We start from the raw sequence: 72,089 nt of genomic DNA on the forward strand, positions 1-72,089 counted from the left end.
TATTGTTCGCTCATTCTTTTTGTTAACTTCTATAGGCTTTAAACCAATTGTTCTATGAATTTGATTATTACACTCTTTAACTAGTGTTGGTAATAGCTCTATCCATTTATAATTTCCTTGTGTTGTAAACCTTTTCCACATGTTCTGTTTAAATGTTCTATTAAATCTTTCAACAAGAGAAGCTTTTTTACCACTATAGGTTGAGTAATGATTAATCTTATTTACTTCCATCAACTTTTTAAATTCTTTATTGTAAAACTCTTTGCCTTTACCTGTTTGAAAGTTATTAGGTTTTCTAATTTTTAATATTGGTTCAAACGCTTCTGTAACATTTTTACCACTCTTATCTTTAACAGGAACAGCAAATGCATATTTTGAAAATACATCTATAGCCGTTAGCAAATACTTATAACCTTTATTTAACTTGGAGACACCTTTTAATATACCACTATCCATTTCCACTAGATCAGCTTGCCATAAGTCATCTATACCTTTAACAATAACACTTAGCCTAGGATAGTTCTTTCTAGAAGGTTTGTGAATTTCTTGTATAATGTCTGCTCTAATATTTTTACCTTCTTCTAGTCAATCTTTCTTTTAACGAATTGAGATTTTGTAATACCACATACAGAACAAATACCTTTCTTTAAAGTTTTTCCATTCTTTGTTCGTTCTATCCTAATGGTATCTTTCTTTGTATCTGTTGATTTCTTACACTTAACACAATACATCATATTTATTGTATAGAAAATCATTTAAGTTCTCTTTCTATGTACATAATAACAGTTAATAATTGTCCTTCTTCGAAAGCTGAATTTTTATCTGCTTGAAACGTAATTACATCACTCTTTTTAACGTCTAAAGGAAAAGTTTCAACTAAAGTATCGTTCAAAAATATATGTAGATAGTATTTATCTAAACTTAATTCCATATACATTATTTTCCCACTATAGAGAAACTTGTAGCCATTCGACAGATTAAATATCCTAAAAATTGGGTCTTTAACATTTCTAGTTCTCAATTGACATAATAGATTTATAGTTTCTTTTTTCATAATGAACATATTCGCTTCTCTGTTTGATATTTGAAAATCTTCTTTAGTAACAAATTTATCTATATCGTCCTTTCTAACAACTTTCTCTAACTGCGATGATATTTCTGCTTTGTATTGATTGAATTCTGATATAGGAACCTTTGCCCTAAACAAAAGAGTTACATTATGATTAGTCTTTTTAATTTGTTCCATATATTCTTTCCTAAAAGTGTTAATATCGTCTATCTTTATATATGTGTCTTGTAATGATTTTAATACATCTTCGAATTTGTTTCTATCACTTTCTAATTGGCTATTTATTGATTCAAGCTGATGAAAAGTTACATCTTGTTGGTCAATACTATCAACTACATTAACAACTCTTTTGTTTTTAAAGTCAACCCATGTTGTGTTATTTATTGTGAAAACTTTATCCAAATCACTAAGGTTTTTGAGCTCTTTACTAATGGTATCATTCTTTCTACTTTAAACATTACCAAAGATATCCATATTTATTATATACAAAATTTATATCTATTTAACAGCGAGAAGAACAGTTATACGAGCTCCACCAAAATCAATCAAATCACCATTCTCATCTCGAATTGAAACTTTGATATTATTAAATTTGTTGTTGTGTATTGGGAAAAATATCTTCTCTTTAGGCTCATATATAATCGGTTCTCTAAACTCTGCATTTGTTCTAAACGTTGCTATTAAGTCTGTTTCGTTGTGTGTTGTATCATTATGTTTTAAAATCATACCTTCTGCTAAATCACAGTGAATATTTATAGTATCGAATGGATGAAACTTTGGTGGCTTATCTCCAACATGTTCTATGTTTTTAGCCAAGTTTGTATCACTAAAACCTAATAAAGTAATAATGGTATCTAAGGTTATATCACACGGTTCGCTAAATATTTTAACTCTATTTTTCTCTCTGTCCTCAGTAAATTTAAGATTTTTAAAAGCATCGGCTTTGTATGGAAGAATTGATTTAATGTGTTCTTCTAACTCTTTTAAACTACATTGTCCAGGTTGAACTATGAGTTGTTTTGTAAGATTAGGACGAAGGTTACTGCAAAATGTTAATTTATTATTTTTCTCTTAATGTTTGGTGTTAAGTATGTTGTATAAAATCCTGCCACAGCTACTTCTAAATCGTTTTCAAATAGATAATGCAAGTACATGCTTAGCTCAGATGAATAACAGTTTAAATTAAATACTTTCATTTATTATATAATAAAAGTTGAAATGAATAAATGGGATATTCAAGTAAGGTTATTAGACCGAACTGTAAAAAAGAAGAAGAATGGTATATTGTTACCTGATGACATAAGATGTTTAATTATAGGACCTAGTGGTTGTGGATAAACGACGTTAATGATTGATATTTTTACTAGCACCAGATTGGCTTAAATACTCAAATGTTTATATCTATTCTAAAAGTCTACATCAACCTAAATATCAACGGCTAATACAACTTTTCCAAGATGTAGAACGAGATACTAATAAGACAATTGCAATAGTAAAAGGAAACAACGAAGAGATTATTCCATTAGATGAGTGTGAGAAGGATTCTGTAGTTGTGTTTGATGATTTCATTTTAGAACAACAAAACCACGTTAGAGAATATTTTACTAGAGGTAGACATAAAGGTTTAAACTGCTTCTATCTTGGACAAACATATTCTAAAGTACCAAAACAGCTAATAAAAGATAACTTAAATTTTCTTTGTATTTTTAGACAGGACAATGTAAATTTAAAACATATATATGATGAATTTGTTGGATCTGATATATCGTTTGAAAAATTACAATTGCTCTGCAATAGGTGTTGGGGTTTCTTAACAATAGATATGAATAGGAAAACGAATAATGGAAAATACAGAAATAAAATTAAAGACTTTTTAAAAGTATAGAGAACGTGATTGAACGTAGGTGAACGTGCACGTTATGTTACGTTTTTTTTAATTTTTTATATAATAAATGAGTGAGTTAGATGCTGCTGAAGCTAAGAAATATATAAAGTTAAAAGAAGAACTTGTGAAAAGATTTAAGGAAATTAAACGAACTAATCGAGGTAAATATGAGAAATATAAAGAACAAGATCAGCCTGTTATAGATGCGATTGAAGACTTAGGACAAAATATAGCAAAAGTAACAGAAGAAAACAAAAATCTAATTCAAGATTTAGTTCCAGTTGTAAAGAAAAGTGCAAGATTAGATTCTGATTTATTTGAAACACCTTCAAGAACAAGTTATGATAGTTCAATAGGTGAGAATGATTCGCCTGTGACTAAAGAAATTAAGCATATGAGAAAACAAAGAGAAAGTAGAAGGTATAGAGCCAATTGAAAAAGGAACACGATTTGGTAAAGTTGCTACAAGATATTATACAACAAGAGATGATAAGGTTTTCGGAATACAAGCATATAATGAGGATGGAAAAATAATAAATATGATTGGAGAAAAAGAAGTTAAAATAAAAGGTGATGACTTAATAATAAACAATCGACATTATACAGGAACAGAAGGTTTATGGGAACTGTTGACAAGAAGCAATCCGACAAATTATGGCGAGGATGATTTACAAAAATATACACAGATAGTTATCGACTCTAATGTTGCATTTCAAGATAGCGATACAAGTAGAAGAAAACAAAGGTCTAACAGAGGTAAAAATATCTAGAAATCATTAAACCCATTTGGGATGAATATATAAAACCAACATTAGGATTAACACCACCGAAAAAGAAAACACCAAAGTCAGGAGAAGGAATAAAAATATACAACGAATTACCTAAAGAATATATATGGATGGATGATGTGAGAAAGTTAATTGATAGGTTGATAGTTATAGATGGAGAAGAAAAAGCTGGGAATGATAACTTTTACAATGAGAAAGTAGACATAGTGGATATGATTAATTCTAAACTCACACAATTTATTCCAAATGATCCAAAGGGTATAGGTTATTTAATAAAGATATTGAATACGTTACCACCAAAGTTTTGGAACAGTGAAAAGTATGGAAAAGGGCTACTAAATGATTTGATAAACTTCCAGTTGAATTACATATTCCAGGATTTTCGTACTGTGGTCCGGAGATTAAGCTACAAGAAAGATTAGAAAGAGGTGATAAAGGTATAAATTTATTAGACGAAGCTTGTAAAGAACATGATATTTACTATAGGGATAATAAAGATACAGCTTCTAGACATGTTGCTGATAAAGAATTAGAAAATAAAGCTTGGGAAAGAGTTTTTGCTAAATATGCTAATGTAATAACAGAACGGTTACCAGCTTTAGGAACTGGATTAGCTATGAATACAAAAGTAAGGTTTGGTTTAGGTTTATAAGTATTTTTTAGATTTAGGTTTATAAGTATTTTTTAGATTTAGGTTCATATGTACTTTTTATGGAAATTTTTCATAAAAAGTTTTTAATTATATAATAAATATGCAGTTAAGAGGTTTTACATTTACGATTCCTAATGAGGAACTTAAACAATTAAATATTGATCACATTTTATCCAAGCAACAGTTAAATGATAAAGCTAAGAAGATTGAAGAAGGTAGAGATATGCAGTTATCTCTTTCTATACCGCAACTTAAGAAAATAATAAAAGAAGTGAAGAGTAAAGACAATATTCATTATGGAGGTTCTATATTTACTCTTCCAACAATTTTAACTATAATAGGTGCTCTAGGTTCTGTTGCTGGAGGTGCTGCTGCTATTGCTAAGACTGTAGATGATGTAAAAAAGAATAAGGAGGAATTAGAAGAACAAAAGAGACATAACTTGGCAATGAAAGAAAAACAAGGTGGTAAGCTTTCAAAAAAACGTAAAATCCAAAACAGTAAAAAAAAAGAAATTAACCCTTTAAGTAATTTAGACCTAATACAACTTGTTAAAAAATTTAAGATAAGAAACTTTAGAGGTGTATTCATGAGTGATGAATTGCCTAAACAACCAAGGAAGAATGAGTGTGGTATTATTAATTTGGTACGTCTAATAATATAGGAACGCATTGGATTTGTTATTGGAAAGAAGGAAATAGAAAGTATGTGTTTGATTCATTTGGAGGTAATCCGCCAAAAACACTCGTAAAATATCTTGGTCATAATATAGAGTACAATAGCAGCCGTATACTACATTTTAACGAGGTAATCTGTGGGCATTTATGCATTATAGTGTTAAAATGTTTACAGATGAGTATAGTTTTCTAAAAATCATTACTCAAGTGAATAGGAATAAGGATATTTGGAGAAGTTATATTTAAGTTGTTTTATGAGTTTAATTCATAAACGATTACAAATATTTTTTCTTTATAATAAATGGATAAGATAGTCATATGAATTACAATCCTTTAAACCTAATCAAAAAACAATCGAAAATTTAAATAAACCAGATAGATCTATTGAGTTTGATATAGATGTTGGAGATGTGTTTGTTCATCCTTATTATGCTGATATTTATTTAACTTTTGAAATTAGAGGTAGAGATGCTAATGGTGAATATACTACTGGTCAAAATGTGGTATGTTGTCAGACTTATTAATAACTTCTTCCCACATTTATTTTCTCAAATACAAGTTAGTAAACATGGACAAATATTGGATATAATAGATTATCCCGGTTTAACTTCGACAGCTATAAACACATGCATGATTTCAAAACCAGAAGCAAATCATTATGATGAATGTGGATGGGAAGGAATTACATGGCGAAGAACAGATGAAGAAATAGTATTTCTATTAAGACTTTTACCAGGCTTTTGTTCTGATTATAAAGATGATATGTGGAAAGGTGGATTAAAATATATATTTAAAAGAAGTGGTTCTGATGATAATGCATTTGCTATTTGGAAAACAAAAAAGGAAGATGGAACATATTAGAATGATCAACCACATCCAGGTAAAGTTAAGATTACAAATATGGAGTTAAGAATGCCTGTTGTTAATTATGAACCTAACTATGCTACCTTGCTAAAATCTAATATGTTAAAAGAAGGTAAGATTCCTATTTCCTTCAACACATATCAATGTTTACAGAAATCAGTTAGTGGCAAATATTTAGAGTTTGATTTAACCACACAATTTAACTCAAGTGAATTTGATATGCCTAATTTTGTGATTGCCTTTTTTCAAACTGATAGAAATGATAATCAAGAAAGAGATTCAACCTATTTTGATCATTGTAAAGTTCAGAATATCAATTTTCGTAATTCTAGAAACGAATCTTTTCCATTAGAATCTTTGAACTTAGATTTTGCGTAACATAAGTATTTGAAAGCTTACGAAATGTATACGATATATAAGAGAGCTACAATTAGAAACACTGAGATGTATTACTAGCCTAAAGAGTTTTTAAAAAATAGACCGATGTTTGTAATTAATACAAGCAAGCACAAATCAGTAACTGTAAGTGATAGAACCAATTTGAAATTGACTGTTAATTTTGAAAGCGATGTTCCTGATAAAACTATTTGTTATGTGGTTATGATTGGTAAGAAGAACTTTGAATACGATGTACAGAAAGAAAAGATGATTGAGAGAATTTAAAAAGCGATTATATGTTTTAGTTTGTAAAATGTTTTTATGATAATTACCATAAAAACTTATTTAATAAAATGAATATTCCAGATAACATTCCACGAGAGAATTTAGTTACATTAATTGAGGATACGATATTAACACTTCAAAACTTACTAGCAAAAAATAAGAGGAAATTTAGAAGATTAAAATGTATTTGTTACTCTTATTGCATTTTCGATACTACTTTCTGCTTCAACAGGGTTTATCAATATATTTATTCCTGTTACAGTCTATTCAATTATTAGAGCAGCATTTGCATCTGCTTCTGCAGTTATCACTGGTCTATCAACACGATTTAATATAGCTTCAAAGAAAGAGTATTATAAAAATATGGTTACTCAAATTGCTTTTTTTAAGGATGAGCTTAATGTTATTAAAGTAATGAATGGAGAACTAACAGACGAACATATAAAAGACATTGTTGATAGAATTAACTATATATATAACGAGATAAGATCAATACAAAAATGATTAATTTTGTTTAAAAAAGTTTAATATAATAAATGAGAAATGGCCTCACAAATAAATAAGAAAAACAATATTAGCATTTTAAAGCTGGTTAAATTGCAAGATCTGGAGGAAGGAAATTTATACGAAATAACCTCATGGAAATTGATACAAACAAAATACACTGGTGAAAGGGTATTAATGCATCTAAATGAGAAATACAAAACCTTATTACCACAGAGATATAACGAAGATACTGATCAAGTTTTAAAAGATATGAAAACTAAGAAACTGTTTATAAGATATGATGGAATGAAGGATCTTTCTAATGGTTACAAAGTACATCAACTGTTCTTCAAAAATGAGTCCAACAAATAACAAAAATGATTGTTTTCAAAATAATCTTAGAAAAAAATCGAGTGGTTAGTATGGATCCTCAAAAGAAATTTTTACTTACTAATAATTTCAATGTAATTGTGAAAAATGTGCAAACAGAAGTTCAAGTTGTTTTTGATATAAACCGGTGTCTATTCAGTTTGAATTATGATCATTGGACAGAGTTTAAGAAATCATTATTTCCTGTAGAGAATGAAGTTAGCAGAGGATTCCATTATCAATATCCAAACTTGTAATTTTTAGTATGTCCTAAGTGTAAAAGTGTATGTGTTTTTTATGGTTATAAAATTATAAAAACTGTGATTTAGATATTCACAACGCATAACGAAAGATAGTACTTTTGAATGTCATTTGAAATTTAAAGATCCATATATAAATAAGAAAGTTATTTGAGTTTTTCGTAATTATATCCTTAGAGTTATGCAGCCTACGAGACATTCGATAGATAGTAAATTTATTTCTCTATTAATTGCCGTTTGAGTTTTGAAAATCGGTTAATAAACAACGGAGATATAACAAATTCAAAATTTCGGGATTTTTTGCGGGTTTATTTTGGAGTTTTCGGGAAAATGTTATTCTTTAAAAAAGTCTTAGAATTTTATGTGGATTATGCCAGTATTTTTTATTTTTCAAATATCTGAATTTTTATTTTTTGCAGTGTGCCAACTCAATTTTTTTTCTGAAATTTGCCAACTTTTTTATTTGTTGAGTTAGCGCATTGTCACTATCGAGGGGTAAAACTATCCTCTTAAAAATATTTTGGGTAAACACTATAATATTTTGTAAGTGGGTTGGCAACACTGACATTTTTTTCTTTTTTTGAACATTGGTGTTTTAGTTAATTTTGCCGGTTAGGTGGACATATTCAAGCAGTTACTCACTTACTCAGTAGATAGCGTTGCATATCATGTAGTTTATCACTTTGCTAATAGATGGCGTTGCTTGTACAAGTATTTGTTCATATATAAGGACCGATTTTCTCTCCTATATACAGCGTTAGCCAGTAGCTCTGTTGGTTAGAGCGCGGTTCCATAAAGCTTGTGATTTGATACTGAGAATGTAGGTTCAAATCCTTGCCTAGGACTTGAGAATTTATATCTACGGCCGGGGTATAAGTTTGTAATTTCTCAACGAACTGTAAAGTGAACTGAGCTATACGGCTGTCTTTCATCACAGATGGCTACAGTGTCCTCACCTCTGACTCATGTGTGGGATATGGCTGGGCGTCTCTGTTACTTGGAACAGCAAAAATAAAAGGGAAGGGAGGGAAACCTGGCGCCAGGGATGGGACGGGATGGATACAATAAGATTGTGAGCTGTGTAGGTGAATGTTGTGACTCGTATTCAGATAGGTAGCTATACCGAGGCTGGGTGGAAAGCCATAAGTTCGCTTACAGACCTCAAAGAAAGGAAGGAAAGAAAGAAGAAAGGCACATAGAAATTGAACAAAAAATCCTAGGATCTATCTGGGGGGAAACAACAACAACATCAGCGCTGACCTCTCAGATGGATCCTAGGATTTCTGCGACGGCAGTTTTGCTGAAATAAACTGATTTTTTAAACATATTTATTTAACCTATTTCTTATGATCTCGTGTTGTAGTGTTCCAATGTTAGTACTGGAATCGTTCAAAATGAATCAGTGACAGATCACCTGTTCCGGAGTTGTATGTATTCCTTCTCATTGCGTTTTTAAAGCTAATTATTAACAGATTTTCATGATTCAAGTGTCAAATGAAAGCTTATAAACTGGAGAATAAGACACAATAAATATATTTTGTGTAGGATTAAGAGAGCTCTGTCAAAAAATGGAATACATATGTTGTTATGGTTGCATTATAAGATAGAAGAGAAGTAAGTTTTTATCATTTTAAATGTGATAAAAGCCTATGCATATCTCACTTTGGGCTATGCAACTTAGTATTAGTTTCTTGGATCCTTCTGTGTTGGTTAAAAATATATACGAAATGAGTAGGGCTTGGAGTTTTGGCCCAGAAGTGAGGTCCGCTATCTACTAAGAAGTAATATACATTCCAAGCTGTGATACAGAAATGAAATTTTACAACAATGTAAATAATGGGCCCATTAGTTCCTGGTGTTCCATTATTGGAATATTCTACTTTAGATTACAGTATGCGGGTTATAATTATTACTTTCTTTATAACTCTTTAATATGACTTGAAACAACTATTAATCAAGGTGTCTGAGGCAACGAACCGACAAAATTATAAAAATAAAATATAATTTCTTACTTTCTTTCCTTCATAGCGCATATAAGAATATATAGCGCAAAAGCTAACAGAGCAGGAAACAATTCGTTCCATCCCTTGTAAATGCAGTTGGCGCGTTCTCAATTAATCACGATATAATGTAGCCAGCTCAGAAGTTATTTGCGTACAATTAAAATTGTTCGTATATTGGAACACCGCAAAAAACGGGTTAATGGTGGGTTATCAGGATATCAGGATACCTGACATAACTCAACTAAAAGAAAGTTAGTTCTGTCTTCGACTTTTATGGTAAGCGAAATAACGTTGTTGATTTTTATATTTTTGATTGTCATTTTCTTATATAATAAATTATGTAAAACCATTTCTTGCAATTAAGGGATTTGCACTATGCGCAATTTTCGTCCAAGTAAGATTTATTTTTAATCTAATAAGAGGAATTATGTTAAGTCAAGGGGGACTATGTCCAGGGGATTATGACCAGTGGAGATTATGTCCGGAGGGTGATTATGTCTAGGGGGATTTTGTACTATATTCCTTCCAGGCATGGTTTTCAGAAGGCATGTCCTCCGGAGCTCTGAGAGTACTTCTGGAAGAGACAAAATGATACGTCTCTAAAACAATAATAAATAGATTAGTACCGTGTGCAAATTATGTGCCCCTCCGAACACTACATGTGCCCTCCCGGAACATTTTATCTTAAAGAAACTCTGTTTCCCATTTTATATCTATTCAAGTTTTGCTGTTCCTTTTGTAAATTGCCGATAGCTCTTGTTCAAAACAGAGGAAAAATTTACTGTCAGTTGAAGTTTTTAGAAGGAGAAGGATGACACACTTGCCCAATTTATGAAATATCTATTAGACCTTCACCTGTGATATTTTTCTCACCAGTTTGCTTTCCCACACTTATAGAAACAAAAAAGCACAGAAAACCAATGCCTTCCTACAAAAAAAATGATGAAGTTCTTAGCGAAAACATTCATGAATATCGATTGAAATCTTTGTGATCTACTTATGTCTCGCTCATGCCTTACTCTCGCTACCAGAGAACCGTCCATACATCCACCTGACACCTTCAACAGAACAGGGTTGCCAACTTAGCCACTTTGTGGTTACATCTGGCCATTTTGAGAACTTGGCTAGCCACAAATTTTCGAAAAAGCCACTAGTGGCATTTCTAGCCATATGATTTTTGTTTTTAGCCATTTCTAGCCATTTTCTGATATTAGCCACTTTTTCTAGATTCTATGCATCAGTCTGCTGTTTTCTGAAGGCGCCGGTTGGCAATAGTGCTGACATCCACTTAACACATCGTCCTGGACTCCAAGAAATCCCCGGACTTCCAGAACGAATACAGGGAATATCCCGGCCTCCGTTCTTCACTTTTACGCAGGAAGAACCTGGATGTTTGTTCAGTTAGGTTGAAGTTTTTGTGCGTAGAAGTTCGGAAGTGAAATAAAACGTGGTTAGCGAGCTATTATTATTTTTATAAAAATGGTTATCGTACGGTGTGGTGTTAGTGCTGTGGATTTTAATGTGATTTATATTAATTAATGTTAACGATAAATTTCAAAAATGCCTGACAACATAGAAAGTCTTCAGAAAATGTCACTTGTCAGTGTCAATGAGGTTATAAAAGCAATGAAACAACCTATTATCAATTTAGCTGTAGCTTTGGGATTTAAGCATTATATCGACCAAATTGAAACTCAGTGGCGGAATATAAATTTCGTAAAATGGGTTAGTAGATCTTGGAAGAAGAATTTTGGCTAGAAGTAAATCAGTAAAGAGATCCTGGATAGGAGAATCCATTTTCGGAATTAGTTTCATTTGCTTTTTCAACATTAACACTTCCACATTCGAACGCGGAAGTTGAGCGTGTCTTCAGCCAAGTGAATATTGTGGAAAATAAACTCAGAAACAGGTTTTGAAAACAAAAACACTATCTTCAGTCTTAAGGGTGAGATTTGGTTTGCATCGTGTGCAAAAGTGCTCTTTTTCGTACGAAATTAGAACCACAATTTTGCAAAGAGTAGGGACTAAAGCAGCGTACACTCCGGTAGAGACACGATAAACAGAAGAAGCTCCTCCTCAACTTGAAGATGATGATGGGGACGATGATATTTATTTCTGTTAGGGTAGTATTGCTTTACGTTTATGTTATTCTAGGAATCAATTCGTTATTTAGCTTTATTTCAAGTTTATTAAGTTTTTTCTAAAGCCGTTTCTGGCCACTTTTAGCTTTTGATTTTAGCCACTTTTTCTCGTTGGGTGTTGGCAACACTAATTACAACACCAGGACAACCTTCAAAATCATAACTTATATAGCTTTATAATTTTTGACAGGAGTGCTTGTTGGGGCTTGTTCGTGTGCGGTTAGATTTTCTCTATCGTGATAGTGATACTGCGAGTGTTGAATTTTTGACCTCGTGATTTCTATACTTTGGTGTTCTTTGTATCTGTGACTTGTGTTCACTTGTCAGTTTTTTGTGTAGTGTTCCTATCTATTCTCTATATTCTTGTTTTCCGCCTTGATGGCGGCAACTTCCGACGGTTCTGTGCCTACCCAGGCCACTTTGACGACGACTACTTCTACTTCTTCTAATGCTATGGTGATCGATTCTACAGATAATCACTCAACTTCTGCACCTGCTGTTCCTAATAATGTTTATGCTGCTCATCATTTGGGCCCTTATATTGTTCATGTCAAGGATTCCGGCAGTATTGGTAGACAACATCCAATGAAATTGGGTCGTTTATTACATACACATGGCGTTGCAGATGTATTAGATTTGAAACAAGTAGGTCGTAGCTTACTGAAAGTTTATTTTCGTACTGATTCTGCAGCGAACCACTTCCTTACAAATCCGTTATTACAGGCAAATAACTGGAAAGCCTATGTGCCTAACTATCAAGTTTCTCGCAAAGGTGTTATCCGTAATGTGGACCCGTCTCTCAGTGAAGCCGATCTTCTGTCACATATAAAAAGTTCCGCTAAAATAACGCATGTGAGACGCATATTTCGTACCAATTTTTCTCCTTTTCCGAGTTCTCACCCTTCCTCTGCAGCGCTCGAGGGGGCTCCATCCCCCGCGCTCCCTCCCCGACCTCCATCTACATCCTCTCCATTTTCGAAAACACCTACTAGTACAGTTGTTTTAACCTTAAATACCTTAAATCTCCTGCCCACTATTGTACCCTTTTTTACATGCGCCTGCCAGTGACCACTTATATACCTCAACTGAAACAATGTTATAAATGCTCCTGTTTTGGTCATTATTCTCAAAATTGTAAAGGGCACAGGCATTGTGCCACTTGTGGCTTAGAAGGGCATACTTCATCTGTCTGTAAAGAACAACCTCACTGTTTCCATTGTTCTGGTGCTCATGTAGCCACATCTCGTACCTGTCCCGAACGGACCTTCCAAACCCAAATCAATCACCTTATTGCCCTGGAAAACCTATCTTTCTAAGAAGCCAAACGCCGCGTGCATAATACTACACCCTCTTCTGTTCATTCGCCTCATTTCCCTACGCATTCCTCTACTTCTCCTCCCCCTCCTTCTCGCCGCCCATTATTCTTTGCAGACTCTGCAAAACTTCCTCCTCCCGTTTTTACTGTTGGTTCTACTTCTGACACCCCCCGAAAGAAACGATCTTTTGCTCATGTCCCTCCTGACCCTTCTAAGAATCGGGTTCAACCTCTTTCACGGCCTCCGTCGTCCACGCACAATTCTCTTAAATCAGATTTTACTTTACATTCACTTTTTCGAGTATTGGGGGCCGCGGTGGCTCAGTGGTAGAGCGTTCACCTCTGGTGCTTGGGGTCCCGGGTTCGATCCCAGCTCCCGCCAAGTGAAGTTTGTGGTCGACAAACACCGTGTGCGTGGGCTTTCTCGGGGTTCTCCCGTTTCCTCTCACTTTCTTCACTCCACCATTTCATTCATTACTCATCATCACCGTCTCCTTTAGCCTAACCGGCATAACCATGGGACGTAAAACTCAAAGATTTCATTTCATTTCATTTCGAGTACCCTCTTTCTCTTCCTCTTCTCTTACTAAACTGAGTGGTATTCAACCTCATTTCTCCAGTGCTCTTAAGACTATCCTTCAAGTTCTGGAAACACGCCCTACACAGTTTACCTCCCACGAATTGAGTACCTGTTTACAAGTCCTGAAATCCCTACCTTCACTTCCATTTGCAACTCTTAACGCTATTCCTTCCTTCCATACTCCAATCTAACTTGCGTAGTTGCACTCACAAGATTTATGCTCTCCAAAAACTCTGTACCTACTTTCACCCTGATATTGTATTCCTACAGAAACGTGGCTTAAAAATCCTTCTCCCGTCTCCTTTCTAAATATAATTGGCTTCATGAACTTCGTACTGATGGCTACGATGGTAGTTCCATCGGAATCCGTAAATCGCTTCCGTATTTTCTCCTTCCCTACCCCCTTTTAACACTCCGACATACATTGTTAGGCTGTTTGAGTTGGCTCTGTTACCTTCATCAATATGTATGTATCTCCTCATCTCTCTTCCTCTTACTTCCGGTACTAAACCTTCTAAAGTTTGGTCCTTTTACCGCTCCCTTACTCGTCCGGTTCGTTCAATTACATCTGTGATACATATTTGTTCCTCATGGGTTTCCCAATATCATGCCCAATTAGCCCCGGCTACGATTATGTTACCTCCCATTTGGTTTTCTCCTTTCTTTCAAGATCCTACTGTTACGGCTCTGGATTCGCCATTTTCCCTACTTGAATTAACCATAGCTCTTTTAAAACCTAAATCCACCGCTCCTGGTAAAGACGGCGTCTAGTTTAGTCACCTTCAACATCTGCCTCCTCCCCTTCTATCCGAGCTTTTACATCTCTACAATACCGTCTGGACCACTGAACATACTCCTCTCCTCTAGAAGGAATATGTAGTTCTTCCTATCTTAAAACCAAATAAAACCCCTGGGGTAGCTAATCATTACCGTCCTATAGCTCTTTCTTCTTGTTTTTTAAAAGTCTTTGAGCATCTTCTCAAAAATCGAATACAATGGTTTGTGGAACATCATAATCTTCTGTCCCAATATCAGTTTGGATTTCGTGTGGGGCGATGTACTTATGACTGTCTCACTACTTTGGTTTCTGATGTTTGGTTGGCCTTCACTCAACGTAAATCTCTGTTCGCAGTATTTTTAGATCTTGAACGAGCGTATGATACTGTTTCTTTTTATCTTTTATACGAACTCTGGCAACTAGATCTTCTTCCTAAATTTATTCGTGTCATATATAATTTACTCATTAATCGTACTGTTTACATCCGCATTGGTCACCAGTATACTTCCTCTAGACTTACTTCTCAAGGCCTTCCTCAATGTTCTGTTTTAGCAATCCTTTTATTCAATTTATATATCGCTCGTCAAATCCGTCATCTTGGTACTACTGTTCGTGTTTTGTGCTTTGCAGATGATATTGTCGTTTATATCCCAGCCTCTTCTCCTTCACTAGTTTCAAACTTCCTTACTACGGCTATCACATTCTTCGCCCATTGGTGTGATAAATATAATTTTTCAGTTAACTATACTAAAACACACCTTGTGGAGTTTACCCGGATACGTTCTACTACCCCTCTCCACTTAGTCATCCGTAGAGTTTCAAAACCTCAGGTTACATCTGTTAAATATTTGGGCATGTACTTGGATTCCTCTTTGCGTTGGACTCCTCACCTTCGATACCTACAAACTGAAACTGACCGTTATATTCATCTTCTCCGAATAATCAGTAACCCTTTGGGGATTCTATGATATAATTTGTACCATACGCGTTTTTCATGGTACATTGCGGTATTTCTCTTCTATTTGTGTTTTTCGTCGGGGTTTTTTTGTTTTTCAAATCCAGAGGCATTGTAGAAGACACTACGTATGGTTTCAGACCTTCCTGCGTCCAGACAGATTTTTTCCTGTCAGATTTTTTCAGATCTCTGCATTAAAACAGGGGGTCCAGAGAGGAAAAAACTCGAAAAAAGGGATTATTATACCAAAAAATCTCGTTTTTCAGGATTTTCCCTCCTCACATACATGATGGAAACACGTGAGTCATATCGTCTGAAAGGCATTTCCGTTCTGAAGAGAATGACGGTCGAATCATTATCCAAGGGTAATTAGAGATGTCCCAGGGAATTGTCAAAAAATATACTTCTATATAGGGAAAAATGGGACATGGACGGTATATTTTTTGGCGGGCTTACTTTTGCACCTAGAAGATTAAAATTGTGCATAAACATTCAGCCCACCTAGTAGTATTTATCACATTTTTTCAGATCTCTGCATTAAAACAGGGGGGTCCAGAGAGGAAAAAAGTCGAAAAAAGGAATTTTTAGACCAAAAATCCCGTTTTTCAGGATTTTTCCCGCCTCACATACATGATGGAGACACGTGAGTCATACCGTCTGAAAGGCAGTTCCATTCTAAAGAGAATGACGGTTGAATTATTATTATAGAGTAATTAGGGACGTCTCAGTGAATTTTTATCAAAATATACTTCTGTCTAGGGTAATATAGGGCACTGTTGGTATATATATATATATATTTAATGGCAGGCTTATTTTTGCACGTAGAAAATTGAAATTGGGCACAAACATTCAGTCCTTCGAGTAGTATTCAACAGTTTTTTTTTCAGATTTCTGCGTTAAAACAGGGGGGTCAAGGAGGGCTAAATTTGAAAAAATGGAAATTTAGACCAAAAAAATCCTTTTCGCTAATTTCCCGCCTTAGATACATGATGGGGACATGTGAATGGGACAGCCTGAAAGGCAGTTCTATTCTGAAGAGAACGACGGGCGAAACATGACCCTAGGGTAATTAGGAATGTCTCAGGAAATTTTTTCCCTGAGATCATAGTGTTTTGTGGTAATCGGGGCATTGTGGGAATTCTTGATAAAATTTCTCCCGCCCTTAGTATTCAAGATAGAAACTTGAAATTTGGCACAAACATTCAGTATACCAAGTACCATTTATCAGAGATTTTAGATGGCTACGTTCAAACAGGGACGTTCCAGGGGGGCAAAGTGCGAGAAAGAAATTTTTCCCTCCGAAATTTTCCCTTTGACATCATTTTTCCCGCTTCTGCTATATGGTATGAACACTCAAGTGGTTCCATTTGAAAGCAATCTTTATTCTGAAGAGAATGAGGTACGAACCATGATCCTAGGATAAATAGTGACGATACTGAGTCTAAAAAATAGTCCAAAAAGCCGGAATCCGGAAAGGGGTAACCCCCGTTGGAGTTTTTACATTCGTCACCTTCTTACTCTATTCCGTCAAGTTTACCTTCGTATGATTACCTATGGCATATTCCTCCTTTGCCCGAAACCTGTCAAACGTATTAAAACCTTCCAATCCCTTCAATATCCCACCCTTTGTTGTTCCCTTTTCCTCCCTCCCGCTACTGCCGCCACAGCTCTATTTACGGAAGCACGTGTTCCTCCTCTAACACTATATCTTAAATTCCTCAGTGATACCTTCTGTCTTTCCCGCTTCCCCAGTACCTCCACTGTTTTCCTCCTCAAACTCCAATTATTATCATACGTACATACATCATCTCATCATCGTCCCTACCATTCCTCCCTTCCCTTTATTTATTACAGTTATACCGCTCTTTTCCCTATCCTTAGCCTACTTTTTCAATCTCGGACTCTTTTGCCTTATTTGTATGATTATTTTCTTTCACCCTTGGATCTCAATATCGAACTTCCGCCTTACCCCCTCTTCGATTGGTGTCCAATATCCCAGCATTTATGTTTCTCTTTTCCATTCCTGGCTTTCTCACTTCCCCTCCAACACCCGCTGTTTATATACAGATGGCTCCAAATCACGTGACTATGTCGGTTCGGGTTTCTACGATTCTCTTCTCAATCAACATTTTAGTTTCAAGTTGCCCTCTTCTACTACTATCTTTCAAGCAGAAGCTTACTCTGTAGCTGCTGCCTTCCGTCACTCTATTCACCGTTCTTATGCTATAGTACGTCTTGTTACTGATTTCAAATCCCTTCTCTCCACATTACAACCATACCCTTCGACTTCTAAAATTGACCGTATTATTTTAGAGATCAAATCGTTGGTAGCTCTACGTAACACTTATGGCTTTTCTACTTTCTTGTTATCAGTGAAAAGTCACGTGGGTGTCGTGGGCAATGAATCAGCAGACCGCCCTGCAGGTATTGGCAGTTTGCTTGGTCACAAGATTTCTGTCAGACTCACCCCCTCCTCTTTCCGCTCCCATTCCCTCTCTCGTCATCTACAGCGTTGGAAACATTATAACTCTCAAAGTCCTATAGCTAATTGGTACTGGCATCACCCTTCCCGTCTAACGTCCCCTCCTTGGTTTCTTTCCACCTACCTCTCCACCTTTCAAATTCGTATCTTACTCCAACTCCGTCTTCATGTCGCACCTACTCCCGTTCGCATCTATCGCCTCCATCAACGTCCCTCTCCCCGCTGTGACTGTGGAGTTGACCTTGGTACAGGCAATCATTTAATTTTTTCATGTCCTCTCTACTCTCTCTATCGTTCCCAGTTCTACTCTCAATTGTATGCAACTTATGGTTCGGGACCTTTCGACATAGATTCTATTCTATTCACGGCGCCGATTTCTCTTCTCAAATTTTTTCCCTTTTATCTCTAAAAATCGCAGTACTTTTCTTTTCCTCATCTTTTCTCATAAATACATTTGGTAAAAAAAAAAAGGAATCTCATGAAAATTTGACAATGTAAGAAAATTTCACTCTTCCTGTTAACCTTTTCTGCGTTACTTTTGTCAACAGTGGTATTTACAAAAGCGGAAATGAGAGATACGTGCTTTCCGATCGCCTTCTTAAACTAATAAATGACTACAGTAAACAATATTACATGTTGGTTGATCCGTTTAAACAGTAGGCTATTTGATATTAAAATCCGATTTTCTCAAAAAGCCCATTTTTTGATATTTCTTGTTTTCTCCCGATATCCTCTATATTTGTCATACTTGTGTTACTTTAGTGGTTTCACAGTGGGTTCTAGCATTTTAAGTTTGGAGGTGTTAAGTCTAAATTGGGAGGGTGCAGTGATGGGCAGTGGGAATATTCCCGGTGGGAAGGAATTTAAAAAATGGGAATATTCCCGGGTTTTTACCCTGGATTATAAATTCCCGGGAAGGATTTTTTTTTTCATTTCTTACTTTATCTTCCAAATTATAAGAACCATATGACTAACTACTTTATTTTAAAATATTATGATTTACTTTTGGTGTTAAAGAATTTGGAGGTTAAAAAATTTAAAATTATTTGACGGCACTTTATATAACTAATAATATCATTTTTTAAGTTCCATTTCCATTTGCACTAAAAAGTAGGGTAATTGTTTAGTATTGGAGGCCAAAACTACCAAAAAGTAGGATGATTTACGGAAGAAATGAGTTTATAGTGATGTTCAAGTAGTCAAGAAAGTATCGAACATATTTTATTAAGGGAGTAGGGGATTTATACAAAACGGAAAGGTAAGTGGAAGTGATTTATGTCAGAAAAGAAAGTGAATTGTTGGTAACGAAGATAGAAAACAACGTGCCATGCAGGGCTCTAACTCGCCTTCATTCGTAACGCTCGCTCTGCAATGCTGTCTGAATTTAATGTTGGTAACGTAATTTAACGTACGAAACCGCAAAACAACCCCATTGGAATAGAACATCGCAAAAATGTAGGTGCAAAATCCTGTCCCCAATGCTAAAGAACAGCCAAAATTAGCAAAGTACTAATTTACAAATGATGAATAGGAACCATTTTGTAAAGTAATTTAGAATTATGTAGAAACAGAGATGAAGTACTATTATTAAACCCTGAACCATCATTAGTAATAGACGTCGGTCCGTCTCCTCTCTCTGAGTCGAATTTCTGAATAGGTACTCAGACTTCTTTTAGATGTGAATTAACGTATCGAGTTTCGAGAAATACGTAGAATGAAAGGTCGTGTATCGCAATGTTACGTGCTAAAATATAAAGATAAATATGTATCTTGCAAATTTTGTGAACATAAATATGTATGCGCAAATGCTGACAAATTGGTCAGACATGTATCTTCTAGCATTTACCCAATCTAAATGGTTTATAACATTTATAAATTTAATGTGTTTATAATATCAGTAATAGAGTCAAGTTGAGCAAATCCTCTTACATATAAATTTAAACTGTTACTATATAATTTTTCCACACATATTTAATTGATAGAACATATTGTAAATAAATATACATTTATCCGTACTCTCTAAATATAATAAAGTGTTAATAAAGTAACATAGTACCGTTCAGAACATATAGATTTTAAAGAATCCTCTGTGGGCAACAGTAATAGTATGCTGTGATATAAAAATTAATTCAACTTTGAAATCATAAAATAGTAATAGAATGCAATTTTCTTTCTGGTGTACATAAATTCCCAAATAAATTCCCATTTCGGGAATCTTCCCGGGAATATTCCGTGGGAATATTCCTGAAAAATATCTTCCCGGGAATTTACCCATCACTAGGAGGGTGTAAGTGGTTTGCACGGTTTGTATCGAATTTTGATTGTAAAAAATTTAAAGTTTGGGGTTCTTTCAGGAAAGAGGGGTTTACTACCCCACCCACAGGAGAGGGAGAGCTGCCGGAAACCTTCTAATAAGATATTAATATCATAAAATGTCATAAAGAGGATGAAATGGGAACAGATAAAAGTTTTGTACTTTTCCCCCAAGATCTAGTACTTTTTTCTGCATAGGTTAGTACGAAATATTTTTGCTGGGTGGTCACACTGGTCATAACGGAACGGACTGACCTACTAAGGCAGCTGCATATTCTATAGTGATTTTTAGTTTAGAGTTAATATTTAGTTAAGAACTAGAACTATTGGAATTCTTTCTAGTTTTACGAGTAAGTGCACATGTATAGATCGATGTGACTTCGCCTACACTATGTTAATTTCTTCATTTTCGATATACGTTCATATTGTATCAATAATATTTTCTATAGTGGTGGTTATTTTTAGATACATTTCGCGTTCGTATAGTTTTCGACATATTTAGAGTGTGTAGGCTGTATCCTAAGTTTGTTACACATACATAAATTATTTCTATTAAAAATCCATATATCGTCATAATTTTAAGTTATTATCGTGCAGTTTTACTCTACGGATCTCTACACAAATGCATGAAAGACATAGTTCTTTCTCTCTGCATTTACTTTCTGTACCTTCAGGAATCACGTAAGGTGTGTAGTTGCATTCTCTGCTCCAAATTCACTTTAAGAGGTCTGCAAAGACACCAACCACGCCGTGCTAGGTGGCCACTGGAAAGCACGACTGCTATCTTAACCCTTTCGTTGACAATGTATTCTTTGGGATTCATAATTTTTTTGAACATTTTTCGTTCTTTGACTACCTATTTTGGCAATGTATCATGATGATGATACATTACATCACAGCTTTGTGTAAATAAAGTAAGTAACTAAAATGTCCAATCATCTATTATTTTATAATGGCACGGAAGTCGCATCCAGTATTTTTTCTCAGCAACACAAGTCTCCTTGCCAAGAAAAGGGTTAACAAAACATATCGTGGCGAGCGTGGGTGCTAAAAGCAAGGTTACTATGTATTACATGTTTTGCTATCGCGACTCTTTTAGGGTTAAGTGCCGTATCGCCGGACCAATTTAGGAAACATACCGGGTCAATTGAAGAATTTATTTAAGTTTGTGAGGAAGAAAGAGAACAAGGCATGTAAGGGGAATAGTAAAAGTTAAGAAAGTGGTTGTATTTGTTGATTGTTTTTAATGTTGGTGGCACTGTATGTGGAGGCGCATGGACTATTTCGCGGAGAGGTGTACTTGCTTTACTATAAGTTGGAAAATGTGCAGAGAAAATCTGACAAGTCTTTCATTTGCCGGTTTCATGTCGAGAACAGAGCCCAACCAACCACTGACGGGATTCTAATCCGTTCCTACTACTGCTATTACTACTCTTACTCCTGCTCCTGCTACTACTATTACTTATGCTATGGATCTTTATTAAAGTAATACTGGATACCTAATGTAACGTAATATAATCCAGCAAAGTATAACCGAATGCAAAACATTAGGTGCTTTTTTTTTCAGTTTTCAAACCGATACGGCACAAATTCCTTCTTTTCTATATAGAAACTAGGAATAAATAAGTCTGTAACAAACAGAACATTTTTTCAAATAAAGAATACATTATAGAAAATTAACAATTACACCTGCCACAAAAAGCACCTCGAATCTCGTAACGAAAGCATAATAAATACAGGAAATTCATATGAAAGTGACTATTAAGGTATCGTATACAACAAAATGCATACATTAGTACGGAGTCGTGTTATCTTTACTTTTGAGGATGTTTAGAATATTCTTGAGTATGGAATCGCAAATACTTCGGAAGTAATTAAAATCCATGGCTATACACCATATTTTCTTCAATTGTTTGGTGAGTCTGTAGATTCTGAAGCATCTTCTGCCCCTCGTATGGTGCCAACACTTGAAGCACCCTGACGAAGAATTATATGTGTTACATTCTAATGCTTTCGAGAAAAACTTGCCGTTATTTCATGCAAGGACGTTTATTTTACGTTTTTTTCCTTCTATTATTCTAGCTGCTGGTTTTATTCTTGCCATTGTACTCCTGAAATAAGCTTCAAATTTTTCTCGAAGTCACTAAAATCTAACATATATCGTTGTTCGACGGGGTGCCTCAGTTATCGATTGGACTTAGATCTGAGCTATTTCCAGGCCTTTCTAAGATCTTGATATGTTGTTCCTGAAGATTTTTTTTTTTTTTTTTTTTTGCTTTAAGATAAGGAGCGTATCATGCATGATAAAGTCACATTTGTGGATGTGGAGCATTCCCCTAAATGGTCCTGAAGAATGTAATATATCTGTCTGCAGTCATTGTCACATTTTGTGGTAAACCTTCTATAATCCCTCCACCTGTAAATACATCCATGCTATTACAGATTGGGAGCGCCTAATGGTCGGAATCGCATACTTTAGGTCGTATCGACCTTAAGATGATGAGCGTCGAACCTAAACAGCACCAATTCGAAACAACTAGAGTGTCCTTTCGTCAGGAAACGTTACTTTCCTCCAATGTGCTGGTGTTCAGTGTGTATATTTCTTTCCGAAAGTAAAACGTTGTTTCTTCATGTGGTCGGTGAGTAAAGGTTTCTCAGCAGCAGCATGAAATATCAATTTCAGGTATTTCTGCTAAAATTGCTGAGCCATACGGCTTTTGTATAGTAAATCTACACTATTATTAGTATATGTAATATTACAATAAGAATGGAGACAATGATTTATTGAATCAAGAAATTGTAATTGAAAAAACTAACTTCTACTCGCGACACAAATAGAGTTTTTACGTGTTTATAAGGTTAACACAGACATTTTTATTATGATTTCACAAGAAGTTTAGTACTGTACCAAAACGCAAACTAAAGGAAGTCACTATTGTAGCCAGTATTAGGGCTCCGAAGTCTTATATACAGCTGTGTATTGTGTTGAAATCATAAGTGAAGTGAGTTTAAAATAACTACTTAGAACGGCCGTGTACTCGAACGAAGTTCAGATGAGCGTGTACTTAAACGTGTTTAAGGTCAAACTAACTTAAACATGGTTGAATGAGCGCTGACGGATTGTATGGTTATATGAATTAATTAAGTGTGAGTACCTTTCCACTTTCACACGCAATTATCTAAGAAAACGAAAATATATATTTTTAACGACACACATGCCTAAGGAAATAATGTTGAAAGGTAATATCCATTACAAGGTAACTTCTTAATTTCACCTTACATAAGGCAGTGATTTTTTAAATACTTCAAAAAAAAATATGACGACTTTTTCTTTCGTGGGTACCCACATTTGCTGACGCGCGTTCTCTCTGTGAACACACTACTGCACAGGTCCACCAGCTTTGCCTTCCCCTGGCTTGGTTATATACATTTGTTTCAGAGACGAGCCATCACAGGTCAGTTCGCTTTCGTGGATTGTATGGTATTTTTTAGCACTCATACACATAACTCTTAAGCTCTCTTAAAAAGTAATTCTTCACTGAGGAATGCAGTTCCTCCAGTACGTACAATGTTGAAAGATTCTAGAAGTTGATTTCACAAGGAAAGAAAGAGGCATATATATTCATCTGTGGATCCATAATCTACATCTGTGCCAGTCGAGAAAGTATGTTGCAGTATTCAAAATCTAAGTTCAATGTAATTGGTTCATCTGAAATGAGACCGATTTGTAAATTAGATTTAGGGCCGCGGTGGCCCAGTGGTGGAGCGTTTATCTCTGGTGCTTGGGGTCCCGGGTTCGATCCGAGATCACGCCAAGTGAATTTTGTGGTGGACAAACACCGTGTGCGTGTGTTTTCTCGGGGTTCTCCAGTTTCCTCCCACTTTCTTCATTCCACCATGTCATTCATTACTCATCATCACCGTCTTCTTTAGTGTTATTGGCATAACTGTGGGATGTAAAACTCAAAGGTTTCTTTTTCATCTAAATTAGAGTTGTAGCTGCCTGCATCTTGTTTATGATGTGCACTTAACACAAAAACAAGGGAGAACAACATACTGTGTCCTGACTTTTCGAGAGAACTATCAGTCATTGGAGGAGAAGAAAATCAGTACGGCTATTTTAGTGCAGATTGAGAACATCTTTTAGTTCTTTTTAAAGAAGTATTGCTAGGCTGCTGATTTTTCTAAATGACACCCTGCTGTATTCTATATTGTTTGTGGTATTAGCTCATCAACAACATACAGATTTATATTTCAGCGGACGAATATTCACAAAAAGTTACTCGTGCAAAAAGTACATATCAGCTTACGCTAGTTAGTTAGTACTACATAGATTTCTGTATCTTCAATGATTGTACATTAAAATGCGGAGCAGCACTACATAATCAAGCTCGTATTTCTTTATGTAAATAGTAGTCTCATGTTTTGCGTAGGACTGCGGTAGCTCACGAGTAGCGAGTACACCTCTGGTGCGTGGGTTCTCTGGTCCAATCTTAACTCGCAAAGTGTGATATTTGTGGTGGGGAAAATAATGTTATTGTTTTGTGTTGAGTTCATTTGAGGAACACATATAATCCAAGGGTTTACATCATATATGTACATTCTTTTGTCCTAAATCAACCTGAAAAACTTGCTTAAAATCTAGAAGGATTTTTCGTTATTTGTCACATAAACGTTAAGTTTAAAGTGTAATAGGAACAATATTATGAAGTGGAGAGTCACTTTTATTGGGTCTGCTAGTGTATTAGAAGGTAGTGTTTTTGCCTCGATTCATGATACCTCATTTGGCCTTATTTTAATTAGTTGCAGGGATACTTCAGTTTAACTAAATTAATATTAATAAAATTTTCGTTTTTTTTTTTTTTTGTTTTTTTCATGTTTTGAGGACTTCTAGTTGTACCATTATATCCCCAATCTTACCTCACGTAAGATAAACATAAACTAACGTAAATCTGGTTTGTTAAAAATAAGAATCCTACTTATTTTTTTTACAAGTATTTCTAATTACTTTTTAAACTTAATTTCAATTTAACGTTTCCCATCAATATAAACACTTCTTATTACACAGTGATAAATGGCTACATATACCGTGGTAGGTTTAAAAATTTAAATCGTAAACTCTGGGCTACGTATTTACTAAATTTCCAGTATTAACGTCAAGATCTTAAGATCAAGTGCCTAATCTTAACACTAAAATAAAGTAAAAGAAATTTGAAAATAAAAGGGCTGCTATACTGAGGAAAGGAATTTAGAATGTAGGGTTAGTTCAGTTCAGCGTAAGACGCCTGATTTTCCTGCGACATTTGTAAGTGTTCTGGATCATTGTTTTTGCGAGAAAAGGAAGAAATTAAAATAGATGGTTGTGATGATATGCTATTTCTTTCAATAATCTTTGACCCCTGTCGACGAATTCTTCGCATACTAATTCAGCTAGAGATAAACTATTCCTAACATTCGAAACGAAATTCGCTATCAAAGTTCTGTAAAGATCAAACAGCCTTCCGTGCTTGAGAAATTGGCTAGGAATTTTCCCACATTCCGTAAATATGCCTAGACATCACGTCAACCCTTAACCTTACGTTAGTATTTCTATAGCAAAGAACACAGAGTCAAAAACACTCTCCGTTACGACGAGAGATACATACTGGAAAAATATATTATCCTAACAATAGCCAAGATTCAAAAGTAAACTCTGATTTCTCTTGGAATTGGTCTTCCTCTTTCGTTTTCTAACTAAAAGTTTTGAGCCATTAAACATTTATGTATTGCTTCACAAACAATCACTCTAAATTTCGTACATATTGAGTTGAACTGTTGTAATCAAAATTTCCGCTTGTATCATTAAAAACCGTGTGCTTTCTCAATCGTGCTGCATCATGTTTCACTCCAACTACAGACGAAAATAATTGGCATCTGTACTTGCCAGAGAAGAAAATTTTTTTGATTAATGGTGTTTTAAATTACTGGAAACCAATGGAGCGTTACTGATTTTTTCTCCACAAAAGATAAACTTGGGAATCAGACACGTTTCAACACTACACCAAAAGAAACTGTAAGATAAAGAATTACCTCTATAGCGTGTATGCACTAAGTTTTATTTTTTATTTTATTTTAATTTTTTATTTTATTTATTTATTTATTTTTTGGGCTCAATACTTTCACTGTTTGCACTTGTAGATGAAAGATTCTCTACAAGGAATTTATCTACCTTGATACTAAGAGTGACTAATTACTAAGATTATCTACTGACTAGGAATCAATATTCGGACTACTTCAGATCAGAATTAAGATGAAACTAAAATAATTTTAAGACGCATGACCTATACTCTTGAAAAGAAGTGACACACATATGGTTCTCATCTTCTTAAACTGATCTCTAGTAATGGGTAGTAGCATCGATACAAGACGAAAGTAAGAAACTAAAAAACAGAAGTGACAGAGAGGGACAAATACCGAAAGATCGTAGTAAAATAAAGAAAACACGGGAAGTTTTGCTAATTCCATTAGTTTTAGTGTGAAAAATGCATGCACAGTTCATCCTCTTATCAAAGGAATCACGAATGGCAGGGATAGAGACAACAAATAAAGTGTATTTCAGTAATGAATAAACTAACCTATGTTATAATAACTGTAAGTTAAAAATCTGCATTTAATTACTTAAGTACGTAAAAATTCACACCAAATAAAATAATAAACAAGGATTATCTTAAATAACCAATACAGCGGTGAGAATGACGTATTGCACAAGCATACGAAACACAGCATTTGTTACAAAAATTTAAAAAATAAAGCTGCACTTCATACATTTCGATAGGTAAAACTTCGTGTCACGGCTTTCAACTTGCCACTGCACAGGGGTAACAAATCATTGCACTAGAAGCTAACATTATTCTGTCTACATCGTTATAGATTTCGTTTGACTGAAAAGTGTTAGGTAACTCATTACTGCCCACGTATAACCGCTAATTGCAATGTGTGTTCCACCGGAACCATAAACCTGAATCACAGAGATGACAAAATGAAGATGGAGAATGCTTGAGAAAACCAATGCATACGGTGCTTGTCTAACACTAATTCCACTTGTTACAGCCGGAATCGAACCAGAAACCCAGACACACGGTAAGCGATATTCCTGTAAAGTACCACGATCTCCTACCGTTTTAATTAAACTATTTACTCATCAGTTATTCCTGTACAGTATTGGATTATATGTTGAAAAAATTTACCAGGATTTCCTAAAAAGCCAATTACATAAACTTGGAGAATGAGATGTGTAAAGCGTTGAGAATCTATTCTTGGTGAAATCGAGAAATTTTTTTCTTTCTTTCAAACAAGATAAAATTACAAAGCAAAAAATAAATATTAGGCAGTCTCAACGAACAGTATGTCACATTAAGCAATTGGTTTCCTCTTTTATAATATCTTTGTGGTAACGTCTCTATCTTTAGCTTTAAAATATTTAGCTCCAGCTATTATTTAAAAAAAAATTATAACAAAATATTTTAATTCGTTTCTTAATAATGGCATTGATTTTATATCTCTTTTTTTGGGACAGTCTCTTGTGGGTTTCACTGATATTACTTACAGTGTTTATCCCATAAAATCTGGAATTAGCATTGTCTCTTCCATTTCATTCTTTTTTTTTTCTTATTATAATCATGAACATATTTCTTCTTCATTCGAAGTAAATTTCTACGTATATTATGTGTAAGTACATTATCTACATATATAGAAAATCAAATTTATATTTATAAGTCAAATGGCAATATATTTGGGTTTATATATAAAAAAAACTCTCACGTGGAAAGTACATAGAACGAACGTACATAGATCTTAAGTCTTTCTTTCGTTACATTGAGAGTTACTGTATTTTTGAAATATTAGTGTGTACCAAAATAATACACAAATATGTTAGATAATCTTGCATTTATGCATGTAAAGGAATCGCATTTTTCTTTGTCTAAATGGTGGCTTCACAAATTTAACATACAGATTGTTGCCTTATTATGTCTTGCGCCGAAAACACAATCACAGATATACCTTGAAGGCTAAAGTTACGAGTTTTCAACATGTTATAATTGCTCATTAATTAGAATTAATAAATAACAAAACTCACTTCGTCGTGAATCTTAAACACTCACCAGAACCTTACGTCCATAAGCGTAATGCAGAGAAATTCTCAGTTCAGTAATAAGTATTTCTGATCCTTACCTTTTGAACACAAAGAAATTAACAGGTTGTTGTCAGCAGGGAAATTAATGAAATTGACAATTTTTACTGCCTTTTCAAGAACAGTTTTCATTTTAGAGGGCATATGGCGTGTATACATATTAGTTTCTTAATCCGTATGAAGGAATTGGGCCAGGTACTACTTTTGAGTAATTAGCTTAAGAGGTGTGTTTTACGTACACAATGGCAGTTGGTAATTTTGTTGTTTGTTCTTTTGACTTTTTCTGTAGTATTCTCCATTGATTCAAATCTAGGTGCTTTAAATTAGGATTGCTGGGGTGAGAAACACAAAAGGATAGAGTTTAAGGAAGTAAAAGAAAGTCTCGGGGTTACGCCGACAACAAAATTGGAAACACTGCTTTAGATTATAAAGTTTATAAGAAGTGTATCTTGAAAATGATAGGACATTGTTTCGGCATTACAATCTATTATTCTAATAATATTAGCTGAATTGTGTGTTCCTTGCATGAAAAGAGTTGCTGTACGGAAAGTATTTGAGCTTTATGCCCTCTTAGGAGACGCGATATAATGAAAGTATTATACAATTTAGTAATTTTACTTACTGGCATCCAAAGTCTTATTATAAATCTCAGCGACACTGTAAACTATTGATCGAACACAGCGCTTCTTTCGATTACCTTTACATGTCACTTCCACATCTGGCTCGTCTGGCTCTCACTACCATGACGATAAAGTATGAATTTGTATTTAAATGGCATCAGGAGTGTCACTATTTATCCCAAAGGTTCGGAAAACAAGAATTTTAAACTAACTGCATCTCTTTTTCAATAATATTTCATGTTACACCTCTCCATTCCCTCACCTTGCTCTGCGGCAACGACGTAATACAAAACATCTTTAGGCGATCATACTTTCATGTACTAAAAATCATTAAGTTTAGTACTGCGATGAATGAGGACCTGGCGATCAAATATCGTTATCTTTTTATTTATATAGTTAATGCTTTTCCGCTTTAAAGGGAAAATTTCATGAACCCATATTTGTTCCTTATTTTAACGACTGTTGTGGAAGAAGTTTCATTTTTCTAACACGAAGGGTTCGTATGATAGTTAGCGTTTATTTGCGATTATTTTTGAGCTCCCACTATATCCTTTAAGGTACACCTTTTGGAAAAACTAGTGTAATAAATTCATAAGCTTGGCAACGATTTACTCATGCACCGCAAATTATCACAATTGGTCTAGAAGGAGTTAGTCGTCAACCACTTGTACATTGCTTAGATTATGCCTGCTAGATTGGACTTGGGAAAATGCACAGATGAATGTTGTGAATAGTATTTGCGATCAGAGGGCTTTCTTTTATTCGTCGTATTTTTTCTCTTGCTGCCAAAGCAACAGGATTCCTTCCTTCCCTTACTATTATTATTATTATTATTATTATTATTATTATTATTATTATTATTTTGTTTAGCTTCAGCATGTTTGTTTAGGTCAGAAAGGTAACTACAAAAGATTTCTTTTCCTTGGAAAGGAAACTTCACTACTTACATCTTTCGATAGGTCTTTTAAGGGCTTCAACCGTGTAGGATAAGAAATTAATCCAAGTGTAGGATTTTGTAAATTACTTTCCCTCATTAAAATCTTGTATTGATATTGGGTTCAAATTTTCAGAATGCTGTTTCTCGAAAACAATTAGCCTCTCGCTTTCCTTCGAGAAAAAGATTAAGAGCTATACGCATTTTCAAGTTCGAGGTGTTTATTATTATGTATAATGTTTCTGTGCCAAAATTATGGTTAGCCCCTCTCGATAGAATCACGATCTTGTTTGAAAATATTGTCATAATATAAAGAGCAAATAGTTTATATTCATTTCCAAACATACAAAAGTTGTATACATTTTATTATATTAATATCACACAATAAATTTTACTGAGATATAGCTCTAAATTTAATCTTCTATTTTTAGGTACATCTACCTAATGCGACATCTAAGCATATTCCCGTGAATTTTTAATAAGCTGCAGTGAATGTCTTAACATTATCAAAGAGTAACTTTTAGGCCTTAATAGAATGATGGAAGGTAAAGATGATACAAAATGTGAATTAGTAATTCCCGATCCTAATATATTTTGGGGAGTAGAAAGAAATGACGTTTTTGTTGAAAAAGATCCACTTGAAGATAAGGATGTGTCATTTAAGGATAACACTGAATCCATATTAGCATTAGTTACAGAAGGATGTCCGATAACGCACCAGGACTTTGCCTCTTGTTTGCAAGTGAAAAAAGAAGAAATCCATTTTACTGATCATGATAAGGCGAACACAGACATATGTACTGTATCTGGGGAATCATCTCAGTTACTATCAAGTAGAAAAATAGAACTAGAAGCTTATGCTTCAAGTGAATCTGAATTTCAAAGGTAATATTTTATTTTTCTTCTTATAAAATACAATTCGTTAATAAAGTATTTATTTAACTGCTAAACAATTATGTTCTCTTCAAATTTAATAAAGTATTTTAGTGTCCATCTATTAAAGTAGCTATCTAGAAACGAGATTGTTCGGAAACAACTAAGAGGCGCAATATCTACATTCAGTCATGTGTGAATTTACTCGCGCAAAGAAAAAATATCTGCTGTTGAAGTTTACTTCAACATCATTTATAACGCAGTCTTACTATATCTTTGTTTTGTTTATGATATGTGCATTTGTCCAAAATACAAAGGTACGCCTGAAATTCTCGAAATCCCTTTAAATGTAAGTTTACTAAACACGCATTCAAAGTAATAGGAGGGGATGTCATACGGAAAAGTGGAAAGCTTCCGAACACAGCTTACATTTCGCTGTTTGAAATACTATGATTCTCTTTTGCTGCTTAATATAATGATACTTCCAAAACAAACCGTTATCTTGACAAGTGCAGAAAACTTGGTTGTAGGTTAAAGAAAAAAAAATTCGAACACAAATTTTGTTATAAAAATGGGGAGAAATATTAAGAAGTTCTTTTCTTATCCATACTACTCGAAGAAATCTTCATAGTGTTTTCGATAGCCATACCGGGGACGCGGTGGCTCAATGGTAGAGAGTTCATCTCCGGTGCTTGGGGTCCCTGGTTCGATCCAAGCTCGCGGCGTGTGGACTTTGTGGTGAAAAAACACGGTGCTCGTGGGTTTTCTCGGGGTTCTCCCGTTTCTTCCCACCTTCTTCATTCCACTATTTCACTCATTTTTCATAATCACCGTCTACGTTAGCCTAACGGGCATAACCGTGGGATGTACAACTCAAGGATTTCATTTCGATAGCCATACGTGGTGAAGTTTCTCTTTGGTGCGGAGTCAGTACTTTTAAATCTGACTCAAATCCCACTGGGTAATTTTACTTATTTTTATATTGTGACGTTTCAGTTATTTCTGCCATGCACGTGTTTATGCATTACACAGTGGTGATTAACGTCGTTCTAACCTATCCGAAATTAAGAAGCCGCACGTACAGTAAAAGTTTTCCAATATTTTCCAACGTAATTCCTCTCTAGTGCAAAACAATTCTTACATCGATCCATGAGATTTTCGGAAATCTGAATATAAATTCGGTCTTCTTGTGCTCAGGAAGTCACTATCATCTCTTCATCACTACTAGGATGTGGTTCAAACTATCGTTATTATTATTATTATTATTGTATGAGTGGCGTGGGTCTGATTCCTGGTTAGAGTACGTAGTTCTAAGCCGACGTTACGCCGGAAGTTCGCGTTTCATGTGGCCTTGCTATAAGAGGCAACACTTAAAATTATTATTTTTATTATCAGATGGGGATCAAAAAAAAGTCAGAGAAAACTAAATTTATTGAGTCATTATTTCTTCACAGTTCTTCCACCTAAGAACTTTATGTTGTCTTTGTGCATGAGAACGATTCTACACAGCCATTCCCTGTGATTTCACATTTTATATTTTTACTGAAACGCTGTATAGTTCTCAATATTATACGCAGTCACGAATTACCATTTACTAGAATGCATCATACGAACGCCCTCAGTCATCTCCCTACTCCGAACAATCTCACATGGGAACTTTGAGAATGAGAATAAAGTGTTTTCCTTGTGTTTTCAAACTTGTTTTTCCTTCGGTTTCATTTGGTGGATGTAGGTTATATCCTGATTTAATTATTTTACTAAAATCTGCTTCTATCCTGTCTCTAAAGATAAATTATATGTTCACAAGCGAGCACTCGCTCAAGTTTTCGTATAGAAGAGTTAGTCCGAGAGAAAATCAAAATAAGTTGGGGCAATACTTGGACACTTTTTGATATGTCTGCGTCGCCATGTTTCTTATCCAAGGGAGAAGGAAAGAAGTAGACCTCGAAAGAACACTGAAACTTGCTGCCTACTGTGTTCTGCATTCAGAATTGGGATCCCGTCTCGTGATTTTCCTCATGCTCTGCCAAAGATTTGTATGTTTAAAAGATGTTGAAACCTTTAATCCTAAATGCTCGTAATTTCTATAACACACAAAATGTCTTTGGTTCTGGAAAACCATGTCGTGGATAACATCAATGTTTCTTATCAGTATTGGTGAATGTACACCGGAGCGAAGTTCATGATAAGAGAATTTCTGATATTTTTGAAAATCTGCAACTCAATCACAGTAGCAATAGAAGTTGTACGGTTTCTTAACAATTGGCACATATCAAAATGGATTTCTCGTTTGTTATCCTTCTTGTAGATTTAGTCAATGACATCTCGATTTTTCGCACGCTGGTCCTAAGTTACGCCTATTCACAGGGCATTATGTCGATGTATTGCCCATGATGAAGGTGATAATTCTGCATCCACCATGTATTTTGTGCTAGCTTTGTGTATATATATATATATATATAAATTTCTGTGATATTTGGGTAAATATTTAACACAGATATATTACTATTACTGGTGCTACTATTACTACTTCTACTACTACTAGTAACTTCCACTTCATATCGTTACATGTAGTACTCGATATACGATACGCAGGATTCGCTACCTTTTACATTTCATCAGACAAATTCAAATTTAAGCAAAATGTATACGTGGCGGAGAATCGTACAAATAGGTTCAATTTCCGTCCTTATCTTCACTGAAAGTTTAGAAATCTCTATAACTTCCGATTTAACTTCGATCCTCTTGGATAAGAAACTATAATGGTTTGAGAAAATTCCTTTAAATAAATTCAGCGTTTAAAATCAGATTCCAGTTCTTCACTAAATGGTAAAAATAATAATCTGAAGAATAATTTGTCAGTTAATTATGTCAATAGTACTTGAAAATATTTAATGTTGCACGTATAAGTGACTTCTAAAAGCGACTAATTATTTCCGGTACCACTTGTACTGCTTTTATAATCACATTGTATTCTCTATTTGCCCAAGGGAGGCTAACATTATAAGAAATTAACTTCTCGTCGTAGTCGTTGTCTTGTTTTAAATAAGTCCTACCCAAATCCATTTTTGGACCCATACATTGTTAATGCTCTCTGTTTTTCTGAAATATTTATAATTATTAATATTCACTTTGAAACGTGTTTCGTTATGCAGCTGTATTAGAACAAAAGAAGAAAATGTGATAGGCTACTGTTGTATGATGTTCTAATAAGAGTCGTATACGATTGGTAACGTGAGTTGTAGTATTCGGTGGGAGAATGATTGAGTAATGGCCCCTGTCTTTACGTAATATAATAAGGTATCTTAATACGTAGTTTAATAATAAGGTATTCACTTGCAGAAACCATCTTATAGGCAGAGTTCCATTTTATTGAATAAAGGGCAACAAGATTTGGAGTTCAGTAGTCTAGAAATTTTTATTTGCTGGTAATGAATTTTCTAACAAATTTTCGCAGTGCTAAAGCTTAAATTGGATATGAATCCCAGTTATCTTTACGTAGCATATGTTAACTCGATGAGTACGTTTCGCAATATTAATGAGAGCACTTTAAAAAATACCTTAGCAAATAATGGTTTATCACTACATATTTTTAGTTCAAGGAATTATTTAGAGAGAGAGACTTTTACTTTCCTTCAACATTGCATCTCTTTGTGTACCGTCAGACACTTATAGCGCCACCGTTGGTCCAAAAGTGAAGAAGAATCTGTGGGTGAATTGAATATCCTCAGACGTAGCTAATCCTAATCAAATTATAATTTTCCAGGGCCGGCAAAACAGTGTCCAAAGATGCAATTAATTCATTATGAGGCACCATCTATACCCAAAAAGAATCACCAAGGACCTCAAATGATTTCGATTGTAACGACCTAGAAATCAAGTTGACTCATTTTTAGTATATTAGTTATTTCTGCAGAGGTATTAGTCACTGTATGAAGCGTACAAGCATTTTTGGAAAAAGCGCTGAGATTTTCCCACTCTGTGAAGGTCAGAACATAAATCTACCTAGTTCATGGATTGGTTTGGCATAGTTTAAATTTTAAAAGTTACGGAACAGCTATAATTAGCAAATTCTTTTTTACAAGTACTAATCTCATTTTATAACTACATCATTACATAGCTTGCTGTGTCACCTGAAACTTGTTAAGAAGCACCAGGAAATAATGACACGAAGTTCACGAACAACTAATTTTAAGTGAGCCTTGGTAGCAGGAATGACTTTGGGACTAAAGCATGAAAATGGACAGTGGAAATATAAATAATTATTGTAAGATAAACTGTCTTGCGTAACGTCAAAGTACTTTAAAATGGAGCTGAATCAGTTTGCGAATTGAGTATTTTCCCGAAAAGGATGAATTGACCCATATACGATCAACTAGCACGTATTTCATATATATGCTTCACAAACCGCAACTTCGTGTGTACTAGTTTATAATGCAGGGTTGTTCTGATTTTCACCGGAAGACATATTTTTTCATCCTTGTTCTACAGTATCCAGTGTCCACCATGTAAAGAAATGACCTGTTTATTTTACTTTTTTTTTCTGGAACATGAAATGATAGTCACTTTTTGATACTTCTAGCTGTAGAAACACAGTAGAGTGAAGACGGTAAAAACTCTAAACAACTTCTTCCTGTTTGTGATGTCCTTTGCACGAAAGCGAGCACCGTTAAAATCGGAATTGGTCGACTTTGTGACACACATTGCTATTGTCGAAAGCAAATCCCTGGCACGTCTCCGTCAGTACGCTCACTGAGAAAAATAAACGCTTTAAACCATTTTAATAACAATTAAAGCATCTATGTAAAGTTTAAAATGCTCAGATTATAATTTTTCTCAAATTATTTTTCTCCGTGTTGTTTAAGAAATCGTCAAATACGGACGACAGCAAGGTAGCTACTCTTCGTCATATCTTCTTGAGAAGGAAAGAAGAAAATAAATAAAAAAGATCAATAGAATTTTTTTATAAATAAAAATAGTGGTGGTATTCGAACAAGCTCAAAAGTTTTGAGTTCCAGGAGACAGGAAGAACACTCAACAGATATTGCATCATTTTGTGAAACATTTTTTTTTAGTTGTTTGGTAAATGAGTGAATCCCTTGTTGGATGATTTCTTACTCGTTTTTGCTATTGTCTCCCTTTAAAAACATTTTTTTCCTGTTTCCGAACAAAGTTTTCTGTATTTGCCAACTACTATTATGCTCTGAAACTAACTGCATTAAGTACTACAATAGAAGGATTATTTCGAATAACAAACAAGGTGTGTTTTATTTCTACCCTTTTTTTCTCATGATTTCTCCTCCTATTACCTCGAGTGCGTACTTGAATATTGACAATCCAAGGGACCTACGTAATTTCAGGCACGCAAATATATTTTGGGATAGTGTTTGTTTTATTAGATAACCAAGAGTAAGCAGCCCTGATATAAAACAACTCGTGATAAGTTATTGTGTACAAGATAAGTATTCTGATTTTGTCCACTCGACAGTTTGTCCAATGGACAAAGAAAAACTCAGTAGTATGCATGCAAGGTATCCGGAAGAAAAAAGTACTGAATATTACTTATTTTTATATATTTCTTGGCGATACTCAGGTAGAGAAATGTAATCCTATATTCAGAGAGAAGCGGTTTCCTTCTGATGATTTCGAACCCTCCGAAATTTAAATTCATAAATGTTTCCCATTCACTTCCGTAGTAGAAACGATTGTTATTATTAGGCGATAATTTGATATAATGCTTCTCTTGTACTTTTTATGTTTCATTTACATTCTTATTTTTATACTGTTGATTATTGTTGTAAAATAGTTGCTTCATTTAAAAACTAAAAAACTATTGGAGTGTGCTACGCAGTGTATAAATCTAGCATGATCCACACAATTCCCTATGTCTTTCATATTTATATAACGCCATTCAAACATTTTCAGATCGAACATATTACCTTTGTATGGATGCGGAAATAATCTTCACGAAAATTCTAATCAGACCTTGTTTAATCCAATACCTTCTGATACCAGCCAATTGTGTTCAAATGCATTTACTGAAAAACGTATTACTTCAATAAAGATGACAAGTGACATGTCTGATGTCTCCACGCAATTCGATGGGAAGCGTACTGAAATTACACAATTGGAAAATTCAGATTCTCAGAAAGTTCATTTTAAAAATCAAATGAATACTCGGCCTAGTGAAAGCCAACATACATGCCTTCAGTGTGGTAAGGCTTATTCTAATAAAAAAGGTTTAAGAAGGCATATGTTTAGTCACACAGGTGAGAGGTCATACACTTGTTATGAGTGCGATAAGGTTTATTCTCAGAAAAATATTTTAAAAATGCATATCAAAACTCACATAGGAGAAAAGACACACATATGTATGCAGTGTGGTAAGCGTTTCCTTCAGAAAGGTAATTTAACAAAGCATATGTACACCCACACAGGTGAAAGGAGATTTACTTGTCTTGAGTGCAGCAAGTCGTTTTATCTGAAATCCGATTTGAAATTTCATATAAATTTTCACAAAGGTATTAAGCCATACAGCTGCAATGATTGTAGTAAGGCATTTAGTAAGAAAACTCATTTAAGAACTCATATGGCTACACATTCAAATGAGAGAAAACATTGTTGTCTTGAGTGTGGCAGGGCTTTTCGTCAGAGAAATTGTTTAAAAAACCATATTATAACCCACAACACTGAAAAGCTATATAGTTGCCCTAAATGCAAAAAGGCGTTTCGTCGGAAATACAGTCTGTTAACACATGAAAATTCTCACACAGGTGATAAGTCTTTATGTTGTTTTCAATGTGGTAAAGGTTTCTTTCAACAAAGGGATTTAATGAAGCATGTGCTAACCCACAAAAGCGGTAAGAATTATATTTGCCATGTGTGTGGTGAAGATTATTCTGAGGAAGTTAGTTTTAGACGTCATTTGAAAACTCATACTGTTGAAAGATCACATACTTGTCCTGTTTGTAGTAAATCTTTCAGTAATAGCATTACTTTGAAAGGACATATGTTCATCCACACAGGCGAAAGACCATACACGTGCTTGGAGTGTGGAAAGTCGTTTCGGCAGAAAAAACCTTTAGAATACCATATAAATTCTCACACAGGTGTAAAGCCTTATAGTTGTGATAATTGCGGTAAAGCATTTTCACGAAAGCACAATTTGAAAAAGCATTTATTTAATCACGAAAGTAAAAAGCCGTGAAAATACATTGATTTTACTAAGGCAGATTATTACAAAATGATAAATAGGTTCTCAAAGGATAGTTGTCGGATATTTTCTCCTTAAATTAGTTTATTCACAAGGTTGAGGGTTTGCATTTTTATTAGTGTTGCAGCACAATTAATTATAAATTGAATTTGAGAGGCCATGTTATTGTCATCGCAGTTCACATTCCATGTAGATGCTTTAATGGTTGGGAAGAATCCTTTCACAAAATATAAAACTTTCGTTTCAAATTCTCTGCTTCTTCTTAGTCCTGCATTGTTCAATCAACCCAATTGTTTCATTTCATCCAGAGTTTATTAATCTTTTCTTGCGTCACGACAAATCAATAAAGTTTGTGATACGACCATTTTTAAATTATATTTTAGTACAAAAAATTGTGTAATGATTTTCATATCTTTAAACCTTGATAAATGTTCTTTATATTTGTATAACTACTGCATCACTTTATATTGTTGTTATACCAAACTTATTGAAACTAGTGTGGTCTGCCAGCTCTGCTTCGTCTTTGGAAGACGGGAATTTTCATGTTTCTTGTCCGGAATTAAAAAATGCACTCACGGCCTGGTAGGTCACACTACTATTTATAAGGGGGTTTATGAAGGCAGAATACTTGGTCACATTTTGTGAACGACATCTAGAAGCAACCAATCTTTGACACTTTTCATTCTTGAATTTTATTGCAATAATTCATCTATTCTTTATGCTAACTTGGTTAGAACCACCAATTTTAGTATGGAACGGTAATGTTTTACTTTACTGAGACAACGACCTTAGAGCGTGGTGGTAGATAATTTCCCTCTATTAATAAATCCGTTTTCGATCGTATGTGAACTTATTATTTCTTGTTGCTTTTCCTACTTGTCTTAACTGACCCACTAGCTGTATAAATTTGTCACGTCGAAAATGAATATTTTTGATAAGGTAACTATAATAATAAAATTTCCGTTGAGAACCCTCGACTTCTGACGGTTCTCAGGACTATTTTCTCTGCTTACCGGCAAATATATATATATATAAAAAAAAACTACGGCTATATTCTTTTCTTTATCATTATTTTTTTCTTTTCCAATCATTAGTTGTTTCTCGTAATTTAGTCAGGCCGGTACAAGAAACATCTAATACGGTCATTGTGAGTTTGTACTAGACAACGTTCTATTCTCTTTCCCATTCTTATCCCACCAAATTTTACATAATGTTTCGGCCTTTCATTATTCATCTGTTTGTTCTACAGATTTTGACAGGAAATTTAAAATTTAAGTGTTGCTGTATGTGTACATACACGCTAACGCCAACATAAGCATTAACCTGATGCTAATGAGAATGTGGTGAACCAAACAATTTGTAAGACCGGAGTAGTAGTACATCTACTAATTTGGTGGAACCGATTATTACAAACAGAAAATTGTATGTAAAAGAGTATGCAAATACTGGCGATATTTTTAACTTTCTATATTACCAGAATATAAATTTAACCTCTCACGATTGATCCCTTTTGGTTAAGCCGCACTATCAGGAACAATTGTAAAATATGAACAGCAATACTACAATATTTCGTAACTTAAGTGCTTTGAGCAGATATATACGTCGGCACACAGGTGTTGCAATATGTCTTAATGCCTTAGAGAGCTAACCTAAGCTAAATGGCAAGTCTTTCTTTACAAGCATAAATCAGGATGCGCTGTCTACACCATAATTATTAGGCTTTAGGAACATTGTAAGAAACTTAACAAAAGCTGTTACCAGTGGATTAGACTACCATGTAAGTAGAGAATGGCATTTGTAAATGTCGACCCCCGATCTTTGAAGTACCAATTTTAAAAACGTTGGATCTGAATAGTTATGAGACTACATGATATATATATATAGTCGACGATGATCATGTATGTAATATTTAGTGCTTAAGCGTAAAAGCTGAAGAAGGGCGTAACAATACTGGTCTGCTTTCTCAATATTAATAGTATCTTAGTTTTCGATGAATATTTTTGGTAATTTATCTCCATTTTTTAATTAGCGGAGTTCAAGATTTCAGATAATTCCGCTTGTTGAAATTTTAATGCACAAGTAAAACTCTTACCACTAAAATGTTTTTAAGAAACAAGCAGAGTTCCAAATGTAGATTGTGAAATAAAATAGTGTTTATTCAAACAAACTGTGTTTTAATAACTATCTTTCCTGATTCTAGTGTATACGAATTTTCTAAAATTCTCAAATGGAAATAATACATTTTCGTATGTCTGAAATGGTAAGTATGTATCTCTTATTTCTCTTTCGTGGAACAGGTTACGAGTACTAGAAAGAAAAAGTAAACACGTTAATATACGTGTTCGTTCTTTGCGTTCTCTAATAAAGGAAACTAAATTTTTAGAGATTAATGAAGTAGTAGCAAGTACACGAACAGATTTGAAACTTAAAGTTATCAGAGATTAGATACTTAATAAGCATCAGCAACTATCACCAGGTGCATGAGAACTTACACAGGTCAAATTATCAGACAAGATTGATGGTCATTTTTTAGAAGGGAGAGAGAGAGAAAGAGAGGGGGAGAAATGACAATTGAAAACTATTTGTTTTTCCTGAAAGTGATGTGTTACTGATTATTATTCTCAAAATTAGATATATCTTATCATAAAAACATTTAATAGATCAAACCTGATTACAGTTTTTTCTTCACGTAGTCAAGGCAAAACTTTGTTGCTGTACAAGGATGATGTATTTCCTTAAGTTTTCGTCAATGCAGGAAACTGGAAGCATAGACGATGCATTCTTGAATCGTAGAATAAGAAAATATATATTGTACATATTGAATTAAATTTAATTTTTAACCTCTGTTAACAATAAACAAATTACTTCTGTCCTTGAATTCATTTCAATGTTACTAACCGCTTGCCAGCGCAAGGAGAGATGTATCATTGTGTTGAGTTTGCTTTCATAAGAATAGTGGAGAAGGAGATCTAACCTCACAGTTAGGAGTCTGGTCGTAGCTGCGAATTTTAGCTGCTGCTTCTTTCCTCTGTCTATCTGATGATGCTAAAAATTAGAAAAGTGTATGGGGAAAGAATAAAGGAAAATATGGGTATTGTACAGTATTTTCAGTTCTTATTTTATTATAACTATGCATTACGGTTTTGTGTGCCTGGAATTAATCGGAGTTTTGTAAAATTGAAAGTGTATTTCCTCTTTTTCGGTTCCGTAAGATTATAGTCTCGAGTTCTCAAAATTCTATGTATTGTTTCCATTCATTTCTTTCATGGCATTGATTTACAATCATTCGCTCCATGCTATTGAACTTTAACTCTGCTTTTTAAATTAAGGAAAATCTTAAAATGTTATAATTGTAATTTGTCCCATCTGTGCCGAATTTATATTTTTGGACGTACGTGTGTCCTCCAGACTCGAATATCTCGATACATGATTTTCTTTTCAACACATTGTAATTAATTCGTCGTACATCTTGTGTAGCACTCTAGTTATGGTAGGTTTCAAATGGTCACTGTAAACATAATGGAATCAGAATTGGAATATAAGACTTGAAACAGTTCTAAATATCTTTAAAGTTTAATTGCGCCTAATCTAGAATGAAAGCTCCGATGACTACATCAGAATTTCGATATTGGACTGGAATTGAAATTAAATTTATCCTCTATATATTGTCATTAAAGGTATAAACGTACACTATTCACTGGAAAGGATTTGTTTTTTTGTATCTATGAGGCCATTAATTTTTGATAGTCATTTTGGAACATTAAGAGATATAACCAGGCTAAAATTGTCCTGTCGTTCTCACGTTGACTTGAGTTCAAGCAAAGGCTCCAAGGCTAGAATGTATTGAACTCTTCACCATATTGTTTGCATCCAGTATTGTACCCTCAAATTGAACACTTTTGTCCACATTAATATAGACTGCTCTCTACAAACGAAGCCTAATAATACCCTGGAAATTCGCGTCAGCCGAACTGGCGTTCGGCGTCAACCAGTGAGTGAGCGCAATGTTGCCAAACCTCCTGTAAGAAAGCCACGTTTTAGGGGGCGCATATTTCAAGCATCAAATGTATGCGTCTCACCAATGATATCCAGTATGTTAAAACAATAAAAACTTTCACAGTAATAACACAAGTAATGTATGCTTCTTATTAAATATATTACATCCTGTTACAAATGTGATATGAATACTATATTTCATTTGGTTAAAATGTTCACATGATACGCAAATGAATGTACATATATTTAATATTAGTGTTCTAGGAATGTCGTTTATAACCCCATTCACATCCATCCGAAGTTCAAACTTGATACCACGAAACCGAACAAAAACACCCTAATGTTTTTATTTTTTAAAATTTCGAGACAAAGAAAGTCTCGCTACAAGAAAACAATTATATGTTATCCACTATTCCATAAAATAGAGAGATGTACGGTGGCCGTGATGAAGCACTCACCTCTAACAATAAGCATCTTCGATTCTTATGATACAAGTTTGTAGTGGAAACGTATTCTTAAGTTTCGTGGAATTTTCCCCATTTCTTTCCATTATTTTAAATGCATAAATGTTTCATAATCATTAATGTTTACTTAATACTTCTCTGCCTTAACACTCAGGGCATAACCGCGGTACGCTGGACTAGTAAGTGTTTTTAATTTAACGTCCTACGATTATTTACGCGAACTAAGAGAGACGATGATGTAATGAATGATGGTGGAATGAGGACCGTGAGGAAAACGAGAAAACATTGAGAAAATCCACGCAAACACTAGTAGTCCTTCACGAATCACACTTGGAGAGCTATTAACGAACCCGGGACCCCATATCCCGCAGTCGAGCACTCAGCCACAGTTGGCCGAAATAAGAATGTCATCCTTGATGTCCCGAATTTTTGGTCTATATATATATATATATATATATATATATATATATATATATATATATGTGTGTGTGTGTGTGTAAGGTGCAGCCAAATGAAAAGGTCCATTTCCATGTAAAGGCTTTATTACTTTATACGGTTATATATAATGACCATTGTTGTTGAGGCACGAGAATATGAATGCCCTGGAAGAGCAACTACTTGGATTGAGTAAGGAACCACTCTGTCACAGCTTGCTGTACTTCTTCATTCGATCTATGGTGGTGGCCCAAAAACGTGGAAATTATAGGAACAAGTGAGGACTATACATGGAGTGTTCTTACACTTCTCACTACCACGACGCCAAACGATCCTGTGTTTGTTGGGCAACGTGAGGCCGGGCATTGCGCAATAAAATGGTGGTGTTTGTGAAGTCATCACGGCGTTTATTCTTGATTGTTAGCCGCAGACGACGGAGAATATCGCAGTATTTGTCGGCGTTTATTGTTCTTCTTTGCGGAGGAGCTCCATTAGCAAATGCGCCTGCTCCTCGAGGAACACAATCACCATGACCTTAGCAGCTGATATTTTGGAACGGATTTTCTTTTGTTATTTTTAGGTTTAGGCGACCGTGGAGCACTATAAAAATTACACGGTTACATTTACTGACCGATTAAATTAAATTCTGGCTGGCAACCGATTACTCTAAAATTTACGGTAGTACAGAGGGGACACCTTGGGGTGTTTTTTCCTACTGCGCATGCGCAAACAAGCCAAACCCTTTTCACGCTGATTGGCTGGCGCCGGTCACGTGACGACGCCACCTGGCCGCACCCACTTGGCCCCGCCCACGTTCGGCCACGCCCACTGGACTCACGTACTCGTCCCCCTTTATGCGCAGAAAAATGATCGATCTGGAACATATGAGAACAACTCAGGAGCCCATGGGAAATCCAACACCTTGAACCGTCCACCCACGGTCTTTTACGACCTCCATTTTAGGGGTGTATTTGTTCCCTTTTATGAACACAGCAGAAATTACATAAGACTATGTAACATAGGAGGGGTGTACACATTCCAACCTCTATTTTAACATAACAGAAATAGTAGACAATGAGCACATTATAGCAAAGATTACTGAACCGTCCACCCACAGTTTTTTTACGACCTCCATTCTAAAGGTGGACATAGCAGTACCCCTGAACACCCCGACAACTCATTCTCTTCTACGACCCCATTTTTGGGGTGTATTTTTGCTCTTTTCTGAGCACCTCTTTCAACTCCTACTTTAACATAGCAGAATTTTTTTAAACTAACAGAGATGATAAAAGTGTATGGCCTATTTTTCAAACATAGCAGAGCTAATAAAAGAGTTTGACTTATTTTTCCACCCCATTTTAATAGCAAAAATTACGTAAGACAATAAACACAGAGACTACGAACGCATATTTTAATAGCACACCTATGTAACATAGCAAAGACTATAAACACATCTATGGCATACCGCAATCCTTATATAACAGTAAATATTACACAAGGAAGACTACATAGCATTAAACTATAAGCACATTTTCCTACCCTATTCAACATAGCAGAGATTTGACCAGGTATATTATGACACATTTTTAGGGATGTACTCGTTCCCTTTTATGAGCCCTACTTTAACATAGCAGAAATCACTTAAGACAATGAAGATATTTTTACACAAAAAAAGCTACGAGCATTTTTAACAAAGTAGAGCAGATAAAAGAGTGTGGTCTATTTTTAACCATTATTTAACATAGCACAGATTACATAAGACTATGAAAATATATTACACACCCCTATTTAATACAGCAGAGAATATGTGTATTCGTTCCATTTTATCAACCTCTATATAACATTGCAAAAATTACACAAACGTTCATCAGGTACTACATATCCCAAAATTAGTGGCCATCGAGATCAAAGGTCAAATATTTAAGCCTTAATAACTTTAAACAAAGCCTTGGATAAATTTGTGTGACCTATTCAGTTTTGTACCAAGCAGAGAGAAGTGAAGAATGAATAAATATGACTGCCTTACTTCGAGAAAGAAAGCAAAGAAATGCCATTTTAACTAGCTGAGAATTTTAAATCATCTTGTACTATTTAAACAAACGAAAAGATAAATTTGAATGACATATTCAATTTTGTACCAACGAGAAATGCCATTTATCTAGCTCAGAATTTTATATCATTTTGTACTACTCTAACAAACGAAAGAATATATTTGTACTAACCTAAAAAAGCGAAAAAAGCCCATTTTAACTAACTCAGTATTTTATAGCATTTTGTACTACTCAAATAAACGAAGAAATAAATTTGTGCTAACCAGAAAAAACGAAGAAGGATCATTTTAACTAACTCAGACTTTTATACTATTTTGTACTACTACAATAAACGAAGGAATAAATTTGTACTAACCAGAAAAAGCGAAAAAGAACGATTTTAACTAACAGATCTTTATACCATTTTGTACTACTCCAATAAACGAAGGAGTAGAGTATTTACTTTTGTACCAACCAGAAAAAAAGAAGTGAAGAATGAATAAAATTTAGGTGGATTATTTTCTTTTGTACCAACTGGAAAAGAGAAGAAGAGCTACTTGAACTAGCTCATTATGTACTGTTTAAACAAACGAAAATTGACAATTTTAACTAGCTCAGAACTGAAATAAACCCTAAGAACAAATTTCAATGTTCTATTTTGTATCGATCAGAAAAAACCGAAGAAGGGCCATTTTAACAAGATCATAATTTCTGTACCTTTTCGTGCTATTTAAGTGAACGAAAGAATAATTTCGATGTTCTACTTTTTATACCAACGAGAAAAAATGAACTTCCAATTTAACTAGCTGAATATTTTATATCATCCTGTACTATTTAACTATACGAAAAAATAAATTTAAGTGACCTATTCAATTTTGTACCAAAGAGAAATGCCATTTTAACTGGCTCAGAATTTTATACCTTTGGTACTATTTAAACAAACGGAGGGATACATTTGAGTGGTCTATTTAGTTTTGTACCAACCAAAAAAAGGCGGAGAAGAAATATTTTATATAATTTTACTACTCAAATAAAGAATGGAGTATTTAGTTTTACCACCGAGAAAAACACAGAAATACCATTTTAACAAACTAAGAATATTGTACCATTTTGGAGTATTCAAATAAACAAAGGAATAAATTTGAGTGACTTATAATTTGTGTCAACTCTAAAAGGGGCCATTTTAACTAACTCAAAACTAAATCATTTCGAACTACTCAATTAAACGAATTAATGCATTTGAGTGAGCTATTTAATTTTGTAACAGCCAGAGAAAAACCGAAGCAGAATCATCTTAACTAGCTGAGTATTTTATACCATTTGTATTACTTTAACAAACAAAGGAATTAATTTATATTAACCAGAAAAAGCAAAAAAGGACCAAATTAACTAGCTCCGAATTTTATATCATTTTAAACTAGTCTAATAAACGAAGTCATAAATATGAGTGAGCTATTTAATTTTGTAGCAACCAGAGAAAAAAACCGAAGAAGGATTATTTTAACTAGCTGAGTATTTTATACCATTTTGTACTACTCAAATAAGTGAAAGAACAAAATTGTACTAACCAGGAAAAGCGAAGAAGGCCCATTTTAACTAACTGAGAATTTCTGTACCTTTCTGTACTATTTAAGCAAACGATGGGATAAATTTGTGTGGCCTGTTTTTCGTACTAACCAGAAAAATCGAAGAAGGTCCAATTTAGCTAACTCCTAAAATATGTACCTTTGTACTACCCCAATGAACGAAAGAACAAATTTGGGTGTTCTACTATTTATACCAAACAAAGAAGGACCATTTTAGCTACTGAGTATACCATTTTGTACTACTCACACGAAAGAATAAAATTGTACTAACCAGAAAAAGCAAAAAAAGACCATTTTAACTAGCTCAGAATTTATATACGTTTTGTTTAGGTTTCCTACATTTTGTACCAGTTTGAAATGCCATTTTAACCAGCTCAGAATTTCTGTACTCTTGTGCCATTCAAACAAACGAAAAACTAAATTTGGATGGAGTATTTAGGTTCATACCAACCAGAAAAAAGTGAAGAATGAATAAAATTTGAGTGGACTATTAACTTTTGTACCAACTGAAAAAAGTGAAGTACCATTGAAATAATATTGAAGTACTATTGCACTATTGAAATAAACGAAGGAATAAATTTGAGTGACATATTCAATTTTGTACTAAGCAGAGAAAAAGTGAAGAAGGTTCATTTTAACTAACTCAGCATTTCAGGATCATTTTTATGTATTCAAATAAACGAAGGAATATGAGTAGACTATCCAATTTTATACCAACCAGGAAGAAAACCAAAGTATGTCTATTTTATATAACTCAGAATTTTATATCATTTTGTATTATAAAAATAAACGAGGGAATAATTTGGGTGATCTATTTAGTTCTGGTGCTAGATTTTGTACTATATCATATATTTTTGTGTCACCCAGAGAAACGGCCATATTAAAGTTTTCCAGTCCAATTTTTGTACAAGGAGGAGAGTCATATTACTATGTTTTTGCGCTTTCCATATACCATTCAAAATAAACGAAGAAGGGCCAATTTTTAAATTCGAATATCTTGTACTAACAGAAAAAAATATCCCGTTTTAAATAAGTCGCATTGCTAAATAAATTTTAATTGTGTCTACCGTCATTGCCTGGCACACAGTTATATCGTTAATGGATGTGCGTTTAGCAAATTAAGTGCAAAGTTTCCCGTCCACTAACTAAATATTTGAACGTAAGATTTAGCCCATATGAAGTGCCATTGGTTACAGAAATTATATTATTCAAGTAGAATAGAGTAACGTTAAATATTCGATCTTAACTTAAGTTTGTAGAACATAACAGCGTTACTAAGAGATGAAGACGTACTAAAGAATACTAATGAAGAACAAAGAACCATGTCGATAAAATAGAAATTGAACAAAGAGCATGCTTATTCATTTTGGTTCACCCTAGTGATAGAGGAAAAGGGAGAAGGAAAACCAGACGAAGAAGAGATCATATCAAAGTAAAAACTAGCTCACCCAGGAAAATTTCCTTCTTTTTGCCCACCATCTATAAAAAGTGCTGAATTATTAGCTGAGGACAGTTTTATTCAACACTTAAAACTATTATTCTTTGTGTTGCTGTAAACATTTAAGCTTCTCAATATTAATACGCTTTAAAAAATAAACAAGGAGCGTTAGTAATCCGTTACTTAACATTTGTATTGTTAGTATAGCGAGAGTCGTAAGGTACAGTCAATTGAGCGCAAATATGTTTTTGTATAACATAGGGTACCTTACTAGTGTGGAAAGCAAACAGGAGTAAACATTATTTTTTTACTTCTTTGGTTTAGTGTAATTTCATTAGGCATTTCTTTTACATGACGGTATAGACAATTAAAATTTATTTAAGAATGCGACTTTTTTAAAACAATATTTTTTCTGTTGGTAAAAGACATTCGAATTTGAAAATTGGCCATTCTTCGTTTATTTTGAATGGTATACAAAAAGTGCAAAAACATAGTAATATGACTCTCATCCTTGTACAAAAAATGGACTTGAAAACTTTAAGATGGCCCTTTCTCTGGGTGACACAAAAATATACGAAATAGTAAAAAACCTAACACCACAACTAAATAGACCACTCAAATTTGTTCCTTCGTTTATTTGAGTAGCACATAGTATTTCAATGGTACTTCACTTTTTTCAGTTGGTACAAAAGGAAATAGTCCACTCAAATTTTATTCATTCTTCACTTTTTTCTGGTTGGTGTTAGGACCTAAATAGTCCATCCAAATTTAGTTTTTCGTTTGTTTAAATGGCGCAAAAGTATAGAAATTCTGAGGGGGTTAAATGGCATTTCACGCTGGTACAAAAAGTAGGACACCTAAAAATATTCTGAATAAAAATATTCTGTATATAAATTCTGAGCTAGTTAGAATGGTCTTTTTTCGCTTTTTCTGGTTAGTAGAATTTTATTGTTTCGTTTATTTGAGTAGTACAAAATGGTATAAAATACTCAGCTAGTTAAAATGATCCTTCTTTTTGTTGTTTATTTGAATACTGTAAAATGGTATAGAAATTCTGAGCTAGTTAAAATGGAGCTATTTTTCTCGTTAATACAATAGTAAATAAGCCACCCAAAATTTATTATATCGTTTATTGGAAGCCTTTTTCGCTTTTTCGATGGTACACAAGGAAATAGTACACTCAAATTTTTTTCATTCTTCACTTTTTTGGTTGGTATATACCTAAATACTTCATCCAAATTTAGTTTTTCGTTTGTTGAAGAGCACAAAAAGGTAAATAAATTCTGAGCTGGTTAAAATGCCATTTCACGCTGGTACAAAAAATAGGACACCTAAACAAAACGTATATAAATTCTGAGCTAGTTAAAATGGTCGCTTTTTCGTAACCAACGGCAGCTCATATGGGCTAAATATTACGTTCAAATATTTAGTTAGTGGACGGAAAACTTTGGACTCAATTTGCTAAACGCACGTCCATTAACGATATAACTCTGCCAGGCAATGACGGTAGACACAATTAAAATTTATTTAGCAATGCGACTTATTTAAAACGGGGTATTTTTTTCTGTTAGCACAAGATATTCGAATTTAAAAATTGGCCCTTCTTCGTTTATTTTGAATGGTATATAGAAAGTGCAAAAACATAGTAATATGACTCTCCTCCTTGTACGAAAATTGGACTGGAAAACTTTAATATGGCCGTTTCTCTGGGTGACACAAAAATAAACGAAATAGTACAAAATCTAGAACCAGAACTAAATAGACCACCCAAATTATTCCCTCGTTTACTTTTATAATACAAAATGATATAAAATTCTGAGTTATTTAAAATGGACATACTTTGGTTTTCTTCCTGGTTGTTACAAAATTGGATAGTCCACTCATATTCCTTCGTTTATTTGAATACATAAAAATGATCCTGAAATGCTGAGTTAGTTAAAATGAATCTTCTTCACTTTTTTTCTGCTTAGTACAAAATTGAATATGTCACTCAAATTTATTCCTTCGTTTATTTCAATAGTACAATAGAACTTCAATAGGATTTCATTGGTACTTCACTTTTTCAGTTAGTACAAAAGGTAATAGTCCACTCAAATTTTATTCATTCTTCACTTTTTCTGGTTGGTATAAACCTAATACTCCATCCAAATTTAGTTTTTCGTTTGTTTGAATGGCACAAGAGTACGGAAATTCTGAGCTGGTTAAAATGGCATTTCACGCTGGTACAAAATGTAGGAAACCTAAAAAAAGTATATAAATTCTGAGCTAGTTAAAATGTTCTTTTTTCGCTTTTTCTGGTTAGTACAATTTTATTCTTTCGTGTGAGTAGTACAAAATGGTATAAATACTCAGCTAGCTAAAATGGTTCTTCTTTGTTTGGTATAAAAAGTAGAACACCCAAATTTGTTCTTTCGTTCATTGGGCTAGTACAAAGGTACATAATTTAGGAGTTAGCTAAATTGAACCTTCTTCGATTTTTCCGGTTAGTACGAAAAACAGGCCACTCAAATTTATCCCATCGTTTGTTTAAATAGTACAAAAAGGTACAGAAGTTCTCAGTTAGTTAAAATGGGCCTTCTTCGCTTTTTCTGGCTAGTACAATTTTGTTCTTTCGTTTATTTGAGTAGTACAAAATAGTATAAAATACTCAGCTAGTTAAAATGATTCTTCTGGTTGCTACAAAATTAAATAGCTCACTCATATTTATGACTTCGTTTATTAGACTAGTTTAAAATGATATAAACCTCGGAGCTAGTTAAAATGGTCCTTTTTTGCTCTTTTTTGGTAAATATAAATTTATTACTTTGTTTGTTGAATTAATACAAAATACACAGCTAGTTAAGATCATCATGCTTTGGTTTTTCTCTGGCTGTTACAAAATTAAATAGCTCACTCAAATGCATTACTTCGTTTAATTGAGTAGTTCAAAATGATATAAAATTTTGTGTTAGTTAAAATGGTTCCTTTTAGAGTTCACACAAATTACACTAGTTAACAAATTTAAACTTTTTGTTTGTTACATGAGAAAAATGACCTGATCTTAAAGGAACTTTTTGCGCTGAATTCGAATATGCACTCGCTTTCTCTCCATCACGTACAGTTTTCCCGTAACAGAGGGATTTTTGGGAAATTCCCTCAAAAATTTCCCTTTTTCAGATATTTTATTCCCCTAGCTCCTGTCCCCTTACATATACTAACATAGAAATTATACCTAAGTATACCTTGATTTATATTTAATAAACCCTAAAAGTTTCGTAAAAATCGCTTTATTCTTTCTAGAGAAATAAATATATTTGTATATACTGTGTGCACTGTTTATTCCACCTGATAGTAATGCTTTCAGATCTCCTGAGTTGGGGTAAAAACGATTTGCTTTATTACTACAAACACAGACATAAAAATGAATATTTACAATAGTCAACAACACACTTGTATTGCTCTCTGTAAATTAGAAACGTGTATAAAAATAGAATGTACTTCCAACGTATATTTTTTAAACGTACAGTATATGTATATCTTAATACATATATATACAATTCTCCAAGTTTTTTCGTTTTGTTCATGAAATGGTTATCAATATTTGTTATCAAATGTAACAGAATGCAAAAGAAAGAAAGAATGGAATACAGACTCATTGTTGACAACAATGAACAAATGCAGTCTGAATTTTCCACTACGGTATCGTTTTCCCCCTCCCCCGCGCATTTCTTTCTTGTGTTCTTGACACCTGGTGAGGGATTTTTGTACATTTTTATATTGACGTGTAGTTTTACACTACTTCACTTTCAAAGTTGTCTTTGCTGCTAAGAGTGCTTTCATGTTTGATCTTAACGGCATTATACCCAACTAAGACCAGAAGTTTAGTTTGTGATCAGTACAATGGCGTCAAGAGGACGGCGTTCGTGTGTCAACTCACCAAATAGTTTTTGATATGTGTGTGGCCAGTTTGTAGTTAAAAGACAGTGTAGATCCATTACGCCATCGGTGAAACTAGCATATTATATATATTTCAGATGTCGTGTGGGAGATTAGTACAAAACTTGGGCACCCAACATAATTTGTGCGTCGTGCTACGTCACTTTACTTGCATGGGCCAAAGGGAAACGGAGGTTCATGAAATTTGCTGTACCAATGGTGTGGAGAGAACCCACCAACCATCTGGATGATTGTTATTTTGTCTTACAGTAGTTAAGGGACATTCTAAAAAAAGCAAATACACAATAAGTTATCCCAACGTTAAATCCGCAATTAGACCTATTCCGCACGGGGATGAACTTCCACTTCCCGAGCCCCCTATCAACTGCGAAGAGATATGGCCAAAAGACTCTGATGATGATCATGACCTTGATGAACCATCGACATCAACATGTACATCCAAGGATCCAACGTTCATCCCTAACTGTGTTCGCGAGCCACATTTCATCCGGCAATGTGAACTTAATGACCTAGTCCGTGATTTGCACCTGACAAAACAAGAGGCGGAACTTCTGGGATCAAGGCTCTAGCAGTGGAACTTATTGGATGCAGAAACGAACATATCAGTGTACAGGAAAAGGCATGTTCAATTTTCAAGCTATTTCTCAATGCAAGATAATATGTGCGTATGTACGGATATAAATGGGTTGATGGCGGAGCTAGGAATTCCTTACGTTCCAGAAGAATGGAGGCTATTTATCGACGCGTCAAAGGTCAGCCTTAAAGCTGTTCTTTTACATAATGGGGATAAAAAACCTTCTATACCACTTGCGCACTCAGTGAAGATTAAGGCCATGTCAACTTTGCTAAATCTTATAAATTACAAGGACCATTGTTGGCAAATATGTTGTGATCTCAAGGTAGTTGGTATTTTATTAGGACTGCAGTGCGGTCACACGAAGTACCAATGTTTTTTATGTTTATGGAATAGCCGAGCTGATGACAAACATTATGAAGTGAAGGAATGGGAACCTAGAGTGAATTACGTACCTGGAGAATGCAACGTCAAATACGCTCCTTTGGTAGACCCTAATTAGATATTACTACCGCCACTTCATATCAAGTTAGGACTTATGAAAAACTTTGTCAAAGCCATGGACACATCTGGTGAAGGTTTCAAGTATTCCCTAACCTGAGTGATGCTAAGATTTCAGCGGGAGTGTTTATTGGTCCCCAAATTAGGAAATTAATGCATGATGATAGCTTTGACAGCAAGTTAAACAGTGCTGAGCTAGCTGCCTGGACAGCATTTAAGTGTGTTGTGCGCAACTTTCTGGACAATAACAAAGCTGAGAGTTACACAGAAATCGTACAGGACATGATACAGAAATACAAAGATTTGGGTTGTAGGATGTCTTTAAAAATCCACTTTTTGCACTCCCACCTCAGCTTCTTTCCTGCTAACCTAGGTGCTCTCAGCGACGCATAGGGGGAAAGATTCCACCAAGATATAATGGCAGTGGAGAAAAGGTACCAGGGACGATGGGATCCTTCAATGATGGGGGACTATTGTTGGGGTCTTGTTAGAGAATGCAACATTTCTTACAAAAGAAGGAAGTAGTGTACGTTTTTGTAACCCAATGGAAGTTTCATATATTGTGATAGTTTTGATTGTCTTTTCATGACCTTTTGGTACATTTGTATTATTGTTTATTGTAAATTGTCACACTTGTAAATTATATTGTATTATATTTTATATATGTATTTGTGGTAATAAAGCAAAACGTTTTACCTCAACTTAAGAGATCTGAAAGTATTACTATAAGGTGCAATAAACAGTACACACAGTATACATACAAACATATTTATTTCTCTAGAAAGAATAAAGCGATTATTACGAAACTTACAGGGTTTGTTAATTATGAATCAAAGTATATTTAGATATAATTTCTATGTTAGTATATGCAAGCGGACAAGATCTTGGGGTGTAAAATAAACGAAAATGGAAATTTTTTAGGGATTTTCCCGAAAATCCCTCTGTTACGGGAAAACTGTACGTGATGGAGAAAAACCGAGTGCATATTCGAATTCAGCGCAAAAAGTTCCTTTAAGAACAGGTATTTTCTTTTATGTAACAAAACCTTTGTTAACTAGTGTTATAAGTCACTAATATTTATTACTTTGTTTATTTGAATACTCCAAAATGGTACAATATTCTTAGTTTGTTAAAATTGTATTTCTGTGTTTTTCTCGGTGGTAAAACTCAATACTCCATTCTTTATTTGAGTAGTAAAATTATGTAAAATAGTCCTTCTTCGCCTTTTTAGGTTGGTACAAAACTAAATAGACCACTCAAATGTATTCCTCTGTTTGTTTAAATAGTACCAAAGGTATAAAATTCTGGGCCAGTTAAAATGGCATTTCTCATTGGTACAAAATTCAATAGGTCACTTAAATATATTCTTTCGTATATTTTAATAGTATAAGATGATATAAAATATTCAGCTAGTTAAATTGGAAGTTTATTTTTTCTCGTTGGTATAAAAAGTAGAACATCGTAATTATTCTTTCGTTCACTTAAATAGCACGAAAAGGTACAGAAATTATGAACTTGTTAAAATGGTCCTTCTTCGGTTTTTTCTGATTGATACAAAATAGATCATTGAAATTTGTTCTTAGAGTTTATTTCAGTAGTTCAAAAGTTACATAAATTCTGAGCTAGTTAAAATTGTCAATTTTCGTTTGTTTAAACAGTACATAATGAGCTAGTTCAAGTAGCTCTTCTTCTCTTTTCCAGTTGGTACAAAAGAAAATAATTCACCTAAATTTTATTTATTCTTCACTTCTATTTTTCTGGTTGGTACAAAACTAAATACTATATTCCTTCGTTTATTGGAGTAGTACACAGTGGCGAAGCTAAGGGAGGGCCGAGGGGGGCCAGGCCCCCTTGCTCAAATTCTTGGCCCCCCTAGTGGCCCCTCTGCACGGTGATATTGCTATAGGTCGACAAACGACGAGTGGGTCGTTGCTACAAGTGAAACTACTATCCAAACGTCTCTCGACAACAGAATTACCAACTGCACAATACCGTATGTTGCAATAGTCTGCGTTCCGAATAAAATATCTTTACTCGTTTTTGCTTGTAGTTCAGCAAGATCTAATTCACTGAAATCTGTGGGGTGCATATGCATTGACCTCACCACCTGAACATTCCTTTTAACCTCTGTCCTTTATCTAGTTATCTCCTTTGTTTTGGACAAAGAACTAGAAAGAAAAATCAAATCTGTCGGCATTCTCATTCGCTTCAATGCTGAAAGCCATACTAAAAATATGAGATGCTTACTTACAAATAACATACACTACAGAAAAACATTACACTTGCGTTGGACGAAAGAAGTTTTCGTACATTACTTACTATAATTTGTACACCAAGTAATTAATTCCCATTGATTACGGCGACATAGAACAAATGCATAGCATCCATTAAAACATTTGGTATTATTATTATTATTATTTTCAAAGCACCTTAATATCGAGCCGTCTTGTTTAATTAACAATAAGAGAGCAGAAGTTTTTATTACTTGTGAAATAATCATTCCCTCTGTTGTTCGCATCCCGATCGTTTGAGAAAAATTCGACGCTGAGTACTGCGAGCAAGTAGGTTGCTACCGATATTGGTTCTCCTGCTCGATTACCTTCTGGTCTTGTCTTTAGTACGTCTAATTTCCTAACGCTCTTGACCATTACCAAGTCTGTAGAATCCTTCTGGTACAATGTTAACAAGCAATACTAGCGGCCTCCAGGAAAACGGAGTCAGCGCTTGATGGACCGATACTACCAACTAAAGCCTGGGGAAATGTAATAAAATTCAGTGATTCTTTGTTAATAAATCATTCAGAAGTATTTTCCTTTAAAAATTTCAACTGTAGTTTAATCCCTAAAATGCTACTTCATAGAGAAATTTCAAATTTATCAGAGAGCCAGTGTTACAATCGCCTGATTACTAATCATCAGGTAAGGTACCGAGATGATACAAGTTGGTAGCGGCAGTAATGTTATTTTGTGTAAAAGTGATAGTTACTCCCATGACCAGGTTCTGTCATCCCGTTATCTTATCTGATATTTAGTAAACAGAAGTTTATGGAACTGATCTATAAGGACTCCATTTAGTGAGTTCAGTCACTGAATACCAAATTTTATTGCGGATTTATATTTGTTCTTCGTCAAAATATGCTTAACCATTTCCGAGAAAATTATATTATAGGAATTATGCAGAACAGTAAATCAGTGGTGACGTGAATTTTGAACAGGATATAAGCCTACTAGTTAATTTTGTGCCTTCATACCCAATCTCAAAACTAACAATATTAATTTAGCATCGACTACAGGATAGTAGCGGTAAGCTACTTCAACTACACTTGAATTTATTTTAAGGCTTCCCAGCCCCCGCCAAGTGAACTTTGTGGTGGACAAATACCGTGTGCGTGGGTTTCCTCGGGTTCTCCCGTTTCCCCCCACTTTCTTCATTCCACCCATCATCACCGTCTCCTTTAGCCTAGCCGGCATAATCGTGGGACGTAAAACTCAATAATTTCATTTCATTTTATTTTATTTTAATGCTTTGAAACACCCGATGCTCAGAGAATACAAATGAGGGATATGAGTGAATTGGGCCATAAACATTTCGCTAGTGAACTAAGGAAGAATCTTGGTAAACTACTAAGTCGAAATATTTGCCCACGAGGGATCGATCACATCATCTTCCGAATCTGAAGTCATTGTAATACCGCTAAGCTCAAATGCACACGGTTGATCATACTTTTGCTTTTGTATTCATATGCAGTTTTATTAACAACCTAAGTAAACTACATACTTTTTTTCGAATGTAAACTGTTACAAACTGGTATTAATCAATGCTTCTATGTGTTACAGCTGTCAAGCACACAAGTGAAATTAGCTATTTTAACAAGATAATATAGACAAAGCGCTGTTTTTGAAATTTATAATCTTCCACCTTTTCTCAAATAATACTGTCCGTTCTACCGTTTAACACAACATAAAATAATTTGCCTAGTCACGTAATAATACTTGTTTATTAAAAGTTTTAGAAAGGAAACAAAAGTGTATAGTTTATACAAGTGTTTGAAGCGTTATATTTAATGTTTTTCTTTGTTGTGAGAATTGAATCACTACAATAAATAGAATAAGTTCAGTGTTGATGGGGTTTCTACTAGTCTGTTTGTGAAAAACTAACATAGCAGTATGCATATCAGCTTGATTCGAAAGTACAGCTAAAGCTCTGGTAGCTCTGCCTTCGTATATAATAAGCAAAATTCCTAAAATAACTAGCATCATGATATAAGTGCAAATTTCAACGAGGCGCTTTGTTCTCTTTTGATTTTGAGTGTGTGTGTATATATATTTCTCTGCTTCTCATTCCACCTAAATTAATCAGTCACACATATTTTAAATGCCGTGATTAAGTAACTACTTATATTAGAATGGAAATCAATTGTATAAATGTGCCCTAGTTATTTGAGGTAGTAAACTCTTATATTTTCGCTGTTTTGAAAACAGTAAAATCATAAACAACAAAGATGGAAACATTCATCTTTAAAAAGGAAACACACAAACACACACACACACACACATATATATATATATATATATATATATATATATATATATATATATATATATATATATATATATATATATGTAGGGTCTATATACATCCTTGAAGATGGCCCCCTCAAAATTTTCTTGGGCTCTTCGTTATCCCCCCCTGAAAAATATTCTGGCTACGCTACTGGTAGTACAAAATGGTATAAAGATCTGAGTTAGTTAATATGGTCCTTCTTCGCTTTTTCTAGTTAGTAAAATTTTATTCCTTCGTTTATTGGAGTAGTACAAAATGGTATAAAAGTTTCAGTTAGTTAAAATGATCCTTCTTCGTTTTTTCTGGTTAGCACAAATTTATTCCTTCGTTTATTTGAGTAGTACAAAATGCTATAAAATACTGAGTTAGTTAAAATGGGCTTTCTTCGCTTTTTTAAGTCAATACAAATATATTCTTTCGTTTATTTGAGTAGTACAAAATGATATAAAATTCTGAGCTAGATAAAATGGCATTTCTCGTTGGTACAAAATTGAATAGGTCGTTCAAATTTATTCTTTCGTTTGTTTAAATAGTACAAGATGATTTAAAATTCTCAGCTAGTTAAAATGGCATATCTTTGCTTTCTTTCTCGAAGTAAGCCAGTCATATTTATTCATTCTTCACTTCTCTCTGCTTGGTACAAAACGAAATAGGTCACACAAAATTATCCAAGGCTTTGTTTAAAGTTATTAAGGCTTAAATATTTGACCTTTGATCTCGATACTCAGTACTTGTAGAACATGTAGTAGTTCATAACGTATTATTAGATTTGGAAACAGCACCTCAATACGTCTGATGTTTAAGAGTTATTCGCGTTTAAATATTTGACCTTTGACCTCGATGGCCACTAATTTTGGGACATATAGTACATGATGAAAGCCTGTGTAATTTCTGCTATGTTATATAGAGGTTGATAAAATGGAACGAATACACATATTCTCTTCTGTATTAAATAGGGGTGTGTACTATATTTTCACAGTCTTATGTAATCTGTGCTATGTTAAATAATGGTTAAAAATAGACCATACTCTTTTATATGCTCTGCTTTGTTAAAAATGCTTGTAGCTTTTCTTGTGTAAAAATATCTTCATTGTCTTAAGTGATTTCTGCTATGTTAAAGTTGGGCTCATAAAAGGGAACGAGTACATCCCTAAAAATGTGTCATAATATACCTGGTCAAATCTCTGCTATGTTGAAGTAGGAGTTGAAAAATGTGCTCACAAAAGAGCACGAATACACACAAAAAATGGGGTCATAGAAGAAAATGAGTTGTCGGGGTGTTCGGTGCCACTGCTATGTCCACCCCTAGAATGGAGGTCGTAAAAGACCGTGGGTGGACGGTTCAGTAATCTTTGCTATAATGTGCTCATTGTCTGCTATTTCTGTTATGTTAAAATAGGGGTTGGAACGAGTACACACCTCCTATGTTACATAGTCTTATGTAATTTCTGCTATGTTGGAAACGAGTACATCCCCTTATTATGTTGGTAGTCTTTGTCTGCTATTTCTGTTATTTTAAAATAGAGGTTTAAAATGCTCATAAAAAGAAACGAGTACACCCCCTAAACTGGAGGTCGGGCTGGACGGTTCAGGGTGTTGGAAACGAATACACCACTGCTTTGTTACGTAGTCTTATGTATTATCTGCTGTGCTATGTGTTCGTATTCTCTGCTATGGTAAAATGTTCAAATAGGGGTTGAAAAAGTGATCATAAAAGAGAACGAATACACCCCTAAAAATGCTCATAAAAGAAAATGAATACATCCCTGCTATGTTACGTAGTCTTATGTATTATCTGCTCTGCTATGGTTAAAAGTTCAAATAGTGATCATAAAAGAGAACGAATACACTCCTAAAAGGAAACGAATACATCCCTGCTATGTTACGTACTCTTATGTATTATCTGCTCTGCTATGTGTTCGTAATCTCCATGTGCTATGGTAAAATAAGGGATCATAAAAGGGAACGAGTCCACTCCTTCATAGAAGAGAACGAGTACAGCCCTAGGAGGTCGTAAAAGACCATGACTGGACGGTTCAGGGTGTTCGATAGGGTTGAAAACGAATACATCTCTCCTATGTTACGTAGTCTTATGTATTATCTGCTCTGCTATGTGTTTGTAGTCTCCATGTATTCTCTGCTATGGTAAAATGTTCAAATAGGGGTTGAAAAAGTGATCATAAAAGATGTTAAAGTGGGGGTTGAAACGAGAACACCGCTCCTTTGCTACATAGTCTTATGTAATTTCTGCTATGTTGGGAACGAGTACATCCCCTTATTATGTTGGTAGTCTTTGCTGTTTCTGTTATGTTAGAATAGAGAACGAGCACACCCCTAAAAGGAAACGAGTACACCCCCTAAACTGGAGGTTGTAAAAGACCATAGCTACCCGGTTCAGGGTGTTGGAAACGAACACATCCCTGCTATGTTACGTAGTCTTATGTATTATCTGCTCTGCTATGTGTTCGTATTCTCAGCTATGGTAAAATAGGTGTTGAAAAAGTGATCATAAAACGAATACACCCCTAAAATGGTCATAAAAGGAAATGAATACATCCCTGCTATGTTACGTAGTCTTATGTATTATCTGCTCTGCTATGTGTTCGTATTCTCTGCTATGGTAAAATAGGGGTTGAAAAGTGATCATAAAAGAGAACGAATACACCCCTAAAAATCCTCATAAAAGGAAATGAATACATCCCTGCTATGTAACGTAGTCTTATGTATTATCTGCTGTGCTATGTGTTCGTATTCTCTGCTATGGTAAAATGTTCAAATAGTGATCATAGAAGAGAACGAATACACCCCTAAAAGGAAACGAATACATCCCTGCTATTTTACGTAGTCTTATGCTCTACTATGTGTTCGTATTTTCTGCTATGGTAAAATAAGGGGTGGAAAAAGTGAACGAGTCCACCCCGCTCATAAAAGAGAACGAGTACACCCTCTAAAAAGTGGTCATAAAAGGGAACAAATGCACACCTAAAATGGAGGTCGTAAAAGACCGTGGGTGGACGGTTCAAGGTGTTTGATTTCCCATGGGCTTCCTAAGTTGTTCTCATATGTTCCAGACCGATCATTTTTCTGCGCATAAACGAATATATTCCTGCTATGTTACGTAGTCTTATGTATTATCTGCTCTGCTATGTGTTCGTATTCTCTGCCATGGTAAAATGTTCAAATAGGGTTTCCAAAAGTGATCATAAAAGAGAACGAATACCCCCCTAAAAATGCTCATAAAAGGAAACGAATACACCCCTGCTATGTTACGTAGTGTTCTGTATTATCTGCTCTGCTATGTGTTCGTATTCTCTGCTATGGTAAAATAAGGGGTGGAAAAAGTGATCATAAAAGGGAACGAGTCCACCTCTAAAAATGTACTCATCAAAGAGAACGAGTTCACCCCCTAAAATGTGTTCATAAAAGGGAACAAATACACCGCTAAAATGGAGATCGTAAAAGACCGTGGAATGAGGGTTCAGGGTGTTGGATTTCCCATGGACTCCTGAGTTGTTCTGATATGTTCCAGATCGATCATTTTTCTGCGCATAAAAGGGGACCAGTACGTGAGTCCAGTGGGCGTGGCCAAACGTAGGTGGGGCCAAGGGGCGGGGTCACGTGACCGGCGCCAGCCAATCAGCGTGAAGGGGGCGTGGCTTGTTTGTGCATGCGCAGTGGGAAAAACACCCCAAGGTACCCCTCTCTACTTACGGTGTTACTGTAAAATTATTGGTTAAATGCCATGAAAGGCCTATTTATGCCTTATTAACATAACTTTAATACCGTAAATTTTAGGGTAATCCCTTGGCAGTCACAATTGATGGTAATCGGTCAGTAAATGTAAGCGTAATTATTTACAGGGTGCTTCCACTGCATGTTCTCATGTTTGGATTCCGGTTGAAGAAAGTGGGCATATGGATTATTCTCCGGCAATGATCTTTCTAAGGAAATCGCCGCATTCGTTCTGATATCACGTCAAATGGTTCATTGATATTCCCATTCTGTTGTGTCGCTGTTCCTCAGACAAATACTTGGGGAACCATTCAGCACTAGGGTGGATCGATTTTTTTTCGAAATCAATAACGGCTCACACGGAAAAAGTTACCCACCCATAACAGTAGCTCTCTGAATTTTTTAACGTTTTTCGGACGATGCCTTCCGGTGCCGCAGTCTGCCTAAAATTTTGGAAAAGTCAATACAGGCAATGCGCATTACACCGTATGTAGACAGTCTTTTTTATCTTCTAAATTGGTTCGGAGGTACAATATTTCTTATGTGATCGTTCTTCAACTTTATGTGCTGTATTAACATCACTAATATGTAAAGTCCCTTGCTTGTTTTAACAATAAAATTGCATTTATTAACGTCAAACCTGCGAAAAGAATAGGAACGATGAATGGAACCTCGGTTCGATTGTTGCGCGCAACAGCGCAAAGCTATACAATTCGTGTTTGTTTCTGGTAGTTGGCAGGTCCATGTTGAATGAATGACATTGCCGAAGGAGGTTGGGTTGCTGGAAGGGGCTGTGCTTTGCCTTATTGCAGTGTTGCCTGCGATAGGATCAACGTGACTGTTCACTGTTTGACGGACCGAGCGTTCTTTGTGGTTAAAAGTATGTGATTCCAGTGTGCGTTTAAATTTACAAGCACATCGACCTAGTAAGGAATAAGTAGCCGGCAACGAGTGAACTGTCCGTTGCATGAGCTACAGTGCCACCGCCCTTTTTAGATTATCGGTTGCCTTCATTATGAGTCGGAGAAAGCCTCGTGTGAGTACTTCCCATCAATGCCTGAATATTGATCTATTTGGTGCGCCCTCGAAATTAAAAGAAACTCACTTGCCGACGTGTGCTGACGTCATGCGTTTTGCAAACTAGGTGAAACTACATTTGTTTTCTGAGATCAATGGCCGTGACCTGCCGATAATTGAAGTTTTGCCAACAGTCGCAGATTGGGTGATGGATATCTGAAAAAAAATCATTCATTCCCATTATTCCGAAGGAATCTGTTGTAACAAAACTCTTGAGGTGCTGCAGAAAGTGTCGCGGTGTTTCCAAATCATCAAAACAAAAAATGCAGAACTTTTCTAAAGATGCGTTTCATCGCCTCTTTGATATATGTGCCTTCCGATGCAAAGATCTCAATAATTGCGTACGGAATAAAGAACTGCGAGTTCCAACTCGGGAACAAGCATTCTTGCAAGACCATCAAACAGTGCGAAAAATCATGATGTGCGGCCTAAATGCTAAGATTACAAGGTATTTGCAAGTAGACGACGAAAAAGAAAGAAAATGGAATGAAGGTCGACTTCGGTGCCAACTGACTCGACCTCAAAGATTGAATTGAGAGTACAAATACTTACATAAGTACATGGACCCTTGACCGTTATAATTTCATTACTTGGGTTCCAGGTTATTTGCAGTTGTGAGAACGCCTAGACAGATGCAACCCAACGTACACGTAACTTTTCTCGGCACTGACAGCAGTTGGTAGCACTGAGTCAAGTCTTTCTGGAAGTAAAATTGTGAGTAGATGCCCTCCAAACATTTCTCCATTCTGAGATCAATCTCTCTCGTTCAGAGCGTATTGTCCAATGTACATCATACGCTATGTTATATTCAAAGAAATGAAAACACTCACCACACATGAATAAGAAACTGCTTCAAAGTAGACGAAAATATCAAATCTAGAACAACTACTGGAAATAAGTTTCTAAATCCCTGTCTCCCTTGAGAGACCTCCTTCAATTATCTTATCCCAACATATTTTTCTTTCTAGAGAAGAGAAGATGTTGCTTGTAACACTGAGTATGCATTGCAATTGAAATTGAAACAGAAAGATTTGAAAACGTTTCAGCCTGGCCAGGATTCGAACCCGGGCCTACCGAATATAAGTTCAATTCGGTAATCACTCACCTATCTCTTAACCTTCCACCCAAACTAATGGCTAGTTAAAATCGTTTCATGGAAAATTATAAACAATATACTAATGCTTGTGTGAGAGTCTTAATTGTATTGTAATTACAAACATACTACAATGATTAACAATCTGCTTTACATGATTTGCTTTTTTTCACTGCTAAGTCGAATGTTTCCAAAACACTCTTTGTTTGTTTACCTTTCATGATCCAAAGCTAGGAAGATATTTATGAAAAAAAAACATCGATATCAGAAGGGTAAAGGCAACAAAGTTTTAAAACATTGTCTTTCAGTCTGATATATGCGATTCATCTTATGTGTTTCTCATAAGTTGAAAGGAAGCTGTTTTTTGTTTCTTTAAAGGTTTGACATTTGAAGCATAAGAGTAAGATCACATTTCCTTGGATTATCCATACTACAACCTTCATACCACAGTGAAGTTACCTTATGCTAGAATATACTAAAGCGGAAAATAAACCGTATCGAAATAAGATTTTGCTTCATATAAGACAAGTTACCTTTCTTTGTTTCTTTTTTCTAAGCTGAAATTTTAGAATATATTTTTCCTTTAAAAAATCAAAGAGAGAGAATTTATTTTATGCAAAGTTCTTCAGCTGGTAACGATAAGAAGTTTCCACAACGAACATAAAAAGCGGTGAGAATAATTTCTAAAATTATGAATTTTTATTCAAAAAAATAATAATTTCATTGCTACTTCTATCTCTGGTTTACGAGTTTTTTGAACGTTATGATGAACATAAACTGTGAGCGTGGGTGCTCCTGGAGATACATCGTTTCTTCCTACATCATAATCCGTCTCAATATCACCGTCTGATTTAGCGTCGATTAATAATCGTGGAGCGTTAAATCAAACAAAAAGTATCTCCTTTATTTCACGTTAGACGAAGGAACTGTAAATAGCTAACTTTAATAACAAATCTTCCTTTTGTCAGGAACAGAAATTTGAAGTTTGAAAGTGCATGAATAATCCTGATGTTTCATTATGTAAGAATAAAAATATGCATTTTAATTAATAGGATACATCGACTGAAAGAAAGATAGGATTCTTCCAGAACCATTTCTTCTTACAAATTTAGTAGCTTATATTTATGTCACTTTGTGGTTAATAACAATTCCACTTGATCGGATAAAATCAAATAAGAGGTTTTATATGATTGCTTCTCATTCCTTTTGGTTTCTGTGTACACCAATGTTAATGTACACCCACCAGCCAAACATTATGTCCACCTCTCTCATAGCTGAAATGGCCAACTTTAATTCGCAGGTCAGCAGCGATTTTTTGTAATGGAAGCAATGAGGCCTTGGTAGGTGGCTGGATGTGTACACACAGGTCACTTAATTCCTGTAAATTCAACAGAGGGCGATTTCGTTTCGCACGTTCATTTACACCCCAAATATGTTCAGTTGGGATTGATATCAGATGAGTTTAGGGACTGTCGCAGCAATTAACCTCGAACCATGTAGTAAAATGTTGACCTTGTGGCACGAAGCGTTATTCTGCTGAAAGATGGCATTGTCAGCTGGACGTGTCCGACATAAATGGATGTACGTGATCAGCAATAACCTGCCGATAACTAGAAGCCTACATTCTGCTTGCACATATACACTGCTGTTCCCATGGATTCTCCAAACCATAATGGAGCTACCAACGACCTGTTGTCGTCCTACTGTGCACATCCCGTGCACCTGTTTCCTGGAAGACGACTTATTTCGATCCGACCATCAATGTGGTGAAGACAACATCGTGATTCATAGGACCATGTAACGTTGTCCCATTGCTCTCCGTTCCAATCACGATCTGCGTCTGTCCATTGTACTCGTGATCGACGATGCTGTGAGGTTAACATTGGTAGACGTGTGGGAGGTAGACTGCGGAGACACATATCTAACAGTGTACGGTGAACTGGATGCCTAGACACAGTTTTGCTTTGTTCACTTTTAATCTCTTTAAGTCTGCTGTTAATTGTGCAACAGTTTGCGCCTCATCCTGTTGCTCACCTTATCAGTCTACGATGTCCGATATTTAATGAGATCTGGCTGTGCTGCGCCTTGTCGTTTGGTGGTTGTTTCACAGTCATTTTCTCACCTTTGCAATATGCTAACCACGGCAGCTCCGAATACACGACAAGTCACTCTGTTTGCAAGATGCTCGTCCATTACAGTCTAACACCTATCAAACGCTGATATATTATTGAACTTACCCATTTTAAATACAAGCATTACACTATCTGATCGAGTGAGATCTTTGTCACTGTCTGGCGACCCGTGCCTCTTGCGTCAGCACTACGACTTCCTTCAAAAAGTAATGGGTGGTCATAATGACTGTGCTGGTCAGTGTAAAGCCTTGTAAGTGTAACTCGAGATGGCGAAGAACTAATTTTCCTCGCGCGACATCATTTAGTTGGTGCATGAAGTATAATGAAACCGAAAATATGGCAGAAAGCCGGCAAAGGTCTTCACAGGATTTCTACTCAGCTACAAGATTAGTTTTGATTAATATCACCGAACGAAATCTCATGTCTTTCCGAAATTAAGTAGCGGCTTTTCGTTGTTCGAGTTCCTCTTTAGTGTTCGACGACGCACCAAAGATGATGGTCTTATGTTTTATCGAACCGTTTGTTTAGGAACAATTAATATACATCCATAATATCTGAGTAGCATTTTCTAAAGCAGGTATTTATCGTAATTAGGGTCGTATAATATCATATGATAAGATATTTCTCTCTGGAAATGATGGTGTATGGCTCGTTTTAAGTCCTGTAGAGAGAGAGAGAGAGAAAGTATGATCACCAGTACATGAGTCAAACACAACGAATGGAACATAGTAAATGAATTACACCGTATAGAGAGTCGATTGAATAGCCGAAAGTAAGTGGATATTTTACCGTGTGGATTTCTCTCAGCTGTAAGAAATGAACTTGAATATGCACAGTCCAAGTTCAGCAAGATTTTGCTGAACTATTTTGCAAAATCTTTGTAAGTAAATAAGTTTTAAAAATATTATTGAATTGTTTAAACTTGATCTCTGCCAATTAGTTAGCTTGAAAATCGTATTCCACAAAGTGTGTGTAACCACTACCAAGCCATAAACTTCTGCTACTCATGCAAAACACAATATCTGTATATATCCCTTTATTCTTAATCTTTTCGTATATCTTTTATTATTATCTTATACATATAATCTTCTATGAACACACATACTTATCTGAAATCATAATGTGACATCTTATTTCTTCATATCTTTATAATCTTTCTGGTCATCTTAATTATATTCCATATAGCATCAAACTATCTTATGTCTAAATCTATTTACACATGCTACTGCTCCTTTTCCTCGGTAACGGCAAGTAACGTATTTATGAACACTTTGTACCCAACTCATCTTCCAACAATCTTATTCTCAACATATATTATTGTAAGGAAGAGAATAATAAAAACCGACATGAGGTTGGTTTGTAATGCTCACAAAAGGGTTTATTGCCGGCAAAACGATAGGAAAAAGAGGCGATTGTTTTCTAAAATTATAAACAAAATTATTAAAAATATATTGTTTTCTTCCTTTCTCGTCTTTATTCTCCTTTAGTCTGCTAATTAATTTTCTGGTAGTTCCATATTGAAGGTTTGAGCACCTCGGCTGCACAAAACCTTCAAAGCTTGTAGATTCTGTCATTCAGCTTCCGACATAGTCAACTTCCCTTAAAAAAAAATTTTGTAAATCACACCAATAATTATCGTGTTGATCATAGCATCCTGTTCAAACTGTTCTCAAACGATTAAACTAGTGTTGCGTCCGGGGACCAACTAAAAACATCTCTGAATTCCGTTAGTAAATCATAAAAAGTTGTTTTTCACTATCTGAAAGTTCAGAATTCACATTTACCCTAATACAGTGAAAGTGATCACTTTTAAGTGGTTGAGGACCATTATCAAGCGTAAGGTTAGTACACAAATTTTCTTCCTTATCTTCTACCGCATTACGTAAGATCTTATTGCGCCATAAAAGAAATCTCATCTTGGTGGGGTTAGTTACCCAAATATGTGAATTAATACTATCCACATATGACCTTTGCACTAACAAATTGACAGAACTTGCTAAAAATTTCTAGAACCTACGAAATCAAAACATTTGGTGACTGGAACACACGTTTTTGTACGGGGTGGCAACCATACAAAAGACAAAGCCTTAAAAACTGGTGTGACTAAGGTTGCAAATTCATGAGACACATAATTAACATGAAAAGAATCTGGCAACGTTGAAGGCGGAATCTTTCCAAACCTTGTAACATCTAAAATCAATTCATTCTGATCCAAGTTTGCCTTGTGTGCAAGCAAAAAATCCTGTCCAAGAAGTGGAGGATGTGTATACGTAGGACCCACTCTAAATGGATGACAAAAAATATGCAATCCCAGCCGGAATCAAACTAGAGCTATCTTATTAACTGACAAAGTATTCCCCGTAACCCCTTTTAAAAAAGAACGCGTGCCTATTAACTTGGCATCTCGTGAAACCATGTGAGAGCCTATACACGAAATCTGAAAACCATAGTCAAGAAGAATGGGGCCCTCCTTTCAACTTATAATAGTGTTAATATGTGGTAGAGTTCGTTCTACGTATATAGGGACTTTAACACGCTTAAGAGTCAATGTCCCTTCATCATCAACCCTCTGTACTAGTTTGCATTGCTCCTACAATGCTAAGCAAAATGATTCTCTTTGCCATATTTGTGACAAATTACAGGACGTCTACTAAAATTCCGTGAAATACCACTATTATTGTTGTCATGAGACTCACTCTGTTGTGATCACTGGCAATTTCCTCTACGAGAGAAAACGTTACGTCTAAAGTTATTATTATTATTACGTCTAAATGAGGTGCACTGGTCAGTATTTTTTTTTACTCTCATCTACTTTTAGACTAAGCTGATTTAGTTGTTTCTGAATTGCAGCTAACTGATCTTTGTACTCTTAGTTCAAAGTCCGAGTTGGAACTTGAGAAGGCTGAGTTTGCACTAAATGTGTTTGTTGCACAGCTGTAGTCTCCGGAAGATTTAACTGAATCGAAGTATTTGCTAAGAATGAATTTTTCTTCATGATTTTTTTTATTGCTTTACGTTGAAGAAACACACTAGCTTTTTCCTCCTCAAGTAAATCTTGAAGCAGTTCTTCCACAGTATCGTATTTCCTCTTTATTGCCAACCTCATGTGTTCAGGAATAGGTCCGTCTATGATAAGCTGAATTTGCTTCGTAACTCGAGCATCTTTGTCATTGTGAAGAATAAGGTTTCTCTTAGCATATACATACGAAACTACAGATTCTGTCTCATTCTGCTCAGGTGCTCTCATTTCCTGTTCCGTTAACTGAGGTAACAAAGAATTTTTAAACGCATCAAGAAACCTCTGTTTAAATTGCGCGTATGTCATGTCCGGAAAGTCTGGCTCTTTCGAATGTGTGTCAAACCAATAACCCGCAGGACCTTTCATCAAGGAACTTAAAATCCATTTCTTTTTCAAATCCGATCAATTATTCACCTGGGCTAATATTTTAAAATGATCAACATATCTCTCAACATCATCGTCTATCCACCCATAAAATGGTTCTGGGCTGAGAATATGTGACAAAACCCCTATATTATCCGTCTGTCCACCTTCAGCCATGTCTGTCTGAAACAACCTGTCACTACTTTCAAAAACCGAAACAGAGGGTCTTCTATACTAGATAGCGTGGTCTGAAAACCGTAAATTTTCTTTAAGCTTATCTAAACACTTTCTTGTAAAGTGAACACATCCTGGAGAAGAGGAGTCAATTGGTTAAAAAAAATTCAGTTATATCTAATTCGTCACTAATGTTATAGCCTTCTTCAAAATGACATAAACATAAAAATATACTAATTATATGCACAAATTAAATATAGCATATTAAAATTACTTTACACCAAACCACCAGACCAATTTCTGCTAAAATTCAAATACGTAGAGCTGCAAGGTACTACAGAGAAAGAAACAACACAGCATCAATTCCACCATGTTGCATTACCGAAAATAATGTCGGCACAGCACTGAAGGCAACCTAGAAAATGTAAGAAAATCGTTGCCCAACAGATTGGTGATGTTGTCTCCACCAACAGCTTTTATGAAAAGCTGGAAACATGAATAATTAAATTGTATACTTCTTTCATGAAAATGCAAGAATACTAAATTCGGGATTAACGGGACTAATATTGTAATTATAAATAAAATACACAAAATACATATTTTAAAAGATGCATCAGAATTTGGGTAGGTAAAGTAGAATGGTCTGTAAAATGCAATGATTTGTAATGTAAAGGCCCCACAATATGTCAGCTGATTACAATACCTTCAAGTATTGAAGTAGCTCCATGACCTGTCGTCTAACGATGTTTCTCCGCCAAAATCTTAGTCACACTTCCCCGACAAAATCGGTGTTCTTGGTTTTATTCAAAGGTTGGTTTTACAAAACCCAACTCCCTTTGTTCCCTTTTTCCATAAAATGTAGCAAACTTCAAATGTTAGGGGTCACCCAGAATCGCGTTGTCTTGACGTAAATCGAAAGTTCTGGAATGTTTAGAACAGAAACCTTTTAAAGATCAATACCACAAGCATTACCCTCAATCGACCTCACAGGAGGTGGCATAGTCCAACGTGAACCTACGAATATAGCTGATAAAGTAGAAAATAAGTATTTTCACAATAAAATAATGTTTATGTTTGCGGATATAAATCACTTCACTCTGTAGAAAGCATTGTCTGACTTAGTGAATATCAAAATACACTGACTCAACAAAGTATAGCTGACATATAACAAGATTAATATTGTGTAAAAGTAGCAAGTAAGGGAAAAAGGTCAGGACAATGAATAGGATGTAGAAATGTGCAGGGTAAAGAACTTCTGCTATTGCACCTAGTTTAATGAACCAAACAAGTTTTACAAAATGCTTCAAAGAAGCTTGTGGCTATATGTGTTCAAATCTTCTTGGGAAAAAAATTGTGACATCCACAAGCTTTGAACGAGGAACTTCCGGGACCATATCTATCATCATGTAACAGTAGTACGTTATTGTACAATGAAAATTTGGGAAATGTTCTTTTATCCTCGAATCAGTATCAAGTATGAGAGAGTGGGCCAAAAAGAACAAGTGGGGTACAAAGGTTCATTGACTTTGTCGACCTGATAGTCAATGTCGTTCAAACGACTATCTGAGATTGCTTACGGAAAGGTGCAGTTGATAAGCAAGTTTGACGATATTAGAATATTAAAAATCAGGTTGAGAGGCAAGAGTGATATTTTTAAACTAATTTAATATATAATATTTCATTGAACATACTTGCATTGCACGCATGTCCGTGACAGAACAAGATGGTATGAACCTCGAAATTTTGCCCAAAAGTAAACATCCCCCCTCTTTTACCCTTGGACTCTTCATATATTTCTAGTGTTACTGTTGTTAATAAACAATGAACCGTCTGTATTGCTTTTTGTGATACTTGTTTGCTATCGGCCATGCAGGCAGAAATATTTGAAATGACAGAGCAAAATGTCTACCCATTCTTGCAGGCGTCAGGAAATATATGGTGAGTATTATTGTATCTACTTCATTTGATTTCCGTTCAAAAATCAGACACTATATCGCAAGAGTTCAGGCGAACTCAGGCGATCGGGGCCAAAAATAGTGCGGTGGAAAACACTGATCTGACATATAAATGTTTGAAATATTATGTTATACAGACTTACGGTTTCCGAGCCTTGGGCGATCAAAATTTGCGTAGTATTTTTGAAAACTAAAACCAGTAAACCAAACTGAGCGGATCGAGATTAACTCTGTCAAGGTGGAAGATTTTAACCTACAACAAAGGTGTGTGTAATATTATGCTGTGCATGCCTGTGGTTCTCGAGTTATTGTCAGTCAAAATTTGCATGATGGTTTTGATAACAGAACCTAACATATAGCATGTGAATGAACCGATCGGATTCAAGTTTCTAATGATAGCAGATCTTGACCAATTATATGAACACATTGGATGTTATATGGTAGATATTTGCTTTTAACGAATGGTACGTAGTCGAATTTTCCGTCATATCTTCAAGAGCTAAAACCCATACATCTAACTCATCCGATAGGGATCAAACTTTTTCTTTTATGGACTTTAGTTCTGAAACAGATGACACAGTCATCTGATGGGATTCAAACTTAACATGGTGCTGGAACTTGGTCTGTTTATTAGGATGTCAAATACTATGTTGTATAGGCTTTCGGTTCCCAGAGCTATGCTCAATTGAATTTCTTAATCATAGAACATAGGGCCTAGTAAAAGAATTTAAGAACACATTTTTGAAGCGAATATTCGGATCTAAGAGGAACGGGAGATGAGAGAAACTTCATAAGTGGGAACTAGGTAATTTATACGGTTTACCAAACATTGTTACGGCCATCAAGTCTAGGAGGTCAGTTGCGCAGATCATGTAGCCAGACTGGAAGAAAGCAGGAACGCTTTTAAAGTTGTAGCTGAAAGTATAATCAG

The 72,089-nt window shown here is 34.9% G+C and overlaps 1 protein-coding gene across 2 annotated transcripts; it reads left to right on the forward strand.

Moving 5' to 3' along the window:
• The first annotated feature begins 20,496 nt into the window (after positions 1–20,496).
• LOC145670517 (uncharacterized) lies at positions 20,497–40,237 on the forward strand. 2 transcript variants are annotated; one of them, XR_014128326.1, is made up of 3 exons: positions 20,497–20,630; positions 30,436–30,889; positions 36,803–40,237. XR_014128326.1 is itself a non-coding variant. In XM_081739276.1 (3 exons), exons 2-3 carry the CDS (start codon positions 30,540–30,542, stop codon positions 34,684–34,686), a joined length of 393 nt encoding a protein of 130 aa, XP_081595402.1. In that variant the 5' UTR covers positions 20,497–20,630; positions 30,436–30,539; the 3' UTR covers positions 34,687–36,744. The 2 variants fall into 2 exon arrangements, 1 of the variants encoding a protein (XP_081595402.1); XM_081739276.1 differs by lacking the exon at positions 36,803–40,237 and adding an exon at positions 34,644–36,744.
• The last annotated feature ends 31,852 nt before the right edge of the window (positions 40,238–72,089 follow it).

This window comes from Thermobia domestica, chromosome 14 (genome assembly GCF_964235325.1).
Source record: "Thermobia domestica chromosome 14, izTheDome1.hap1.1, whole genome shotgun sequence".
NCBI lineage: Eukaryota > Metazoa > Arthropoda > Insecta > Zygentoma > Lepismatidae > Thermobia > Thermobia domestica.

Excerpts from the sequence above, each read along its gene's own strand:
- LOC145670517 (XM_081739276.1), top strand. The coding sequence starts at position 30,540 with ATGATGGAAGGTAAAGATGATACAAAATGTGAATTAGTAATTCCCGAT. Across the intron at positions 30,890-34,643 it reads AGTGAATCTGAATTTCAAAG|GGCCGGCAAAACAGTGTCCA; the intron begins GTAATATTTTAT and ends ATAATTTTCCAG.